The sequence below is a fragment of the Vicia villosa genome, linkage group LG6 (genome assembly GCF_029867415.1).
Source record: "Vicia villosa cultivar HV-30 ecotype Madison, WI linkage group LG6, Vvil1.0, whole genome shotgun sequence".
NCBI classification, from domain to species: domain Eukaryota; kingdom Viridiplantae; phylum Streptophyta; class Magnoliopsida; order Fabales; family Fabaceae; genus Vicia; species Vicia villosa.
This window is the reverse complement of record NC_081185.1, coordinates 125,987,874-126,059,962: the sequence shown is the minus strand read 5'-3', so window position 1 is coordinate 126,059,962 and position 72,089 is coordinate 125,987,874. Positions and strand designations below refer to the sequence as shown.

The 72,089-nt window shown below is 30.0% G+C and overlaps 2 protein-coding genes and 1 long non-coding RNA gene across 3 annotated transcripts; 1 reads left to right on the top strand and 2 right to left on the bottom strand.

Annotated features, from left to right (window-relative positions):
* Positions 1-24,533: 24,533 nt before the first annotated feature.
* LOC131609894 (ricin B-like lectin R40G3) lies at positions 24,534-27,225 on the bottom strand. Its single transcript, XM_058881712.1, has 4 exons — positions 26,596-27,225; positions 26,374-26,496; positions 24,949-25,177; positions 24,534-24,780 (listed from the first exon to the last, which is right to left on the bottom strand). Coding segments are annotated over exons 1-4 (912 nt in total). The 5' UTR covers positions 27,154-27,225; the 3' UTR covers positions 24,534-24,778.
* A 15,152-nt stretch (positions 27,226-42,377) lies between these two features.
* Positions 42,378-44,663, top strand: LOC131612298 (uncharacterized). Its single transcript, XR_009287340.1, has 3 exons — positions 42,378-43,462; positions 43,692-43,775; positions 44,413-44,663. It is a non-coding gene; the product is annotated as an uncharacterized LOC131612298 (long non-coding RNA).
* Positions 44,664-59,118: 14,455 nt separating this feature from the next.
* LOC131609893 (NAC transcription factor 47-like) lies at positions 59,119-61,074 on the bottom strand. The gene is made up of 3 exons (XM_058881711.1): positions 60,841-61,074; positions 60,326-60,630; positions 59,119-60,117 (listed from the first exon to the last, which is right to left on the bottom strand). The coding sequence occupies exons 1-3, from the start codon at positions 61,001-61,003 to the stop codon at positions 59,578-59,580; spliced, it is 1,008 nt and encodes a 335-aa protein (XP_058737694.1). The 5' UTR covers positions 61,004-61,074; the 3' UTR covers positions 59,119-59,577.
* Positions 61,075-72,089: the final 11,015 nt, after the last annotated feature.

The window sequence follows — 72,089 nt, the reverse complement described above, 5'->3', positions numbered from 1 at the left end:
TCGACAAGATTGATTGATAAGGTAAGATGTTGTAGAAGTTGTGAAAACCCAAAGTGAATCATTGGATTACGTCGTGTTATTGGATTTAAGTGGAAATTCGGAAAGAACACTATTATGATGTAACGAAGATTTTTACTCCACTAAGGTTTTCGGATACTAATTGGCAAATTGGGGAACTGATCACCCTCAATCTATTGTTAATGGTAGACGAAACTCGCGTTGGACGTTATAGATTTGTCTTGTTGTCTTAATAGTGTAGAAAGAGTCTATATTTTATCGTGAAGATAATCGCCCATCAATTTGTGTAGCTTGGTAAGAAGAATGGATGAGTTAGAATTAGATGAGATTAACAATCATTGTGGTACGTTTTATGCAAGCGAGTGTCGCAAAATGAAAGATTGGAAATATCAAGTAAATAACGATGTGAGGATGAGTATTGAAGAAAGTTTCTATTGGATCGAGAATTTGTGAACTGTATAAGTAGATGGGATTTTATCGAGAATGGTGACTTAAAAGAGAATTATCAGAGTTGATCAGCGGAAGCCTTAGGTGACATTGTTGTTGTAAGGCTTGAGGGAGTAAGAAATTATATGTCACAAGTCGGTAAAGATGAGTTATCTTGATATTTGGATTGATAGACTGTTGGAATAAGTGTGATGCGCCAGAATACTGCATTGAGTCGTTGATTATTGCAAAACTGGTAAGAACTGTAATGTGTTAGTGTTCATGCGAATCGTTGTCTTGACGAAGAGGTAGTGATCGAAGTGTTACCAAGCGCGATTTGGAGATTGATATTTGGATACGAGGTTTGTGTTTGGATGGTGTTGAGCCAATTTTCGAGGACGAAAAATATTCTAAGTGGGGGAGAGTTGTAACACCCCGAATTTAATTAAATTGGTTAATTAAATTATTGAAGGATTTAAATATTTGATTTAGTCGAAATTGGATCGTCGGTGTTATTTAAGGGCGTATTTGGAATTATATAAATCGAAGTCGGATAGTCAGAAAATAATATTAAGAATAATATTATTTATAAGTCGGAATTATTATATTGAAGAAATTATTATAAGTGATATAATTGATTATTTGAGATATATCTCTTATTGGGCCTAAATTGATTTTTGGAGGATACTAAATAAAGAGAGGATTTAAACACTAAGCCCAATTGGTTTTATATTAGGGTTTTAGAGATGGAAAAGGGTAGTTGTCATTTTGGGAGGAATCAAGAATAGAGGAGAAAGAGGCAAGCAATGAAGAAGAAGAAGGAGCTTAGAAATTTTCATCCATGGTGCCAAATTGAAGATGCAATTAGAGACCCATTGAGTGCTTCCATTGAATAAGGTAAGGGTGGGGTTCTCTTCCTATAATTGGGTTTATGAAATCTTGTATGTGGGGAAATTGGATGTGTAGATTTATTATGTTTGCTTGTGTTAATTGTTTCTGGAAATTAGGGATTTAGATTTTGAAATAATGTGGAAATGCGGTTTATTGTAAATTGCCATTGTTGTTGAGATTGCTGTGCATAAAGAAAATAAGAAGAAAAAATTAGTGGGTAATGTGTGGCTATGCTGTTTTCGGCGCATGGAACCGTAGACGACCGACACACCCCCACTGAAGCATCATACTATTATTTTCGTTTCATGTTCTGTGAGATTGTTTCTTACTGATGCAAATTGTGTGATGTTAGTTGTTTCCTTGCCTTTTCACATATGCCCTGTTTGGTTTTAATTGTATCCATACTATCTTTTCATGAATTTGTATATAATATATGTATTGGAGAATTGAAATGAAGTATGGTTTACATACTGTAGCATTATATATATATATATATATATATATATATATATATATATATATATATATATATATATATATATATATATATATATATATATATATATAATAGAATTAGGAAATGACCCATTAATTGAAATACAATAGAAACATATATTGAATTCTGTAACAGTAGCAGATAGCAGTTAGAAAACAAAATGAAATGCAAAATTATCCCGTTTGATCGAAATAGCCGAATTAAGCGGTACAATTAGTTATCTGGAATTTGATGAAAATTTACGTGGTAGCTAAGTTTAATTAGTAAATTAACGTGGTGTTGTTATTTTGTTGAAATTGTGATTTTTACGACTCGACCGAAATTGTGCTTTATTTAAATATTCTCTATAAATAAGTTATAACAATTTAATATAATTGTCAATAGAGTTGTTACAGTTGTCAATAGAGTTGTTAGAGTTGACAATAAGTTGTCAGAGTTGTTTAGAGTTATTAAGAGTCATATTTTTATTTGTTTTGCGTAATTTTGACATGTTTAGAGTTGTTAGTGTATGATGTCGGTGTTTGTTTTTTTTTATTGGAACTTTAACAATTCATATCTTTTGAACCGTAACTCCGTTTGAGTCTCCGTTCGAGGCGTTAGAAAGCTAACGCGGTATTCTTTTTAATAAAAATGGTCTTGAGCAGTAGAATGCTAGAAAATTGGAAATGGAGTAGAAATAGAAGTGAATTAAATTAATATAGTGTGATTATTAATTGGTTGATTAAATTAATAGTTGAATTAATTTCAATGTGTTTAATTGATTAGAATATAATTTGGAATTAGATTAACTATTTGGTTTGTCGATAAATTACGATACTTTGAGAATTTATCCGTAATTGTGTTTTGATTGAATATGTATGTTGAGAAATATATATTATTATGTCAATGATTTTGTTTTGATATTGATTCTCTGTGGGTAGTTGGATAGCATTAATTTTAATGATTAATTGCTTGATTTTAAATGTGTATGTTCATATATAATGGGCAAAATGAGAATTAACATGAGATAGTATGGTTACTAGTGTTAATTGGATTTTGTGAATCGTAATTGATTAATTGACCTTTTATATGTGAATGATATGTATGTGTTGTGAATGTTGTGTACAATTGGTGGATAATTCATCGAGTTGAATTATTGTGATATGCTAAATATTAAGATGGTAGAGATGATCTTAATTGCATATGTTTGATTAATATTGTACATACATTCATATCATGGATGCCTTGAAACAAAGGTGGTTTGCTTTGAAACATAAGCGTGGCTTGGATTCTAGAGTGAATCGGAAAGCGGTAAACTATATGTTTACATTTGGTGGCTTTGGTCTTGTCCGGATCTGAAGCGTGGCTAGATTCTATATGAATCGGAAGCGGTGGAACTTTGGGTCCATATTGGGTACCACATGCATAGAGTCACATGTCTTGCATTGAGTCACATTGAGGTTAAGTGATGTTTGAATATATGCATTTATGTGATTGTCATGTGTACATGAGATGTGATAATTGATATTGGTGATGTTTTGATATATAATTGGTTAAACGTGTGAATATGTGATAATGATGGATTGTGTATATATTTGGGATAATAGTATTGAATCTTTTGAGTATTATACTATTGAATTTTGTGCTTACTTGAATATGTGAAATTTATTAGATGATACTATTTACATAATTATGACTTGTTGTGCGATGAAAAGTATGAGAGATTAATGAAATATGGAAGTATGTTGTGTATGGTAACTGTTGATACTTGCGATGTAATGATTTTATATGTCTGAATCCTAGCATGCAATTTATCATGCGCCCACTTATATGATTTGATATCTCACCCTTTTTTTCTTGTTTCGCCGTTGCCTTTATATTGGCAACGTGCAGGTATTCAAGTATGAAGATTTAGTTGCCGTTACTCGAGTCGGTTGTCGCTCTGATACGTAGCACTCTGGGGGGAACGATTTATACTATTATTGATGTTGCTATCTAATTGTTTAATTTTGGTTGGACAAAATGTTAAGTTAACTGAAGATATTTTATTGAATACATTCTTAAGTGATTCCGCTGTGTTTTAATAAAATAAGTTATTCTATTTCAAAGGTGCTATGTATCCGCTTTATGCGACGAGGTGATTTGTTTTGTTTTGAGTATGTGACGCCTCATTTGTTTATTGAGAAATTTTGAAAAAAACTCTGATTTATATATATTTGCCGGGTAGAAATGGGGTGTTACATGAGGCCTTAATTCCGAGGATAAATTTGTCTTAAAAGATTAGGGCTACTATTCTCCAAGCAAGGAGTGACTCCTAACTATTTACCAACCAGATCAGAGGTGATTACAAAACCAAGGAGCTTCAACAATCAAAATACATATAAAAGGGTTTAGGGATGGCTAAGGGTCTTCAGTCCTTCACCATGATTCACGTCCCCCAGGAAGAGAATACTCTGGCCGACCTACCGTTGAAGCTAGCCAATACGGAAAATGATTCATGTGGCCCACTACTTAATCACAAGGGTACTCCTTTCAAGGCAAGACAATCTTGAATGGTCATCAGGGAAGATTTAGTTCTCTTATGGTTACTAACCCAACAATTTCAAACAAATTGGGTTGATGGAATTATTCTCCATATGATCTATTGCAAGTAGAATCAATCATTAGGAATACCATTTGAAGCCTTTATCATCAAGATATTAATTGTTGTTAGAGTTGACAATATGGGATAATCAGTGGATCCGATTTACTCCAAGATCAAGTACTCCTGTCTCATTTGAATGAGGGTTTATATATTTATAGGGGAACTAAATAACGAGTCAATGGATGAAGACGATGTTATATAGCCTAACCAGCCGTAGAAAATGATACAACCTTCAACATGCTTAAGGAAATCTCTCAATAAAATGCTCTGGCCATTCAGAACTTGGCAAAGTACATGGCTATCATAAAGAGAAACACCTTAAAATATGATGATATTAATGGCAATAGATAGTCTCATTTATGTTTTCTTTAGCCTTTTTGAGTGTGTTTAAACTTTGGTTTTTCCCGCTTTTTAGAATAATTTGAATTCCTCTTCTTTTTTTTTTGTTTCATGTAATTTGAATTCTAATATTTGAACGAATGAAGTAATGATTTTCCATTTCTTAGTAAAATATGTTTGACTTGTGTGATCCAGGTGCTTGCATATATACCTTTACTATCTAGCATCTTTACACTCCTTTTTTATTATGACAAAGGGGAATAAGTATACTCTTAAAGAGAGTAAAGTATATTATCCACTTATGTGAAGGGAATTTTAACCACTCTAAAATTTATCTATTTATTTTCTCTTTTATTACCTCCCTGAGAGATGTGTTGTAATCATAAAAAAGGTGGATAATATGGATATATGTGCTTGTAGGTATAGTTAAGAAGTGATCCATGAGGTAAATTTTAAGGATAGAAAGGAAGTAAGCCTACTAGTAGCTGCTTAGTTGTGATAAAGACAACAATTGAAGTAAAGAAACTACTAAATATAGCTCAATCAGTCAAATATGCACAGGATGTTTGATCAAAATATCCTCCTGAATCAAGATATAAACATTTGTTTAAAGTCAACAGTACAGTCTAACGACTCTCATGTGAAGACTTATGGTTTATGATCACTAGTGGTTTTAACTTTCAATCTCTTAGATGATGGAAAATAACATGGATATATCTCAAGTCTCATAAAGAAGACTAAAGGTTCTTGTGCAATTCAAAAATCAAACATAATTATGCTAAAACTTGAAGACTCAGAGTGTGAAAGAGAGGATATATGAAAGCTCGTCTAATCGTATCTATTTGAGTGATCAGTGTCTTGTAAAGATACAAAGGAATTTCTAGAAACATAATGGATAAATCACACATACACACTAAAATCATTGAAAATCCTCTCTTTTTAATTAAAATTACCATGTAATGTTTTAAGGACCTAGTAAATTGTAGTGCATTGGCAACCTGTCTAAATTTTCACATCAATTAATCAAAACAGACAATGTATGAACAAAGAATACAAGTTCAACAAATTATGTAGATATATAAGCATCAGAGTCAAACAAGGAAGTTCACTTGATATAAAACTTCTAAGAGTTATCCTTCCGATAATAACTCAGAGCCTTAGAATTTGGATAAGCTATGATCACATTTCTCCATCTGAATGTACAGGTGTTCACTTTCAAACCATGAAGAATAATAGCCCACAATATTATGATTAGAACCTATAGAGACAAGAACATAAATGAAATTAAGAAAAACAAATTCATGTACAAGAAAACAAAAGAGAGAACCATAAATGACAAACCCAAAGATGCCATAGCTAGAACTTCCATCAAAGCTTTTTTCCTTCAATGTCAGCAAATCATTGTTAGTGGCTACATTTTAGAAGAGAAGAAACATCCATTATTAGGACTTTGCACATTTCCAACATAAAAAAAATAATTTGAAATGCTGCAAAGATAATTTCAGTAGTTAAAAAGTTCATTCTAACATAGATCAAGAAGACATTCCAACATGTATCAAACACTTCAGTTATGATTAATTACATACCTTTTTCATAATCGGTGGTCTAGACATGGTGATCTGACAAGTGACAAGAGGCAAATAAGATAATGCTATCTTCAAACAAAATAGGTTTTAATCATGAGAAGTAGGTGTAACACAGACAAACATACATTTGATTACTATGAAATAATACATATTTCAAGACATAAGACATCATCTATATTTTAATGTGAATGTGTTTTCACACGGTTTCATCAACAAAACATCAAAAACATTGAAAAAACATCAACAGCTCGATCTGTTTCACACAAAACATCCACATCAAGATGAAAATGATGGGAACAAGTGTTCAAACATCAAACAAAAGAAATTTGTGCGGAAATTTTGTAGCTTTGACATGAAACTAAACAATGTGAAAAAAGTTTGTAAACTTCAAAAAGAGTAACAACAAACTAAACAATTTCAAAGTTTAAATCTTTCACATGAAAATCTAGAATTTGCGTTATTAAAAATATGGTAATGCTGAGGCAAACTTTGATAATAGGAAAATGAACATGTTGTGGCAAGTAAAGAGAATGAGAGTGAACCATGAATTTTCACTTTGTCAGTTGAGAGGATGTGATTGAACCGTGATACTTGACTTCTTCAGGTTCTTCTTTAGCTTGAGGAGAGAGACACTGATAAAAGAAGGAAGATTCACTACACGATTTCACAACAGCATCAATGAAAACTCTGCAAACAGCCACGAAAATGAACATTCAATATGAGATATGGGAGATGTCAAGACACAAAATATTACCTGAGTTGCAATTACAAGATGCTGGATCTTGGAGAAGGAAATGATTATGTGTTTGAAGCTTCAAAAAGTGACGAGAGAGAGGGAGGTTGTATGGAGAGGAAGAGAGAGACAATGACCAGAGAGAGGGAGACTGATACAAAGAAGTGATGGAGAGAATGAAATACCTGGGTAAAATATTGTTCCGAAAAAGGGACTTCATCTTTTGAAAATTGTCTGCCACCTGTACAAAAAGAATTAGATGATTGGTTCATTAGAAATGAATTTGTCAATTACCAATAAGGGTATTTTGTAGTGTAAAATAAAAAAAAAGAAAATGGTAGATTTGTGAGTTCTTAAGCATGTTATAATCTTAGTTAGGTAGTTGATAATGAGGGATATTCTTACTCCAAGAGTAAGTGTAAAAGAGTTACTTCAAATCTTAACTATTGATTTTCATTAATCTAACTACTTTAATTAATTTATTATATAAAAAAATATTTCCAAAAATAATAATATTAAATGATCAATTAAAACCGTTATATTAATAAAAATCAATGGTTAAGATTTAAAGTAACTCTTCTACACACTTGTCATTGATTTTTTATTTGTTAATAATATTTTTTAAATTTATTAAAATTGTGACACATGTTGATATTATCTGGAATGAGTTTATAGATTAGCTGGAAAGTCATTCTTTACGATTTAATTTATTAAACAAGCCCAAGATATTAGTCTAATTCTCAAGATATTAATCTAATTATCTAGTAATTAAACATGTCCAAATCAAACTAAAAGAGAGCAATGAAGTACAAGTATTAAAATGTGTACGCGCTCTCTACCGAGTGGCTATACTACATGTCTGATTCCACCACATGTCACCCCCAATTTTGCGAAACATTTTTCAAAACCCCACCACTTTATACGGAATAAATTCCGCTAAGCATACTTTATTTTATTCCATTTTTTGTACTATAGTATTAGTAAAATTATTTATACTATTTGCTAGTGTATAATTTGGAATTATAAGTCCATTAAAATAATCAAAACGTGTGGACCCTTTCCATAGTTTCAGCACTTTTTCTTGATTGTTTAATTTATTGTAATAAAATAAAATAAAAAAGTAACGAAATATATGGTAGTTTGGATTGGAATGGAAGGTTTGAGAAACTCTTAACTTTCTCTTAAAACTGTTTGACTTTTGCAGAACGAAACTGAACCGCAATAGCAAAAACTAAAGCATTGTCAATAGTCCTCATAAACACCAAAAGATGACGTTTTATAACGGCAGAGAAAGATTAATACTTAGTCACAAAGTATCATATAAACTATGGTCGTTGAATGACCGATCGAATCTCTACCGTTAGATGAGAGCACAGTGATGTCATCATGGTTTTGATTAAGAGATTTCATCAAATAATCATGGTTCTTTTGTTGTTGATAATGTATTGTTATGATTATTGAATTGAATGGTGGGGTAGAGCAATGGGAATTATTGGTGATATGGTACCGTAAAGTGTAGCGATCGGTATCATGATAGTGGGATAATGTAGGGACCATTATCCTAAAATAGATTAACACTGTTTCTTAGGTTGGGACGGTTAGCTTTTAACGGACAAAATTGGTTCTAGAATTCGTGAATAGAAAAAAATGGCAATTCAATGCGAAACAAACAGCTATGGATTTTTTATGGGGTACTTTTCTTTTGACTCGGAATTTTTATGAGGTATTGAGAAAACTGTTATATGCTAAATAATGTATGTATTCATTTATGTTTAATTAGAATAGTTTAACTAAGATATACACCAACTATGGTGTAAAGAGATTTTTACACCGTTAGTAAGGATGACAAAACGGGTTCAGTCTGTTGGGCATGTCTGTTTTGCTCGCACTTTTGTGCGGGGCGGATCAATGTTTTAGGCCCTTATCCTCTAGTGTGATCGTCCCGTCCCGTTTTTTATGCAGACTTTTGCGGGCATGAGAATTAACATAAATTTTACCATTTTAAACTTAAAAAGTGTAGTGCTCGCGGGCTTAGCTTGTCCCGCCCTCACTTTTTTGCAGGACGGACTAATGTTTTAGGCCAGCACCCTTTACAATGACTGCCCTGCCCCGCCCCGTTTTTTTGCGGGATGGGCCTAAACGAGACGGGCATGCCCGTTAGCCACCCCTAACTGTTACTTAATTATCTTAATTATTAAATTTTTATTTAATGTATCATATATTAAATAATATTTATGAGTAATTGTGATGCATTCATTCATATACTCTAATTATTAGATTAAATATGTTATTGAATCAGTAAAAATTGATTAAAATTGATGAATCGGCAATTTAAATACATGCATTTGAAACAACTTTCTCCTGTTTATATATATATATATATATATATATATATATATATATATATATATATATATATATATATATATATATATATATATATATATATATATATATATATATATATATATCATATGAGAATGTCTTTTTTATTTGAGAATGTGAGAATGAATCTGAACCATTAGATTTTAAAATAAAGGGTGGAGATTATGTGTCAATTTCTTTTTCGCTCTCCTCGATTAATAAAATAAATGATGTAGGAGAGAGAAAAAAAGATTCTCACATAATCTCCACCCTTTATTTTAAAATCTAATAGTTCAGATTTATTCTCATATTCTCACGTAAAAATAGCATTCTCATATGATACGTTCCCTATATATATGGGTTTGCTAACATAGACCCACTTGTTTTTATGAAGATCTATTTTAGCAAGCATTTACTACAAAATAGTTAAATGCACCTTAAGGTGCATGTTGCTAAAACACACCTTCATAAAAATAAGTGGGTGTATTTTAGCAATAAAATACACCCACTTATTTTTATGAAGGTGTGTTTTAGCAAGTTTTAACTAAAAATTAGTTAAATACACATTAAGGTGCATGTTGCTAAAGTAGACCTTCATAAAATCAAGCAGGTGTATGTTAGCAAACCCCATAGACCTTCATAAAATCATGCATCAAACTTGAACTTTCCTTGACCAAATAAAGTTGAAAGAAGATTCACATGAATATGCCTAAGATTACAGGTCGTAAAAAGCTCTTTGGACCACTTGTTGACCAAAACTTTGACTTTTTGAACCAAAACCCTAATTTAGAAACCAAGCTTAATTTTGATATCTTCAACCATAAACCAAGTAACCTTGAATCTCCAATCATTCTTGATCATTGAATAAGATATTCTTAGGCATTAAACACTCTTTTGCTCCTTTGATTGCAAGCTCCTACCTTGTATAATAAGAAAAGAAAGCAACACATGTTTTTATATTTTGAATAAGGTCAGTAAAGTTAATTGACAAAATATAAACTATCATAAATGCAAAAAGAAACACAAAGGGAGCTTTATGATCTCCCACAAAAGCCAAACCAAAGGGTTAAGGGTTAGGAGGATATCATGCTTGTGATCTTTGATTAGATGCAAATGACATGATAATGAATGGTAGATAGAATCTTAGGGATACAAATTAGGGTATGACAAACCCTTTTTCTCATGAGTGTGATGAGTTATGCCATGGTCATTGAGGTATTTGGAGAAAAACGTACTCTTTACCTCTATCAGTTTGTATGAAATTGATTTCGAAATCAAGTTGATTTTCAATCAATTTTTTAAAATGAATGAAGTATGATAAACTTTGAGATTTATTTTTCAAAAAGGTAATATTTACTGTTATTAGTATATGTTATTGGTGTTTGTCTCAAGATATCATAATATATTAGTTGAAGAGGAGCGTCATAAGTAGTTAAGGGATCATGAAAAAGAAGTTTATATGATTTTTAAAGATAGTAAGTTTTGCAAACATAAATCGATGTATTGATGTTATGGAGAATGTTATAGTATTACAGAGTAGTGGAAACTATCTTATTTGAGGCATGATCAAGTCTTGCATGCCAAATATCAATATAATTTGAGTCATTGTATAAAAATTTAACATTGATGTTTATACAATCTAAAACATATTAACACTTATTTGCATATTGATTACATGAATTAAAAACAAAATTGTAACAGGAATTCGACTACTTAATGACCAAAAGAATATAGTCCATTTCTAATCTTTCTATCTAGGAGAATGCCATTGTTGTTATGATGTTTAACATAACAATTGTTAGCATGAGACTCAAAAATACATTAGCAACTCTTGTAAATTTTGAAACACTTAAAAGATTTTCAGAAATTATAGGATCATGTAATAAGTTATTCAAAAAGAGAGGTTTAAAAGAATTAAGAGTGTAAAATAATTTATTACTGTTGTTATTAATAGAGGTTAAATTACCATTAGTAATTTTTATTCTTTGATCTCCATTGTATGTGTGGTTGTGGTTAAATTACAATCAAGATATCAAACATGATCATAGAGTGTATCTGGTACAATCATAAGTATGGTTATAGATGATGAATCTTGTTGAACTCTTTCATTTGATTCATTGTTCTTAGCTAAGCTAGTGTTGGATGAATCTTGGTATTGTTCATCAAAGATATTACAACAATTCAACGTGGTATGGACAAAAAAATTCACAAACTTGACATTGATTTCTGTCAATAGTTATATTATATCCACATCCTCCTATTTGAGATGATCTTCATCTTCCTCTATATCCTCTAAAATTGGACATTTCTTCTATTAGAGTAGTTTTCATAATTTGTGGAAGCTCAAACCCCTATAAACTAAGTATTTTGTGCATAATCGACTTGAAGTTCCTGTACACAAAATATCAATGTTCTTGAGTTATTTTATGCGAGTTTCTATAGCCATAAAAACTACTTTTATCTCTTCTACTATGTAGGAATATGTTCAAGTTATGATTAAGGCTAGAATAAAGTCATATTGATGCAAACTATAAGTACACGATAATGCGAAGTAGTACAATATATGTCGAACCACATGGATACATTTAATTGTTAAAAAAATTAATTTGTACTTTATCAGATTAATAAAGGGAGTTTTAATTTTTTTTGATTATTTAGTTAAATTCTTTTTTATTTCTGACAAAGGGGGAGGAGTAAAAGATGATTTTGATATATCTATTCTCATAAGATCTTTCCCATAAATGATATAAGAGATTTTTGCATCTAACATGGTTTGACTCAGAAACTTTGCAAAAGTTCACTGAAATTTTATAGACAGGCAAAAATCTGGAAGATAGTCAAAAGACTAGTCGAGATCTAAGAAGCCAGCAAGTTCAGATGTTATGAACATGGTAAAGATTCTAGACGAACCTCACTCTGAAGCTTAGCTCAAATTCACAAACCGATTTTATCAATTAGGTTCTGTCAACAAGCTTCAACCACTATATGTCAATTCATCGTGTTCTGATAACAATCCAAGATATGAGATGAAGAACCAAGCATTTCTAGTCAGACTCTGATGGAATTGTTAACAGGGAAGTATTCCTTTCCAGATACCTTCTTACACTTCAAAATTATTTTGTAAGTCTTGTGCTCAGGGGGAGCCTCTGAACGAGTTTAAATGAATTTTAAGAGTATAGTTCTCAGGGGGGCTGTTTAGCTAACTCTGAATATGTTTTTATGTGATTTAAACCTAGTATAAATTGTTCATCAAAATACATGTAAGAACAAGATTTGGTTCTGCATCTGGCCTTATGTTTTGATGATAACATTATATGATATCTTAGAGAACAATTTAGTACTCTAATGGTTTTTGTCTAGTATGTAGTTTTTTCTAACAGGTTCTGACTCTGAAGAAAATGCGTGTGACGTCATCAAGTTTTGAACTCACCACACTCTGACTCTAGAAGAAACTAGCGTGTTTACAAAGATTCTGTCAAGTTCTAGAATGCTTCTATAAAAACGGTTCTGATGAAAGTTAGTGATAGAGCTTCTGACCAAGACTCTCATGAAAGAACTTCTGTGGCCTCCTCTAGCTATGAGATTCTATTGTCCAAGTTGTGAAAGATTCTAAAGAAAAGGTTCTAGAAGAACAAGTTCTGAAGATTTTGAAGACAAAGCTTCTGAAGACCAAATGCTGAATTTTTAAAGTCAAGGTTCTGGATGAACAAGTGCTGAAGACGAGGTTCTAGAAGAAAAAATTCTGAAGACTCTGAAGACTTAGGTTGTAAAGTTTCAAAAGACCAAGTGCTAAAGACTCTAAAGATAAGGTTTTGTTTGAACAAGCTCTAAAAATTCGATGACTTAGGTTCTGGTGACTCAAGTTCTGGTCCTTCTAAACATGCTTCAACATCTACTATCAGAAGCCTCTGAAGATTATGAGATAAAAGTTTGGTTTTTGTGAGGAAATAATACGAAATACATATGACTCCACTACCCGGATAGGGTGGCGCTAGGACAATACTATTGTACTATACTGTCGACCATTCCCTTATTGAGCGTTGAAATAAAACAGCTAGAATTAAGTATTCCAATTTTACCTTCAATAAACTTCTTTCTTGAGCTATGAAATGAAGACTTGGAAGATTGAAGAAGCTGATGAAGTATAACATTAATCAACACTACAAATCTCATGTTGAAACGTTGCTAAAATCACTCTGATTATTTCTTTGTATAGTTTTGTAAGCATGTGAACATTTGCTCGTTAACTTGCAACAAGTGAGGGTTTATTCGAAACTTGCTTAACACTTTTATGTTATTTGATTGTATTTCAAACTTGTGTAATCTGCTTTCAAGAAGCAACTCTGTAAACACAAAACCTTTGTATTCAACGAGTGAAGTTAATAAATCCTTGAGAGACTAGGGATTTAGTCAATATTCTCAAGAAGACATTGACTATTAGTCTTTGTTGTTTGCAATAAGTGACAGTTGGTCTTTTTTGTGGTTTTTGCAATCAGTTTGGTTATAGTAGATTAAGTCCTTGTTGATAAGGCATCAGAGCTCTGGTTCATGCACCTTCAATTGGCATCAAAGCTCCGGTTCTAGGATTGATTGTTATTAAACATTTAACTGTGTCAGATAAAGATCTAGAATTTTTTTGTGAAACACTATGGCCATTCCACCACTACCACCACCAGTTATAAATGAAAGAGGTCATTACAAAACTAAACCTCCAATACTTGATGGAGAAATATTTGATTACTAGAAGGACAGAATATAAAGTTTATTTCTTGGATATGATGTCGATCTTTGGGATATAGTAGATGATGGCTACAAACATCATATTGATGCAACTGGAAACAAGGTCGAAAAAAGAAGTATGAATGACCAACAAAAGAAAGAGTATAAGAATCATTACAAAGCTAGAATCATTATATTGAATGCAATTTCTTATATGGAGCATGAAAAGATAACAAATAGAGACTCTGCTAAGCCTATATTTGAATCTTTGAGGATGACTCAAGAAGGCAATGCTCAAGTAAAGGAGATCAAGGCTCTTACCTTGATTCAAAAATATGAAGCCTTAAAGATGGAAGATGATGAAACTATTGAGAACATGTTCTCAAGGTTTCAAACTCTTGTTGCAGGACTAAAGGTTCTGAACAAAGGGTATTATACTTCATATCACATGAAGACAGTTATCAGAATCTTGTCAACACCTCTTTTGAAGAACTTGTTCATTCTTTAATAAGTCATGAGATAGAGCTGAAACAATATGAACCTCAAAAAAGAGGAAAATTAGTTGCTCTAAAGAGCGCTAGAAAGTATGAAAAGAATAAAGTTTTTCAAGTTGAAGAGGAGGAAGAATCATCAGAAGATTATTATGAAGATGAAGATAAGATATCGCTTCTGTTCAAAAGGGTCAACCAACTCTAGAAAAGGAAACAAGGCAACAAGTTTAGAGGAGCAAGAAGGACTGGTGGTCGCTTCGAATCTACTTTTGGACTAAGGAAGTATGGTAGTAACAAAGAGGTTACTTGCTACATGGGTAAAGATCCATTATATTACAAGAACGACTGCCTTAAGCTCTAGAAGGAGAATCCTAAGAAAAAGTTCTCCAAAGGCAAGAAGAAAGGACTTATGGCAACATGGGATGACTCTAGTTCTTCAGAAAACGACTTCGAAGAAGACCAAGCTAATGTGGCATTGATGGCTAGAATTAGAGAATTTGATGTCAAGATCCAACCAGAAGCTAAATCAGAATCAATCTTAGACATGGAAGAGGTATTTTCTGATATCTCTCATTCTGATTTAACTTATTCCTTATTTGAGATTTTGGAAAATTATTAGGAACTTCAGATCAAATTCAAGGAATTAAAAAAGGTCCATGAATATGTTTCTGAAGAACATAGTAAGCTTAAGGAAGACAACAAGACAATTGACAACACTTTATACAAATAAGTGGTAAAATGCTTGAGGTATGTTTGTAGTTCTATACCTGATATATGTCACAGTGTAGGTGTAGTAAGCATATTTATGCAAGAAACTAAACTATCACATATGCAAGTAGTAAAGATAATCACGAGATATCTTAAAGACATAATAGACCATGTCATCTTATTTCCTAACCTGTTGGACAGAGGGATAAGCCTACTATTTTTTCACCTTCTGAATCTTGATTGTGAATCTGCTTCACGAATGAGAGGTAACTAACATGAATAATTTGACATTTCGTCGTTTTTGTGCTAAAAGACACTTAATTTGTGCCAAATGACCCAACGTTTAAAATCTATCACACGAGCTATTCAATGCACACTTTATGATCTCCACTTTTATTGCACTCATCTTGAATTCTGAACTGACTTTGGCATTGGAGTTCCAATCTTGCAAGTCCACCTCCGCTCCACTGTATCGCAAATCGACACAATTGATTCAAGATTACTCATCATTAGTATACATCCAATTATGATTCTAGAACGGAACAATGTACAATTGAACATGAAATCTATATGAAAGAACTAAATCAAGACAATATCAACACAATGTATTTATATTTTGACGATCTATTTATCACAGGAAACAATCACAATGAGATTGAAAATCTCAAAATTTGTATGAGCATTGAATCTGATATGAATAGTTTAAGAGACCTAAGTTACTTTCTTTATTTTTTTTTTCAAATCATGAATAGCTAGGAAATTCGTCGAAGGAAGTATATCAGTGATATCTTGTAAAGATTTAATATGTTGAACTGCAATTCAAACCATTACTCCTATAGAAGCAACTTCAAAATTAAGGAAAGATGAAGACAACAAGACAGTTGATAACACTCTATACAAACAAGTGGTGAGAAACGTGAGGTACTTGTAGCTCTATACTTGATATATGTGATAGTGTAGGTGTGAGGAATATATTTATGCTAGAATTTAAATTATCACACATGTAACTATGTAAGCAGTCAAGATGATAATGAGATATCTTAAAGACATAATAGACCATGCCATCTTATTTTTCAAATTTGTTGGACAAAGGGATAAGTCGATTAGTTTTTGTGACTCATATTGGTAAGGAACAAAGTAGAAAGAAGAAACACAATGGAATGTGTGTTCAAGTTATTCAATTCTCCAATATCATGATGCTCCACGAAGAAACCAATGGTGACACCATCTTTTCGTGAAGTTGGCTATACCTCAACATGCAATGTAGTTAGTCAATGAGTGTGGTTTCAATCTCTGTTGATTATGCAAAGAGAAAGAAGTTAAGCTAATGATAGACAAAAAATCGATAGTTAACCTTGCAAATAATCTCATAGCTCATGGAGAGAGCATATGCAATGAAACCAAGTTTCACTTTCTTAAGGATCGAGTAAGTAAGGAACAAAATTACTTTAGCATATTGTTTAACAGATAATAAGGTAGAAGATGTTCTAATCAAGTCACTCGAGATTAAAAAACTCAGAGAGAGATAAAAATATGCTTAATGTAATATGTTTAGAGAATTTTGAATTCAGAGGAAATGTTAAAGTATAGTTTAAGTCTTAAAAGTTTTAGTTAATTATTTGTGATATAAGTAGGGATGAAAATATGTCAGACTGGTTTACAAGGGCATATAGTCTGACCTATTTAGGTCTGACCTGATCTGACACATTTAATGAAAAGGTTAGACTTAATCCTTTTTAAAAGCATGTTTAATTAAATAGGTTAGACTTAAGCTATTAAAAAAAGCTTATGAAGCCTTGTAGCTTGACATATATATTAATATATATTAGAAAATAGATCAAATAGTATATAAAATGGATTATTTGAAAGTCTTAATGTCAATTAGACATTTAAATAAACTTTCAGATCAGGCAAAATGTTTAGGCAAAATGTTTAAAATGGTCAATCCAATAAAAAAACCTATAATAAATCGTAGCCCAAACTCAGATTTTAAAAATTTATCATAGAAAAGACTCAAACCTTTTAAATTTGACCTTACTTATTTTCACCCCTAATTATAAGTAGCGACATGGTTAACTTATTTAATAACTAAATTGATCAAGTTGTCTTGAAGTTAATTAGTGGTTATAAGCTCAACTAATGATGTGTAAATAATCATCTTGTAATCATTAATGATAATGTAATATGCTCTTAACTTTCAATTTTTATTTTCTCAGTATGTGCGTTAATATAGTTCCAATACCCTCAACTAATAATAATCAAAGATTTATTTCTAGCTTTTTTTTTTCCAGCTATACTCAACGTTTATTGTTGAGATAATCACATTTTAATGGACTAAACAAAAGTATATGAAATGGGTTTTGACATGATTCATGTATGATGTATCGTATGGAGTGTCGTTTCATATGCGCTGACGTAGGATCGAAATCCACATTTAAAAAGCCACTTTCACACAATGTATAATTGAATCATATGTTGATACATATACAAGACCGATTCTGATTTTTTAGAAATCCAGAACTAATAATAAAAATAAATTTCTGATAAAAAATTAAACACTATTTTTAAAGTAATTTCTTTTACTAAAGAATTCATCTTTCCTATAAATTAATTAGTAACATTTTTATCAGAGTTCATCTTCATCTTTAAAGTAATTTTCATATAGTTAAGGTTTAAATGTAGGTCAGTGTATATTTTTTTAGTATCTGACTAATTCAAAATCCAAATATAATTTTCCTTTAAAATCCAAATATAATTTTGCTTTAATTTTGATAAATAAAAAAAAGTGATATTGGAGTAGGTGAATAAGGCTTCATCCATTAATGATCTAACAGTTTTTTAATGAGGCTTCTTTCATACAAATTCAGACTTTTTTTTGCACCACAGAATATTCTTAACGGTTAAAAATGCATTCACACACCTGAATCGATCTAGCTAATTTTATATTTTATCTTGCAATCACATCAATTAGTTAATTTCTTTAATAATAAAATAGAAAAAAAAACACACACATATGACTAGTTAACAGAAATGAACATGAAATTACATGTGTGAATGTTCATGTCCTCCTACCTAGTTATGAAGTGATAAATCATATTTGATTGTTAGTCTTCTTTGGCATGAATAACAAAACAGTGAAAATAATGATGAATAAACGAATGAAGACATGTGATGATAATTTTGATTGAAATGGCATAGCAAATATTAGGTGGCATCACTGACAACATCAACCTGAACTAAAAAATAATAATTAAATATTGAATTTCCACAAATTTAAATAGTTTTTCAATTTATCTTTCTATATATTTAAACCTATTTCTGCATTTAAATAAGTAGCTTGAAAAAAATAAAACAAACTTATGCCACTAGGCCCTATACCAATTGCCATTAGGTCCAATTATGCCATTAACCTGCACCCCTAGTTTTATCCTGCACCTCTACATATTGTATGTTTTTGTTGTTATACTCTTGCTTAAACTTATCAGTTTCATAAATATGAATAAATATCGGAAATTTCAAAGCTACATCGGAAATTTCGAAAAAAGATTAAAAATTTTGAAATTTGCAGTAAAAAAATCATAATTTGCATGAATTTTTATTGAAAATTTCAATAAAAACACTTGTAATTTTTTTGCAGAAGTTTCAGAATGTGTGAGTTTTTATTGAAAATTTTAAAATTTCTTATAAAAATTCTTATAGCTTTTATTAAGAAGTATGAAATGTATGATTTTTTTTACTGTAAATTTTAAAAATTCGGGTAAAATATAATATTGAAAATTTAAAAATGTACTACTGGAAATTTAATCGAAAATTTCACATGAACTATTAAAAATTTAGTTTGCATTTTTAACTCAAATTTGTTAATGGACATTTTGGAAAATAATAAAAAATGTGGGGTAAAGTCATAAGTGGCAAGTTAAATTCTCCAATTAATGGTGCAACACACTAAAATAATCTTTTAATCACAGTTGTTATCTTAATCAAATATTAGTATGATTCTCACTTGTATTTGATAGAATAGAATATACTATTGTTTAACATTGATAAACTTTATTTAATAATAAAAATATATTGAAAATATTGTGTTTGAAAAATATTTTACTAACTTTGTTCATTGACTAAAAATGTGATCACTAATGACACACGTTCACAATTAAACTAATTAGGTTTGCCAGCAATGGTCCACGTCATTATTACCTAGTTAAAAACAAGTTGATCTCATTTGACTAGAGTATTTCAAGTATAAAAAAAATCATAAATGAGTTTTGAAAAGTTTATGTCATGAAAGGATGCATTATAGTATAATAGGGTAAATTGTGTAATAAAAATCAGAAATATTAAATTTTCCATCATTATTTATAATTTGGCAATAGTGGGTACTATTATAACTAATAACTATTCCTTTGAATATGTATGTACTATATGTATAAATAAGACTAGGTACAAAATTGAAATAATATTTCATGTGCAATAGTGGGCGAATTAAACTTAACTTATTTGTTAGGTGAAAGGTGAATGAATAATTCATAAAATAGTTTCCAATTGACAGTTGAAAATTAACCATTCCTGAAATATAGAGATCACGCATGGGTTTTGTCTCTTCCATAAATGACTTTTCCACACACCTTGATAAAATTGATTTTTTTTTATTAGAATTGAACTCAATAAAACATGTTTAAGGAAACACTTGTGTGCCAACTGTGGTGAATCTTGTTGGTTGGATGAGGAATGTGAATAAGTCAGATCTAATGGTATAGAGCTATGAACCGGATTTGTACACAGTAATATAGTATTGTATCAATACTTTCTGAAAAAATCTTCTCATTTGATTTCATATTCAAGACTACCGACGTTGTATTTGTATTTGTATTTTTTTTATTTATCCAAGAGTACCTAATTATTTAGAGGTACTTTTTTTTTTTTAATTATAACAGATTATTATGAAGTTTTGTTTAACCCACAATTTTATAATTTTATCTAAGAAATTTGAGATTCTAACTTAGTTCATTTTGTACACTTTTAAAGATGACAATATTATGTAGATAATTAAATAGTCATACTCATATATTTTATTTGTATTTCTAATAAAAAAATTTAATAAAAAACAAATTGATAGATTATAACATGTCATATAATTTTAATTTTTAACAATATTAAAAAATTGTTATTGAATTTTAAAATAAACAAAAAATTATAATAAGAAGAGTTATAGTTAAATATTGATAAATTATTTTTATAAAATTGATAGAAAATATATGTAATATAAATCAAAATATATAAATAAATATAATATACGTATGAGACGGGGTAGTTACTAATTACTGATACTCTTACATATTTATTTTAGTGGATAATTAGTTGTGTTATGTTCATATTTATACTTATTTATGTGAATTTTTATCATATCCGTTATCGATATTTCAAATATAATGAATAAGTATAATGAATATGAGTCTAATTATCATCATTAAGTTTGTGTCAAATTTAAAGTAGATTTTTTATTAGAGAAACTTAAAGGTTTTCTAAAACCTATTTAGCTAAAAAAAAGTTAAATTATATGTCAAAAGTAATAATTTTTATGTCTATTAAATCTATCTATTTAAATAAAATCAAAAAATTTGTATTGGAAAGAATCAACTTGAAACATAAAAGAGTAACTCCATTTAATAACTCATTATAAATATTAAAATTTAAAATCCAACCATTGAATTTAAAATTCTTATGGAATAGATTAAGTATACAAATTTTTAGAAAATATTGACAATTACAACTATTAAATTGGATAGTCGGCATTTACATGTGTTTTTAAAAAAAAAACATATTATACATTCATTTAATATATCAGTATCAAATTATGTCAATTTTTAAAAAAATTTATAGATATAATCTATTCGATAAGAGCTTTGAATTTAATAGTGACATTGATAAAATTTAGACTTTGTTTTGTTTAGGAGTTTGAAAGGAAATGGATGAGATAATTTTAAAAAATAGAAAAAATCGAGTGAAAAGAATATAAAGATTTTGATTTGAATAGTTTTGAAGAGATTGTTTTTCTTCATAAGATCAAAAACCTCATAATTTAGAAGAATTTAAAATTTATATTGAATAATGATTTTGGAGAACTTAAATAATTTGTTCAATATAAATTTTGTGATTATAGTATTTTAAAAATAAAAATATATTAAAGAAAACATTATTTTATTATTATAAAAATACTTTCAAAAAATGTTAATGGATACACATTATTACACTTGTGTCTATTTGTGTATGAGTTTTTTGTGTCGACAAGACAACATACTGCTATGTGTGTTACATTTTATTTTGAATTTGCCTCTTAAAAAGTTTCAAAAATATATCTTCAAATGCAAAATTGAATGATAAGATTGACAAATTCGGGTTGAGAATTTCTTCACCCACCTCCCAACCTTCTTGGCCACCTCCGGTGAATTTACCACAATACCCCTTGTTTCGGAAGTTCATTTCCGAAACTGTACTTTTTTTCTTGAAAAAGGTGTTTTCGGAAATGAACTTCCGAAAACGTATTTTTTTTAATATAAAATATTGATTTCGGAGATGCATCTCCGAAATAAAGTGACTTTTTCAGAAAATGTGGTGTTTCGGAAGTTCATCTCCGAACGCACCCCCCTGGGGAATTCGGAAATGAACTTCCGAAAATATGTCTGGACAGAATAAAATGAAAAACAACAACAATTCGCTTTATTTAATCGGGTGAAGATTACAACGATAATATTACATAAAATTAAAGTTACATATTGTTCAACACGGGTAAGTGGGGATGAGAGAGTGGTGGGGAGAAAAAAAGACTTCCAACGAAAATTAAAGTTACAATTCGCTTTATTTAATCGGGTGAAGATTACAACGATAATATTATCATCTTAGTTTTTGGAAGTGGTAACCCAGGCCGGAACATATGACGGAGGAGGTGGATGTCCGGAGGAAGAAGAACCGGAGGTACGTCCACCGCGACACAAAGGAGCCAATCAATGTAAGCTATAGTTTATCATTATCATCAGGGGACGTCATTACAAAAAATTGGGAAAAAAATCTTATTATTTTTAATCTTGATTTTTTAGAAATGACGTCCCCAGATGATAATGATAAACTATAACTTACATTGATTGGCTCATTTGTCTCGCGGTGGACGTACCTCCGGTTCTTCTTCCTCCGGACATCCACCTCCTCCGTCATATGTTCCAGCCCCGGTTACCACTTCCAAAAACTAACATGATAAATCCAATACAAAAACATTATTCGATACAATCCGAAATCAGAACAAAACAAGACACGTCAAACAAGACAAAAGCATGTTATTCTGCCCGACGAGCGTTACAAAATACACATCAAACAAAATAAAAACACGTTATTCTTCCCAACGAGCGAACTCCTCCGAATGAAGATAATTATACCAATCCTCATCCCACTCAGTATCAGAACCATCAGCGTTGATCACGCCTGAAGGCTGCGAAGCAGAACCAGTCAAAAGTTTCTTCTTCTCCTTCTTCTCCTTCACCTCCTTCACCTCCTTCACCTCTTTCACCTCTTTCACCTCTTTCACCTCCTTCTTTGAAGAACCCTTTCTTCCCTTAGCGTCAGTCCTGCGTGCTGGTTGGTTGCCTGACATGTTCCTGTAAACAATTGAAATTGATTAATATGAGAGACAAAATAAAAAACAAAAAAAATTGAACTTCTGATATATTTCGGAAGTTCATTTCCGAAAACTGGGATGGAGGTGTTTTCGGAAATGAACTTCCGAAACACCCCTGCGATGCAATTTCCTGCAACTTCCATGGCAGACCCCTAAATCAACCTTCAAACCAAATCAAAATGCTTCTAAACAACCTAAATACTACTAACAACCTAGCCATATATCATTTATGCAATTAAAACCCTAAATAACATGCATTTGAATAATAGATCTAAAAATTTCAAAACTTACAAAGTGTTAGGATTGAGGGCTTTTGAATGTTGTTTAGCAGTGTGATTGGAGCCTTGATGCAGCTTTGGAATTCTGTTTGCACAAATTTTCGCCTCTGCCACTTTTTGTTTTGATTTAGGGTAAATGATTGGGGGAGGGGGAGTGTTTTGATAAATCTGCAGAAGTCGCAGTATTTCGGAAGTGAACTTCCGAATTAATTGTTTCGAAAATGAACTTCCGAAGTAAGTCAATTTTTTTAAAAAAACACGCTTTCGGAAATGAACTTCCGAAGCAGGGGTAGTTTTGGTTTTTCGCAGGAGGTGACCACCCATAGGGAGGTGGGTAAAGAAATTTTCATTCGGGTTTCACAAGGTAAACCCTCTTCCCATAGGTGGATCTCTCTACACCCTTGTGTTAGGTAAACCCTCACCCCATAGGTGAATCTCTAGCCTTGTGTGTTAGAGCTTACATGTGAAAATTTGAAAATATTTTGAATTTATTTAAAGATATATTTTCAGACGCATCAAATCTTATTTTTTACAAAATTTTAATAATACATTTCCGAATTACAAAAATTTTAATATATATTTTCAAATAAACTCAAGATTCATCCGGAGATATATTCCAAAAATATCATTTATGATTGTATATCTTCAATTTATGACCATTGGTGAATACACTATTTATAAATATGTCTGCAATTTTATTCATTCAATTTAAAATTTTATTATTTAAGACAATTACCAAAAATACATTTTGTTTCAAATCAAATAGTATTTTCGGAGATTTATTCGAAAATGCGTCTCTATAAGATTTGTAACATCCGAAGATATATCTTAAAAAATAAGGGACATTTTGAAAATTTCTCATGTCTGGGAGAAATAGCAAACGATGTATTTTGAGAAATTGCCTAAAATAATCCCCCTAAATCTATATGATCACTTAAGCTAGGCAGTCTTATGGGCTTTAATCTTGTTAATTGATCACTATATGATCACTTAAGCTAGGCAGTCTTATGGGCTTTAATCTTTTTAATTGATCCGACAGGTATATTCGTTTTATTCATACTTTTTACGGTACAAACCAATATTTGAGACCCGCACGCCCTAATAAGCCCGATCAACCTCGCCCTTTTTTTATAGGCTTTTGCAACTTTGACACAAAAATTTGCAATTTCTTAACTTAAAATGTACAATGTCCAAGTGATCAACACACAACATGTCCTATTGAAAAGTTTATAGCTGGTTGCTTGGTACCAATATCTTCATTGAATAGCTGGTTGCTTGGTACCAATAAATTAATTGCAAACCATTTATATATTACGAAAAACGCACAAATTATACAAACAAAACACAAACCACTCATCAAACAAAAGAGACAACAGTCTTCCCAACTTATAGATATAGATAATTATTCTTCAAAACCATTGCCAGTGCCTTCAATTGTACTCCTGCATTTACCATTATTCAAAAGTATAATCAGTCAATTGTTGAGGAATACACAGAAAAAGAAAAGAGATCCCATTTTTTTTTTCTTTTTATCATCTGTAATATAAGCTAGCACCGAAAGTAATAGAGATTTGTCAGGAATTTGATTAAATTATGGATAGAAAACTTACAGTAGGGCAAGATCTTCCACTGCTGGTTATCACCGCTGTTCCAGTCCCAGAGGACAACAGTAGTGCCATCATGCACACCTCCAGAATCTTTGTCACCATGAAAGGCATCCATGTTGAGATGAATATTGTTGACCATCCTTACAGCCCGGAAGCCGCTACCCTGGTCCTTGCTCTCAGTCCATAAAATAGACTGATCAAGATAGTCTGGATTGTAACGTACCAGCCGAACCTACATAAAGATTATGAAAACAGACATGTAAACACTAAATATGCGACGCATGTTATTAAAAGATCACATTGTCAGCATGTTTTTAAAAGATTACATTGTCAGGTTATAAAAGTATGAAAGAAATAAAGAAACAGATACTGTTATGCTTTTATTTTTGTATGAAAATGGATAGGAATGGGAAGGTTGTCCTACCCCATTCAAAAGACAAAACATGCCATGTGCTCTAGCAAGTGCTTATAATAATGATAATTATAGATTAAAGATGACTTACCAAGGAAAGTACATAAAAAATGGACCAAAAAACTGATTTACTTTAACCTTGATTATACTTTTAGTTAATTTTAGTTTGAAAATTCTTACTTAAAATTTTGATGGAATGTAAATAGAAAAACTACTACAGTGAAAGGCTGTGTAATGAAGATTAAATGAGCGTTTGGATTGACAGTGAGTTAAAGTGTGTGATTGGAAAACTTGAAGATCATAGTGGGAGAGAAGCTACAGATATCAGCTTCTCAAAATCACAGTGAAAAAGACTCACCGTGTTACCAAACATAGGCTAACAAAATCATGTATTTTGATTTTGCTGAAACTCTTGTCAAAACACAATGGATCACCGTGATTCTACCAAAGTTAACATCAATCCAAACAGCAGTAACAAACTGTACTTATCCCAATCCAAACAGTTAGATAATTTAAATACCAGAGCAACAAACCAAACCACATGCAACTTTGTTTGAAAAGTATAAAGCTTCAAGAACCTCATAATTAAATAATTGAAAAAAGTTCCCAAAGGGACTACTTTACCATTTTACCATTTGATTTTATTTACAAACAGAAAAGCTAGCACATTTTTTCCCAAGTAACCAAACACAAAGATCACAAAGTAGCAGCCACTAGCTGGTAGTAACAGACACCACATAACAGAATGTTGCAAAAAAATGCAGAAAAACATAACAAACTCCGTTGCCTAATTGCCTGTGCAAGGGTAACAAATACCAAATTCTCCGATAATTTAAACAAATTGACTATATACTAAAGATGAAATTTTCACGAGGTTTCAAATTTTGATACATTATATAAAACCTTAATTCTTCATATGAAAAAAAAAAAATTTCAAATTCGAAAATGAATAATATATGAATAATCAGATCAACAAACAAGAACCTAAGATGCACATTGTTGCAGAAATATCTTACTGGATGGGAGGCAGCAATGGAATGCTTAATGGCTTCCCCAGTGACCTTGTTGACCAAAGCAAAAGAAGGGTGACCATCTTCATCCTTCACCCTGGTACTCCACTTCTCATCCTTGTACCAATGCTGCAACAACAAAATCAAAAACACAAATCAATCACAAACCCGAAGTCATAAAACCCTAAAAAAGATCTACAAACAATTTCTAACAAAATGAGACTTTACCTGATGCTGATCTAAAGGATCAGAGGGTGCAAAAACCACTTCCCCGCGACGGATAGTGAGTGAGTGATTCGGGGAAGCTTTGGTGAGAATCTTGAAAGTGCGTTTGTTGGAGGAGATAGGATGACCAACAGGTGATACCTCATGGTTGACATGGTGAACGGACGTTGGAAAATGAGGGTGATGGGACTCATGAGAAACATGTTGAACAGTAGGGAACGGGGTGGAGGAGTGATCAGGTGCAGGTGGGTATCCACCGTAGTTATGAGGCTGAGGTGGAGGTGGAGCAGGGTAATTGAAGTCGTCATCGTCACGGGACACGTGTCCAGTGTGGAAGACTTGAGTTTCTGCTTGGTGAGGAAGTGGTGGTGGTGGGTAAGAGTCGTTGTAGAACGGCGGTGGTGGTTGTTGGTGATGATGCGGCGGTGGTGCGTGGTTGAAGGGGGAGGAGGTGTAACCGGGTGGAGGGAATTCTGGTTCTTCGGTGTCGTCTCGTGGGTTGTGGTGGTGAGTGTGGGTTACGTTTGAGGAGTTACGGCCATGGTTGAAAGGAAAATCCATTTTGTGATGATTTTGATTGTTGCAGTTGGAATTGGAGTGAAGAAAAAAGAGGCGTGTGCTTAATTGTTAAGCTTAGTTTTGGTTTTATATACAAATCGATGATCGATGATGAAAACAAGAGTATGGTGTGGGTGGGCCAACAACGCGTTGGATTGTTACCGACGTAATTCCATCACTTTCAACACGTGGCGATGCTTTACTTCGTTAACTAACCCGTGCATACGGAAGGCTCTCTTCGCGAATTTGGAAAAATTATTTATTTTAAATAAAAATTTTAAAAAAAATTCAATAAATAATTAGTTATTACGTATATAAAAATATTTAGATTAATAATAAATTTTTTTTCGTATATCAATTTTGGATTAAAAATATTTAATCATAAATACCATTTATCGTATATAATAATATTTAAATAAATAAGAATTTTTTTCGTATACAGACTTCATTTTTGTTTATATATCATTTACAAAAATATTTGGATCAATAGTAAATTTCGTATTTTTATGTAAATATTTTTATGTAAATTTTCAATACATAAATAAATATTTACATCAATAATAAATTTTGTTCACATATACAGACTTCATTTTTGTTTAGGTATCATATACAAAAATATTTGGATCAATAGTAAATTTCGTATATAAAAGTATTTACATCAATAATAAATTTTGTTCACGTATAGAGACTTCATTTTTGTTTAGGTATCATTTACAAAAATATTTGGATCAATAGTAAATTTAGTATATAAAAATATTTACATCAATAGTAGATTTTTTTCCGTATATCATTTTTGAATAAAAAATATTTGAACCATAAATAATATTTTTCGTAAATAATAATACAAATATTATTTTTATTTATGTATCATTTACAAAAATATTTGGATCAATATTAAATTTTCGCATAAAAAATATTTATATCAGTAATAGATTTTTTCTCGTAAACCATTTTTGGATCAAAAATATTTGATCATAAATATCATTTCTCGTATATAAAAATATTTAGATCAATAATACATTTTTTTCCCGTATACCATTTTCGAATAAAAATATTTGGATCATAAATACCATTTTTTTTTGTAAATAATAAATTTTATTTTCATATACAAATATTATTTTTGTTTAGGTATTATTTACAAAAATATTTGGATCAATATCAAATTTTCGTATATAAAAATACTTAGATCAATAATAGATTTTTTAGCCTATTCCATTTTTGAATAAAAAATATTTGGATCATAAATAATATTTTTTATATATAAAAATATTTAGATCAATAACTGATTTTTATTTTTTTAATAAAGTCTATTAATATTTTTATTACAAAAAATTATATAGAATTCTAACAAATTGAAACTCATGTTTTCATTTTTTTTTTCATTTTTAATAATGCCTTTTATCATATTTTTCATCAAGAAAAACTTTTTTAAACAAGTTTTTGAAAAAATAAAATTTATAGTTTTATTTTTTATTGATTCACTTTACTTTCAAAAAAATATGTTTTCTTTTTTACATTTTTATATATTGTTTAATTATATATTGTTTAGTTAGTACAAAAAGAGGTTTTTTCCACTAACTAGTGATAAATGATCCAGTCAAAAATCAAAATTGTTGGTACAAATTCTTGGTGTTGCACGATGTGGTGGCGCAAGTTGCTCTAGTGTGATTTCGCAAGATGGACATGCAATGTTAGCACTACAATTAGAGCTATCAAATTAGGTCCGACCCATCAGGCGATCCACGAGCCCTATATTTAAGCGAAGGTGGGGCTGCAAAAGGCTTTAAAAAATATGACTCTATCTTTTTGGTCCATCCCACAGGGCCTATGTTTTTCATGGGTCGGACGGGCCTGCCAAGCAAGTTTCGGGCTGGCCCATAAAAATTTATAAATAATTATAGTTAATTTTAAGGGAAAATATTGAGCTAAGATATTATTGCATAGGATGTGTTTTCAAGTGATAAGGAAAAGTTAAAGAGGATGAAGATATATTTTCAAGATGATGTGATAAAAAAATGATTGTGAGATGAAAAGAAAATTTGATAAGTATTGGAGATACTCTCTACTTTTAGATAGATCTTTTTGTGGGATTCATATATATGGATGTTGATTTGATGAATATTTTAAACATCACTTAACTAAATTTAGGATTACTCGTTGTTAGAACAAGATTGAGAATCTATGCTCAGAATTTGGTTTTGATGATAACAAGCATATATTTTGTGAGTAACAATTTTATTACTAATGATTTCATTGAGTGTGCAGATATTATGTTATAAAGCCTTATACGACAACATCAGAAATTATGGGACAAAGAGTAAGAATTCAACAAGACAAGCTTCAAGGATTTAAACAGAAATATCAATATACATGAAGATTCGTTACAACAAGAAGATCAGAAGTTCTGATAGAGTAACGCAGTGACATGCAAAAAGCCTACAACAACAAAGGCACACGTGGACAAGAAAAGAAAATACAATTTCAGCCTACAAAAGTTCGGAATCAAAAGAAAAACCGTTACAAACATCATCATTAGCAAAACAGTTGCAACAAGTTAATGGAACAACTCTCAAGGTTGATTGAAGAAGCAACCCACATGCAGCGCGTTGAAAAAGACAAGCTTAATCAAGGAAATACGCTACCAACTGTCATCATCACGCTAAGGATAAGATTCTGCCAAGAACAACACCTGTCATTCATGATTCAATCAAGACAAAGCATTCAAAGCAATATTCAAACAAATCTCAACGGCTAGATTCCAACGGTAACTCATCAAGCTATATATATATATATATATATATATATATCAAACTTCAAACTTTAATGTGTGTCCATTGTACACCAATGGTGCATTGAGTGAATATCCATGGTGCAAATACAGAGTGCAATAAAAGAGAAATCTTGAGAGAAAATCTGTAGAAGAGAAGTTGAGCATGAAAGTATAAATGAAGAAATGTGAGATCATGCTTCAGAAGTTACATCAAGAGGCAACATACATAAAGTGTGTGATGAATCAATTATGTGAAATACACATCAGATTCCTATGTGAAGAAAACATAAAAGAGTGGAAAAGAAATTTCTGCTGTTAAGCAGTATTCTCCATTGGAGTCATTAGAAGTTCACTAATACTTGATCCGTTCATACATTGCTCACATTGAATGACTAGAGAAACTGAATACACTGAGTTGTTGCTCAAGAGTGTTTCATGTTTGCTTATGATCATTAAATGTGTTACCAGTTGTAACAAGCTTCATGATCAGTATTCAAGAAGAAGATGAAGATCTAAGCACAAGAAGCAATCAACATGAGAGCTGGTGCTCCATATCTGCTTGTGAAGATGAAAAGAAGATGGTCTTACAAGAAGGAATTAATTTCAAAGAGCTGATGCTCTAATCTCCTTACTTTGACTAGAAAAGACCAAACTGAAAGAAGCAATTAATACAAGAGCTGCTGCTCTTAATCTGCTTTCAGAAGAAGAAGAGGAACATTGGAAGAAGCAATTTAAAACAGAACTGTTTCTCTAAATCTACTTGAAGAGGAAATGAAGATCAAATCAAAAGCAATCAATAATAGAAATGTTGCTCTAAATCAGCTTAAGATGATTTGAAGATGAAGATCAGCATGAAGAAGCACTTAACAGTCAGAGCTTATGCTCATATTCTGCTTATCAACAGACATGCAAAGATCTCATTCAGAAGACAAATCCAAAAAGAATACAAGATGTTTTAAGTCTTGTAATTAAATGTAAAACACATAGAGTTGTTGCTCGTAGTGTGTTATATCATCAGAAACTTCTGATAGAATGTTTAGGCACCAGAAGTGACTTCTAGTCAGTGTGTCGTAAGCATATGTACTTAAGAATAGGAGAAAATATGCTTATCAAAGAAGCACACTTGTAATCTTCTGAAGATTGATGAACATTATATCAGATAGGATCACTGAACGGTTCATCATCTATGGTTAGTTACGAGCATTGGCTTGTGCGGGATTAGTCACAACAGGATGGTTGTGCAAGGGTTAGGCACAGCAGTTGGCTGTGCAGGAGTCAATGGATGTTATATATGTGGATCAGATCACTGAACAGTTCATTGCAGTTAGTCACGAGCAGTTGGCTTGTGCAGGGTTACTAGATTGATGAACGTTATATCTTGTTGAGATCACTGAACGGTTCAGTTATCTAGGGGTTAGTCACTCGCGGGTAGCTTGTGCAGGGTTAGTCACAGCAGTTGGATGGAGGTAGCCTTATTCAGAAGGTGAACCGGGATAAAAATGAACGTGTCTTTTACTTTCTGTACAATTCATTTAACTCAGAATATTCACGCAGAATGTCTTCAGAACTGTATTGAGACAAGTCAGAAGTTCTGTTGATATAAAGAAGTTAAAATGAACATTTCATTGGTTATGCAACTCCATTCCAAGCATGCTTCCGCAACATTAAAGCATACCCAGAAGATGAGATACTAAGAGAAAGAAAATAATTTAGAGAAAGGAAATTTTAATTTGATAAAGAACACAATTCAACTCCCCCTTTCTTGTGTTTTTCTCCACCTTCACTCCATGCTCATGTTATATACCTTTTTGTTTTTTATTATTTATGCAATGGCGTGAATATTAGGCATATATCATATTGGGCATATGGTCAGCCCAAAACACTTGCCCCTAAGGCTTGTTCTGGTGTGATACACAAGAGGCCTTTTACAGAACTAGGCCAAGTACCTCGAATTGGGGTCATGTGTTGAGAACTGAAAAAGGTTTGGGGACAACCATATTAAATGTCAATATCTTCATTGAGATGTTTCACAAGTTTTCTTCACACGTGGCCATAGGTTCATAGGTTAGGGTGTGGCTTTTCCCCCTAGAGTGCTCAAGTTTCGTTTCGAGGTGTCATCTAAATCGTTGATTTTTCAGCTCTTATTTTCTCTCAGTCTACAATGTTGATTCTCTTCTTCTATTCCATTATATAAAGATTGTTTTACCCTTTGAAACAATTTTCTGTTCCCTCTCATGACTGAAATTTATATTCTTTATGGACCATTTCTTTATCTTTTTCACTTAAGCTTCGATGATTCATGCTCTTGCCATATTTTTCCCTTTTGTTTGGGTCCATCGTTCATGGTTCATCCCCATTATCAAGATCTTCTTATCCTTAGTAGTCTCTTTACTTCACTTCTCACTCATGTACCATTTCTAACACTTTTTCCTTACATTTATTTTTTATCTTTCTAGCATTCACTATGGCCAACTTAGAAAATGTTTTTGAGAATGTAATAAAAGGATTAGATGGGAAACATTCTCCAGTATTAGCGATATATGAGAACCCTAATGTCCCAAATGTTGAACCCTTAGAAGTTAACAATCTCAATCCTAACTTCATTGTGTTGAGTGATAATTATGACTTGGATGGGTTCTATAGAGGGTGGCGATAATCCTCTCAATACTTCTGAAGAATATGCAGAGAATAACTATAGTAATATGGATTTTAAGGATCCAGATGTAGCTATAACACCCCGGGATGAGCAACTAGCTCACCTTTTTACTAATACTTTTAGAATGATACATGGACGGGGACCCTAATGATATATAACTTAGGGATCAACTTTATTTTATGAGTAGAAGTTCATTTTCTGACCGAAATTACCTTTTGCAAGACAGTCGAGAAGAAATGGTTAAATGGGCACATGTAGGCTTATTGGAGTCGATAGAGGGCGATATGTATCAAATGATGAATCTTGAAATAGTTAGAAGGATATATTTCTTTAACAACACCAAGAAAGCGGGGGAAGCTCACATGGAAGCATGTCTTTCTTTTAATTGGTCTATCTCACACTTTGATGTCAGCAAGAGGATTTATAGCTATTTTGGTGAATGCATTGTCTCTTTATAGGAGTATCTCTTTACTTGTCTAAAGTTCAGATTTCCATTTAGTGGGTTTGAGATGGAATTGTTAGGCGCTTGAATATTGCTCCCTTTCAACTACATATGTCTCCATGGGCATTTTCTAAGGTATTCCAATATTGGTGTAAATAATGGGGTTAAAGCTTCGTCCTTTAATCTCTTTTTAACTTGTGCTTTGTGTCCATTACTTCCAAATATCCCCATTGTGTACAAGGGATACTTTCATTTCACCAGGTATCGCGGCACGAAGAAAGCACGAGCGTTCACACGCTTAAAGATTACAATGAAGTCGCCTACATTAACACCCCTCACATTCATTGCACTCAATGTTACCCATGCAAGGGGAAGGTATTAACACCCCTCACATTCATTTTTTTACACTCACTCAATTTGTAATATATATATATATATATATAGACAATTTGTATCTAGCAGGATTTGAACCTAAGACCTTGAGAGGAGTACACTCTTAAAACCTAAGCGTTTTACCGCTAGACCAAACACGCACACATTTGTACTATATATAGATCAGATAATTTTTGTTGTGATGATCTTAATAATAATTTTTGTTGTAAGACAAGCTGAATGCATCACTCAATTTCAAGAATTTAAGTTAACCAAGATTCACGAGCCTTGGTGCACATTGAAATGTGACATTTTGTGTGGGGAGATAACTTATCGTGACGAATTTATAGCATGGATCACTGTCAAAAAAACAAGATGCTAATAACAACATATCTTTGCATAACTAAGGTTATTTGTTGATTTTATGTTTCTAAAAATTGTATTTAGTGTTTTTAAACAAAAAATAATATATATTGTTTTTATTTTGTAGGTGCTCGGGCATGGGATGCTTAGATACATTGCTTCAATCTTGAAAAGTTGTAACAATGATAAGCAAATACTTTGCATGCCTTATTGAGATGTTATGTAATAGAATGTAATTATAAAGTTGACATTATATCAAATTTAAATAAATATATTATTACTTCCAATATTTTTAAAAATAACTTTTAGAAAGTTTGTTGTTTTTTTTTGTTTTTTATCTATGATGATTGATTCATAAATTTATAAAAACCAGTTGTACTAGACTTTGAAGGTCATTGTTTAATATTGATTATGCATAAAACTCTATAAAGATGTTATTAAATATTGACTCTTAAATATTAATCTCAAGAAAAACAAAAACATCGGTTTTTTTAGCAAATGTAACACACTTATTAATTATATTTTACCAAAGAACATATTTAGGTTAGTGATTGAAATTGTTTAAAGATAAAAAATACGAACATATTTGAAATTAATTTCTTTAAGAACTAGTAGGAAACCCGTGCTGTCGCACGGGTCTGGTTGGGATTTCATATTACATATATCTAATTTTGACTTGTAAAATTCTTTTATATATATCAAACATATTTTATGCAATAGCTTGTATCTCATAGATACGTTCACATCTACCCGTGAATTCAGATGAGTTAACAAACCCTAGTTGAATCCAAATGAGTTAATTCTAAAAATTTATTAAATCTATTTTAGATATTATTCCATTTTTAGAAACCTAAATTATATGACAGCTCCCTGTAAAATTTCAAATTTACAAATTTTACAAATCTAAAATGTATGACAGTACCCCGTCAAAAGATTCAAGAGGAAAAAATAAAATATTTAAAAATTAAATAAATAATGAAAATATGAATATGTTAATAGAAAAATTAGATCTGAATATGTACAATTATTAAAAAATAGAAATCTAAAACTTATGGTAAATAATATATATTTATTCCCATATATTTAAAATAATCTTATTAAGTAATTTCCATTGCATAGTGTAATAAATATAAGTATATCAAATTTAAAATGCTTTGTCAAATTAATTCTAAAATAAAAAATTATGAAATAGTTAAATTTAGATTAATTTGTACAAATAATTATATAATTCTCATTTATTCTCATTTATACAAATAATTATATAAATAGTTAAATTTATTACTTTCATAAAATTATTTGTAACTTATTCACGTTTATAAAACCAATTGTAGCTTATTGAGTTTATAAAATTGACTATATTAATAAATTTTTATCTTTTATCGTTATTTTTTATTTTTATCATTTATTATTAAATTTTCATGACTACCATTTAAAATATTTTTATCATGATTACTAATATGAAGTTAATTTGAAAAGATTATGATAAGATTTAGTTGTTTCTTAAATTTATTAAAATTACAATATCTCAATTGATTTTGTTTTGTTTTATTAACCTTTCTATAATAATCTAAATAATTTCAAAATATATTATATCTCAAATAAGGATCTAAATAATTACAAAATAATTTTATTCTTATATTTTATAATGATAAATTAAATATTTAACCTTGAAATAAAATTTGTTTAAAAATGATAGTAAGTATTATTGCATTAAGTTAAAAAGACAATTATTCAATTACTTTTACCATAAAAATATTTTAATTGAAAAACTAAATTACTGTTTACACTCAAAATTTTGCAAGTACACTTCTTTTCTGACATGTGACCTGCTTCAATTTTATAAAACAGTAGTAAAAGAAATAGTTAAAAGATAGATATTAAAATGATCAGTCAATAACTCATATCTCATAGATACGTTCACATCTACCCGTCAATTCAAACCCCTCATATCTCATAGATACGTTCACATCTACCCGTCAATTCAAACCCCAGTTGAATCCAAATGAGTTAATTCTAAAAATTTATTAAACCTATTTGTGATATTAGCTCATTTTCCCAAACCTAAAATGTATGACAGCTCCCGTCAAATGCTTAAAAGTTTCTACATTTAATGTATATTATTATAATATAAAAAATATAATTTTATAAGTTTAAAAAAATATTATTTTAATTAAAAAATTAAACATAGTTAGAGAATAAAATTTATTAAACCTATTTGAGATATTATCTCATTTTTTCAAACCTAAAATGTATGGCAGCTCCCGTCAAATATTTAAAAGTTTCAATTATTAATGTATATTATTATAATAATTAAAATTATTACAATTAATGTATTTTATTTTATACGTTTTTATAAAGAGGTAAATTTACTTTTTATGTGGTGATAAAAATTTATATTATATGTACTAATTAAATAAAATGATAATATATAATTGTAGAAATGTAAAAAGAATGATAAATTTATATTTTTCATAAAAAATTTATGCATGTTTCTATCATAATTGTCTCATGTTCTTTTATCTATACGAACATTTATAACATTTTTTAGTATAAATGATACCGTTTTATCATAAAAAAAAACACTAATATTTATTGATAAATTGAAATTTTAATATAATTTATTATATTTTAATAGTACTTTTTTAACTATAGTTAATGTATTACTAAATTTTAAAAATAAAAACTTAAATAAAAATTTAGTAAATAACTGAAATATTTGTTTTAGTAATAAAGTCTATGTATAAACATCATAAACTGATTGATTTGCATAAAAAATAAAGTGTGAAATTATCATAATATGATTTAGTTTTCAATTCAATAATAATGATTTAGTACAATTTTTTTAAAAAGAGACACAATATATAAGTTGCAATTTTATTATTAAAAACAATTATATTATTAAAACTCTTTAATTATAAAGAGTAATATATAATTATAATTGTCAAGATTAGATATTAAAACTCTTTAATTAGATAGAGTAATATATAATTATAATTGTCAGATTAAATATTAAAACTCCATTATTTTAAAAATTCTCTAGGTTTAATTTTTAGATTTGAAATTGAAAAAGTTATAATTGAGTCATCTATTGAAATTTTATTTATGTTATTTTATTTATAGATTTATATTCTTACCTTAAAATTAGTGTTATATTAACAAATTTGAAGTGTCATTTTTCACTATTTGTTATAAATAATAAAATTAATCATGATTGGGGTTTTGCAATATATTTTGTTAGGTAATACTCTTTCTAATTAAATGTTCCATATATTTTCCAATTTAAGAAAAAAAATTTAAAATTTACTATCAACATTTTTTACAATTAAACCCAATAATTCAAAGATTTAAAGATTTTAAAATTAAATTAATGTATTATTTAATTATAATATTTATTTAGTAAACACAATAATTAGAAACATTCAAATATTAAATAACATTTTTTATGATTAAATCCAATAATTTAAAGATTTTAAAATTAAATTAATGTATTATTTAATAGTAAGATTTTAATTTGTAAACACAATAATTGTGATATCGTTCCATTCTTTTTTATTTTAGAGATATCTTTTCCGTAAATTACAATAATTAAAATTATATAGTCAAACTGATTTTCTATATTCTTAGAGAATCTATTTATTTTTATGCAAACCTTTCAATATACAATTCCATAGAGAATTAATTAATATGTTTTTAATTTTTTTAGTAAATTATAACTATTAATAAAATTAAAACAAAATATTTAAATAAATAACACAAATATAAAATTACTAAAAATGTTTGTAATTAATAAAAGAATATCCAAAAATCTAAAAGCACTTTCAGATAAAATGCCATTTAAAATCGAAATGCCCTTGGAAATACTTTAAAAAAACAGTACTATATTTGTAAAGTTTGAATTCATTCAAATAACACGACAAAATTATATTATTATACTACTTATTTGTCTCAAAATAAAAGTTATATTATGATACTACTATTTAGGTAAACTATATATTTTTAAATTAATGGCAATTATAAATATATTTAATAATTTTTATTTTATATATTTATTACTACCACAATTCATTAATGACTCTTATGATACTTGATGATAAAGAATAAAATAAAATAGAATAAAATAGATCAACTAAATTTATTAGTCTTTATTGGCTACACTAAGAGAATAGGAATAGACGCATGAAGATAGCCACTTTAAGTTTGAGTTTGTTTGACTTTGCTGGTGGTGATAATCCAAACCCTCTTCCACTCATCGTTAGTGTTTGAGAATATGGATCTTACTTCTAATCAACAACTAATTTTTATGAACAAAAAACAATTTTCATAGAAGAAATGAAACAGAAATTTTTTATCCCTAATAGAAGAAATATGAAACAGCAGATTATGGACCAATTTCTAATAATTTTGTAGCCTTCTCACCTCAATAATCTGGAAATACAAAAGATCAGATCCAAGATCCAATTGAAATTATAAGACATAAAATAAAATTCAAAATAAAAACTCTTTACGTTTGTACTCCAGCCTACATTTTAGGCTTTAACATTTGAGATGTTCTATTAAAATTCAACTAAAACAATTAAAATTTCATTGTTCCAATGCCCTCAATCACCTTGTCTCAATCACTGTCTCAATCACCTTCCCATGATTGAAGTTAAAAGGAGTTCCCATATATATGCTAAAATCAAACTTAGTACCAATGTTTCAGTATAATGAACTACCCATAAAAAAAATTACACAATTAAAAAAATCAGAAAAAACTTGTTGCAGATCCTTCGACTCATTGATGTCTTTCACAGAATCGATTGGGCATGCCAGTGATTAAAAGGTTGCAAGAACAAAACAGATTTCACTTGATTTGGCAAATTAAAATCGAAATAAAAAAGACACAAAAACAAATATGCATTTGGGTTTTCAAAAACGTAAAACTCATCATTCCAAATTATGGAATAACTCTATGCATTTAATAGTAGCTATTAGGATTTTGTAATTTGTGTAAATAAATAACTTAATAGCAACAAATAAAAATAAATATAAAATACCAACAAAAATTAAGGGAGCGACACATCAACAGTAATAAATGTCAAATCAATAATATTGAGTTATTTTGCAAAAAGTCATTTCTATCAATGAAATAAGAAAAGTTTTAGTACATTTATTAAAGGGCTTTAAGTGGAATTTCCAAGTACTTTATTAAAGGGCTTTAAGTGGAATTTCCAAGTACTTTTGCTTTTATATATTAAGGGTTAAATATATGATGCCCCCTGCCACTAGGGCGAGTTTTGATTTTGCCCCCCTGAAGTTATTTTTTGTAAACCGCCCCCTATAAAACAAAGATTCTGTTTTCAGAAGCCCCTCAAAAATTTTGCCACAGCCAAGAATTGAACCTAGTCCTTGCATGATGCCATGATGCATCTCCCACCAACTGAATTTGTACATCTTATTGATATTTTTTTTTTCAAACTCAATTTAATATATATTATTTACGTTTTAACTATTTTTATAAAAAATATATAGATTAACGTTAATATTAATAATTAAAAAAACTAAACAATAATTATACATATTAAAAACATTAATATATTATAAAAAAACATTAATGTATATTTAAAATGTACTTTATATATTATAAAAAATATTAATATATTATAAAACATTAATATATTAATGTACTTTATATATTAATTTACTTTCTAATTGAACTTTTAAAGTTTTTGGTTTTTATAAATTGATAATTCTTTTATAAATTAAATTTTTATAACTTTAATATTGTTTTTAATTAACGTTTTTATATATATACTGAATGTTTAAATTTAATTAACATATAAAATAAAAAAATTTAGTATATATGTTACATAAAAAACTAATTATATAAAATGATTTTATATAAAACATAATAAACTATTAATATATATACTTTTATATAAAATATATTTATATTAAAACTGTACATATAAAATGATTTTTTTTTTTAAAAAAAAAACTGTACATATAAAATGATTTATATAATATATATTAGAATCATTATAAAAAACTGTACATATAAAAAAACTATACATATTAATTTACAATTTTGTTTGTTTTATATAATATATATTAGAATCATTATAAAAATATATATATAAATGATTTATAACACAATTAATTTTTATATATAACGTTTTATATTAATATACTAACTTTTATATATAACGTTTTAATATACTAACTTTTATATGTTAAATGTTTTAATATATATACTTTTATATAAAATATATTTATATTAAAACTGTACATATAAAATGATTTATATAATATATATTAGAATCATTATAAAAAACTGTACATATAAAAAAACTATATATTATAACACTGTACATAATATAATATATACTAACAAAATAAATAAACTATACATATTAAAAAAACTGTACATATACTAACAAAATGTACATATAAAAAAACTGTACACAATTAATATATATTAGAATCATTATAAAAATATTTATAAATGATTTATAACACAATTAATTTAAAAGTATATATATATATATATAAAAGTATATATATTAAAAATTTAACACAATTAATTTTTATATATAACGTTTTATATTATAACACAATTAATTTAAGAATTTATAAATTTAAAATATTATATAAAACATTTTATATTAATATACTAACTTTTTATGCTAATATAAAATACATTAATATGTTCAGTTTTTATTCAGTTAAACAATTAATAAGAAAACCAAATAAAAAACATGTAGTTACAACGAAAATGCATAGTTGAGTTGGTTGAGGAGTTGCTCATTAAGATGCTTTACAATGGGGGTGTTGAAAAAATTATTCAATAGTTGAATGTCTACAATGGTTTGTTGAATGAGGTGTTTAATGTGATGTGGATTAATTGGTGTTGAAAAGATTCAACATGTTGAATGAGAAAAAAGTGGGGCCACATGCAACACTTTACACAATTTTATTGGTTGTTGTGATTATTTAGATTTTATTTTCTTTTAATCATTTAAAATTAATTATTTCATAGTAAATAAATTTTTTATTTATTTTTATTTTTATCAAAATTCATTATTTTTTTTCGTCTATAAATAGAGACTTGGTTCATTTGATTTGGACTCATAAAAAAAAATTCACTTTTTTCTCTCAATTTTTTTTCTATTTAGCCTTAAAAAAATCATTGTTTGTAGCTCTAAACATCCTTGTAGTGAAATGGATCCCAACAATAACCCTTTTAACACCCTGAGGCAAGTGAGTCTAGTACACCGGAGTCATTCTCGACCGAGGTGCTACCTGCATTTGCGAATCACGTGCGTGCTAGATATGTGATGCATGATTCAAATGTACATCACGAATTGCAAGCAGATCTAGTCAAACACATATGGGAAAAGTTTGGAATATTTCATAATTAAATAAATTGTTTGTGAGCCGAGTCTATTGTACTAATTAAATTATGTGTGTTTCATTTTGTGTGTGTTTCTTTTTTAGTGTGTTGTGTGTTTAGTGTATTTATTGCATTTTTAAGTTTTTTTATAATTTTATTTTTTTAAAAAATAACTATTTTTACATCTCTTATTTATTACTTGCAAGAAAAAAAATTAAGAATAGAAAATTAGAAAAAATAAATAAATTATTAAATTTAAAAAAAAGTTTAAATATTAATTATTTTAATTTAATTTTAATTGATAATAGATATTAATATATAATCATAAAAACAAAACTTTAAAAGAAAATAAGAATATGATGTGGGGTAGGGTGTTGAATTTTATTAAACAAAACCATTGTAGTGAAAAAAAATTGAATAGGTGTTGAATTATTAGGTGGAAGAGAGAGAAGATGATGTGGAAGATAAAAAGTGAAAAAGTAGGGTGTTGAATAATGTAACCATTGTACATAGTCTAAGTAAGCAAGTCCAGTCAGCCCAAACAAGGACTTCAAATGCCAAGTCAGCCAGATCCCCCACGTCCAGTCAGCCAAACAAGGGATAGGGGCTTCTGAAAACAGAATCTGTTGGATTTGATGGCAATTAGTTTGCATTTTCAATAAATATTTGAAGAAAAATTGTTTATTTATGCTGTGTCTAATAATATTTAATAAATTCAAAAGTTATATAGTATTTTATGATTTTATTCTAAAAGTATAAAAAATTCAAAAGATTATATATTTTAATATGCATTTTTAATTTTTTTAGTACCTTAGTTAATGACTAATGTTTATTGTAATGATTATTTACCCATTTCATAATGTATATGAAAATATAAGTAGGTAATACATCAATTATTCTTTATTTTTCGTGTATACTTTAAGGAATTAAATAAACGACTAAAACTATTCATTCTTAATTGGTGTAGTGGTGATTGACACTAAATTAGGTAGACAATATCATGTTCGAGTCCCCTCAACTATAATCGAGAGTGAGTTAAAATTACTTGATGCCATAACTGACTCTCAAATCGAATTAATCGATCTAGTGAACTGGATACTAGTGGTGAAAATAAAAAAATAAAAAATTTGTCCTGTATATCAGTAGATATCATTTATAGTGTAAACACACATGTTGGTAGATACTCAAAAGTTGAGTTTGTCAAATATGTCTGATATGAAACATTTTTCTGGGTTTGATTGAATACTTCAAAAATTATTTTTGAAATATGTTTATGTTTCAGTTTTATTCGTATAGTTTTTGAATCAATGAAGCTTTTATTAATTTAAAAAATAATATACACATGGCGAGATCACATCGGATCCAGCCTACAAAAACCAATCCCACTATGAAAGCAAGAAACCAAAAATATATAAGTTAGTTCATCATCAACCTAACAATGAGTGTGCTAACTTTTTGGTTTTTCCACCCCTTATACATAATGACATCTATGATTTTCTCTTCTATCTTCGTGTTATTTACAATATTTTCATAATTCTTATCATTCCAATGCTTCCATATTTCATAAATTGCTTTTGTTGCTGCAAACTAGATTAAGCTAGCTTTCCAGCCTTTTGTTTTGCTCCTCCTGACAATCCATTGTAGCTCTTCCTTCTAGATATTCCTAAGTTCATCACATCCAAACAACAGGTGCTGGAGTGTTTCAACCTTAGGACAGAAACATCATTTATTGTTATCAATCAAACCAAATCGTTGCAACCTTTCTTTAGTGGCTAGTTTCTCATGAAAGGCTAACCACATCACTACCAGTGATGTGTTCATTTATTTCTTTTTGGGAGGTTGGTCTACATTTAAAATTTAAAAAATCTTAATTTAATTTAAATAAAATTAAATTAATTAATAGAAATTTTAAAAAATATATATAATTCAATAAAAAAAGTTATTATTTGCGATTTGTAAGGTCAGATTATAATAGTTATTTTATATTTATTTAATTTTAAAGTGGCCCTTCAAAGTCTTCAAAGCGGTAATATCTCTTTCGTGCCTTTGGAATCGAACATACTATGATTGATTGATTATTACACTATTTTTGCAGCCTGCAAAAAGAATACTCATTAGATTACACTTTACTCGAAAACGACCCTTAAAATATAGATAAATATTTTTTTTAATTAAATTCTTATTGTGCAGAAGGATGTGAAGCGTGTCAATAGAGCATACGTGCGCTCCACCTTTGTTGCGGCAGTCCCTAAATCATATGTTTCAATTGCGATTTACTCCGGTTCCACAACAGTTTCATGTGCTTGTCTAGGTTCTTCGGTGCGTCTTTTTGGACAGGTATGCTTTGAATATTTATTAAGCTTGGTTTGTCCCTTTAGTTATGAAAAATTCCATATCAACAGACAATACCCTTCACTGCAGAATTGCGGCAGTCTGACATAGCAGATCAAAGAAAGTTCTTATTTTTTGTGGCTTCATTGAAATTGATAATATATTTTGGGTTTGATTTACATGTTTTATATTTATTAGTGTATGAGGAATGTGGTGTATGTAATTGGTTTTGCAGTATGACTATCAATGGATGGAATATGATGATTCCCCTTGCCTTTTTTGGACTGAATAATTTGGGAAATTTTGAGATCTTGATATGGTAGGTTGTTTGTTATTATAAATTTATTAATATTGTTATTTTCAATTTTGTTGGTGATGAATTCAATTTGGAACTTTTGTTTGATGTTAATTTTTTCAGGTTTTTTTTGTTTGTTAGAATCTGTGCCTGATATGTTACTTTTTGCTTATTAGAATCAAATAAATTGATGTTTATTGTTTGTGCTTTATGGTGAGAAAATTGTTTGGAATTTTCTGCCTACTGAATGTCAAAAGCATGGTGCTAAAATCTTAGGTAGTTTATCTTTGTGTTAGTAAAAACTTAAGTTGATGCTAACTGGTGTGAGTGTGTGTAGAGTGCATTTGTGATTACTTTTTAGAAATTAGGAATGGGATTCTGTTGCAGTTTATGGAGTATAATTGCTGTTTATGTTGTTCGCGCTTTGTGGCGAGAAAACTGATTAGGATTTCACTTCCCAAGTTGAAGATTTTATTCACCAGATGTGGTGTTTGTTATGATGATTTGTTGGCTGGCAGGAACTTAACTTTGTCAGGATGGGTTTTCTATAATCTTCTGTTATGATGTTTTTATTTGTGATTTATGATGTTTATGATCTATACTGAAATTTTATACTTTTATAATTCTACTAATGATTGTTTTAATTTTGTCCATAATATAGGAATCATTGAATGATACTTTTCTCCAATCATTATGTGTTGACTTCAACCAAGTTTCAAATCACATGTCAGAATGGCTTCCTCAACCACATATAATCATATGGTGTAAAAATGTTAGCTTTGTTGTTATGTTACATAGAGAAAGCAGAAAGTTGTTTTGTTGAACATAGAAAAAGCAGAAAAATGTTTTGTTGTTCGATTACATAGTAAAAAATGTCAAAAATTACACTGATATAAGTATTAAGTGTAAAAGTAATAGCTTTGTTCTGTTATAATTATAAGTGTAAATATATTGCATTGATATAAGTATTAAGTGTAAAAGTAATTAGCTTTGTTATGTTACAATTATATGTGTAAAAATATTACACTTATTTATGTATTAAGTGTAATAATAATTACCTTTGTTCTGTTATAATTTAAGTGTAAAAATATATGTGTTATTGTTATACTAAGTTATTAAGACTGTTAGCTACCATTTTGTTGACCTGTTACATAGAGAAAGCAGAAAAATGTTTCCCTGATATAAGTATAAGAAGTAAAAATATTTATCCTTTATTTCATTGATATCATTTGTTACAGGCAGAACTAAAATTTTACATTGATATAAATTGTTACAAGCAAAAGCATAATTTTACATTGATATAAGTTCTTACAACCAGAACTATAATTTTACATTGATGGACAAAAAATAAAATCAGACTAATAACTCTTTCTCTTTTACAAATGGACCATAGAAATTTAAAAGACAATATAGGAGAATTGCAGCACATCTTTCTTTAGGCACACCATAAGAGTTCCAAGGTGGTTGTCCAAGAAAAAACTAGAGCTATCTTCCTTTAGTTGTATAGGAAAACACTCTTGCTTGTGATGCCTCCAAAAAAACCAAATCAAAGTTACCATACAAAATTTTAATTTATACCGGAAAAATAAAATCAATGTTAGCATAAAAAAATATAATATTGTTATATCAGAAAAACTAAATTAATGTTCCCATAAAATTCTGCTTTATTACTTAAATTTGCTTCACCCAAATTGCAGTTTGAAACATAAATGTTATCAGATGGAAGCATAAAATATATGCAAGTTGAAACCGCAACAGATTCGATTTCTGTTTTGGAATTTGCGACATTACGCAAATTGCAATTTGGAACATCCTCATGCCGCCACGTCCTATGCATCGCAGCAACCTGCGCCCAATTCATGAATCGCAATTGCCACTGATTTCCCCAAACACGGGATTGCTTGATTTCTTCAAATAATTTCCCCAAACACGATTATTTCCACCAATTTTCCCAAACACACCGTTGTCGCTGTTTTCCTCAAGCGGTTTCCCCAAACACGCTAATTTCACATTTCAAAATCACATTCCCTAATAGCAGTCGTTGTTGTCATTTGTGAGATCTGCGGATTTAAGTAATGAAATTGAAGATGGGCTTGTGAGGAAATTATGAAGTTTTGGAATCGCATTTCTTAGAAAGATGGAAACATATTGAAAAATGAAAATTGATTTAATGATTTTAATTTTCGTTAAACTAATAAATGTTTGAGATATGTTTACCTTATAATATTGCTCTCTTTTTTAAAAAAAAAAATTACCTTATAATATTGCTCTCTTTTTCAAAAAAAAATTGATACAATTTTATTTTTATTTTTAAAATATCTCTTTCTTTTAAAAATAATAAACTATTTTAGTAAAACTATTTCATTTTTTTATTTACACTTTTATTATATTTTGAAAACAAAAATGTTGGTATCACATTAGAGTATCTGTGTGGACGCACGGGGAACACACCAGTATCCTGTGAACGTACGGGTAATCATATAAAATCAGTGCGAACGCACGCACGGGTAACACATCAGTACCGCGTGACCGCAAAAGTAATCATATCAATATTTATGCGAACGCACGGGTTATTAAATTTTTTCTACAATTAAAAAAATAAAAGTAAAACTTATGTGTTATAACTTTTTATTTTTTTTAATATTTTAAACCATAGTCCAAATTTTAGTAAATACGACATTAAACTTAATTCTTTTATATCATTATCTTTTTGGACTTTTAAATAAAATTTTATTTTTACAAATTTTGTGATTAATAGTTTTTTCTAACAATAAAAGTTTTTAAAAACTTAAACAATTATCTTGCACTGCATTTTTTTTCTTTTTTCGAATATTTTTTTATTTTTTAATTTATTTGAATTCTCATGATAAACGAGTGACATATCTGCGGTCCACACCAGAACCCGTGTGAACGCACAGGTAACACATCAGACCGTATGAACGCACAGGTAACCAGACCAAAATCCAAAATCCATGTGAACGCATGGGTAACACACCATTACTCGTGTGGTGGCACGGATAAAACATCAGTATCGTGTGAACGCACGGGTAACCAGTGTTGAGAAATATTTTGCACAATTACTTTTTTTTAGCTAAAATGGTGTTTAAATTTTTTTTCTTATATTTATCTTTGACTATCTTTTATTATTTTTCCATTTATACAATTAAATTTAAATATTTTCTATTAATTTGGTGACGATTCCACGGTTCACACCAGTACCTGTAAACGTACGGGTAATCATGCCAAAATTCGTGTGAATGCACGCACGGGTACCCGATATTTTTCTATACATTCAATTATTATTTTTTAACGGGTACCAGACATTTTTCTATACATTCAATTATTATTTTTTAACGGGTACCAGACATTTTTCTATTAAAAAATATACATGTAAAACAAATGCGCGTCCCATACTAGAATCCGTACGAACACACGAGTAACACACCAGTACTCGTGTGACTGCACGGGTAACACATCAGTATATCTACAAACACACGGGTAACACACCAGTATCCGTGTCAACGTACGGGTAACACACCAGTATCCGTGTCAACGTACGGGTAACACACCAGTACCCGTGCAAACATATGTGTGATTTGTACTACTTACTTTTCATTTTTTATATTTTCACCCATAGTTCAAACTTTAATAAATATAACATTAAACTTAATTGTTTTTAGATCATTATCTTTTTAATAGTTTTTCTTAACAATAGTTGTTTTAAAAACGTATACAATTTATCTTACCATTCATTTTTTATTTTTTTATTATTTTTTAAAATATTTTGATATTTTTTAAAATATTTTGATATTTTTTAAAATATTTTGATATTTTCATTTTTTATATATCCTATAATACAAATTATTTTTCTGAAATGAATGAATGTGCGTCCCATACCAGAACCCGTGCACACGCACGGGTTAGTTACTAGTTTCTCATGAAAGGCTAACCACATCACTACCAGTCACTACAAGAAAATTGGCGAATTGCGACGGCTAGTTTTGGTAGGTTACGACGGTTTTAACAGCCACAAATTGCAAGGCGCGACGGTTGTGTAACTGTCGCGGAAATGTGTGTCGCCAGGGTGTATTGCGACGATTGTTAAAACCGTCACTCCAACTGTCGTTATCAGTCGCGACGGGTAGGAAACTGTCGTAAATTGCAAGTAGCGACAGTTACAAACCGTCGTGAATATCAGTTTGGATTCTTCATTCAATTCTGGTTGCGACTGTTTCAAACTGTCCTAAATTACAAGTAACGACGGTTACAAACCGTCGTGAGTTTCCAATTGAATTATTTTTTCAATTCGAGTCGCGACGATTTCAAACTGTTGTTATTTATGATACATTTTATTTTAAAATAAATTATGGAGGTTTGTAACCCCCGCTAAATATATTAATTTTTAAAAAAACTAACCAATGATTAAATGTTAACTAGTATATTCAAAATATATTGAAACAAATGTGATCTACAAAATTCAATAACTAAATACAGAGAGACATTTCTCAAGATCAAACATAACTTAACTAAGGAATACATCAAAATTCAAAATTAACCTAAAACAATTAATGATAAAATTTCTATTGCAGCTTCATAGAAAGAATGTTCTTCTACCAAACTAATCAAAGAGAGCTCCGTTGGTAATATAAGATGAGAAAAGAGATGCATTAGCTTCGTAGCCGCACAAACTGTAGATGCAACAAATGCTATTCTAAGAAGATTAAAACACCAATAAATACTTGAAATTCTATCTGACTTCAATTCCTCTAAACTCCTTGCTAGTGGATTCATCAACAAAGCATATTTGTTAATGCTTCAAAAAAGGAACGGGCAGAATCAACCATCTATAGGATCAATCAAACCAACAAATCTATTGGTATCAGGTAGGTATAACAACATAGCAGCACAAGGAGATGACTCATATAGTTATCTAGTTACCTTGAATTTGGTGGCAACATCCTGTGATGCAAGCAAAGCAGCATAAGGAGATGACTCATCTCTGTCAGCTTAACCTTCATTCCACCTAAAAATCAAATTTAAAAAACAATAAATAAACCAAAACCTTTGAAGAGTGTCTACGTAGATTCAGCTAGAAAACAAATTAGTAAGTTCATGATTAGCTATAAATATTGTCCACGTTATGAGTCAATAGATTAAAGAAGAGTTGGATATCATGAATGTCACTACTTAAACTATAAAATCAAACACGTTTCAGAAATCATGATGTACTATAACTTGTTTGGCACCGTGTCTCTTTCCAAGTTATCATGTATTTGTTTATGTGTAGCCATCATGTATTGGTAACAGTTTTGGTTATTGATCAAAGTTTTTTTTATTAACAATATAACTCTAGTTTGAAACTTGTGCTTTAGGTATGAGATCAGATTAAAGTAAATAGAAGTGTTGTGACATACACTAACAGCAATAAAATTGACTCAGATGAAGCAAAATCAGAGTCTTTTAGAAAACTTAAACCTGATGAAATACCTTGTATGCCTTATAACATTGATCTTGACGAGCAGAGTCACACTAAATCCAGAACTGCAAGCATCTCGACACGCGGTTCTTCAACTCAGTCAACAAACTCTTCTAGTCGATTTCCTTCTCGGTTTCATTCGGGAAATATAAGCTTCATACTTAGCATAACCACCAACTTAGGGTTATCTCGATCTTGTCCTGATTCTTAGCCGAGTGTTCCTATATTTAACAATGAAAATGAGCTTAGTCTCCATAATAGAAATGAAACTCAACAACGGGTCTTTTGTAAATCCAGTCCATATACAATATCATGGATATGCTTCTAATAGTTTAAGTTCAAATGCCCCGATATTCAGTTTGGCTAGAAACTTGTCGAGCAGTCCTATGTTTTCTCCTCTCGAAGATACGGTTTCATCATGTGTAAAACGAGAACCTGTTACATCTTCACCAGCATCGATTTTTTTCTAGCAAAATATCACATATAATTGTAGCATTCCTGAGTCTTGTTTTAGACAAGCACAATACAATTGTAGCATTACTGAGACCAAAAAAACTATCACCATGCACAATACTCAATTCTTCAATCTTTGAACCTGCAACTGAACTTACTAAATACATAATATTACATATACTTCCAGCTTTAACCAATAAACTTGTAGATCATGAAATATATATCCCTTACATTACATTAGAAAGAAGAACACATTATAAGAAAACATATTAGTACAAGCTAACACTTTTTCTGTAGGTGAAAAACACATTATAACAAAACAAACTAGTATATAGCTTAACCATGAAGCTTTATTATATATATGACGTGATTAAAACAATCAAATGAAAAATATGAACCAATTGAACAATATTATAATACTACTTAATTAATCTCAATTCAGATTTTTTCCTCCAAGATTTAGAGGTTTTTGATATAAAGAAGCATAATAAGTTTATGACTAACTGATCATGAGAATTGTGAGGGTGAACTATTGGAACTTTCGGCGGCTTGAAAAAGTCCAAACAAGTTTAGAAATATGATTACTGATACAAATAATCTAGTATAAAAATATTATTTTCATGTAGTATAAAAATACTCTACAAATACTTCTAGTTAAGCTTATAGGAAAAATATGTCAGATGTTCATTTATTTCTTTTTGGGAGGTTGGTCTACATTTAAAATTTAAAAAATCTTAAAATAATTTAAATAAAATAAAATTAATTAATAGAAATTTTAAAAAATATATATAATTCAATAAAAAAAGTTATTATTTGCGATTTGTAAGGTCAAATTATAATAGTTATTTTATATTTATTTAATTTTAAAGGCGAGTTATAATAAATAAATCAAGATTACATTTTTCTATTTAATTTCTACCTTTAAAATATATAAATAAATATTTTTTATTTTATTTTATTTTAAGGTGAAATATTTTTAAAAAGTAGAACCTCAAAACATTAACCACAATATAAAGTCAAACAAATATCAAATAAAATATATAATGTAAGTATCTTTCTATATGTTTTTCGATGTTACAATTTCGTAATTAAATTATGTTGAATTTTTGAAAAGGGACATGTAAATATTTTAAATATAAGATGCATACTATTTATTTTATTTTTGCTTAATTGTAACTTTTGTTCTCCTATTTTCTCAGTTTTTTTGAATTTTGATCGTTCTTATTTAAAATCTGGAAATTTGATATTCTAAAGTTTTTTTATTTTATTTTAGTCCCTTACTCCATGTAAATTCCTTGGGTTTTAGGTTTGGCAGCAATTTTGCTAAAACATGTATCACTGCCAGATGTTGGACAGGATGTCGTGACATCCTGAACAACTATCATAGCTGGAACATAACTATTGTTATTTTGTTGACAGATTTGATTTGATTCTGTGAGATTCTCTATGGATATATTTCACTGATTATGCAAGTCAAGAAGATTTTATTTGGAACAATTGGTTTAATCTCTAAATGTGCATAAGTTTCTAAAATTGGATTTTGAGACAATTTAGGAAACTTGTGATGTTCTGATCCAAGATTCAAGAAGATTTTCTGCATAATTGGTGCAAACCTTAGCTTGTGGATTAAGAAATATTTGGGTAAAGTAGTCGAAACCTATGGACAGCTGAGGATTATATAAAGGAAGACCTAATCCTAATGCAATTTTGTCTCTTCAAAACTTTGTAAAGGAAAAAGGGAAATTTAGAGTCTTAGGTTTTGAGAGTCATTTTTCTTGTGTTGTGTTTTGTGTATGTCATTCATGTATCTCTTGATGCATTGAGGTTGATTATTTGTTTATTGTCAATCACTCATGATCTTTTAAGCAAATAGTGCATTGTGTGTAATCGGAAGTATGTTCTTCTATTTTTTGTCTTTTGTTATTTGTCACTGAGGTGATTATAAGTGAGAGAGGGATCTCATATCAAGGGAAGTCCTAGGTAAAAGTTACACATGGTACTAATTAGGCGATAAGATATAAACTAGGGTTGTTTAGCTTTGAACTAATACTATCATAGGGAAATTCCTTCCTAGCTTGGATGCCCCCAGAGTAGGTGATGTTGAATCAAACTGGGTTAATAATTGACTGAGTTTTTTACCTTTTGCATCTTAACTCTACATAATTTATAGGTTGGTAAAATTATTCTGCCAGATAGATGATGTCTTAACACTTGTCTTAACATCGTGTTTTGATATTAAGACATCAGTCATGACATCTATTGTAAAGTGCTAGAATTTCAATTGGCATCAAAGAAGGAACCCCATTCTATTTTTGAGTGAGCTTCAGGGAGATAATTTTCTGGTACTATATGACTATTGGAAGGATAACTCTCACGAAATTAATGTATCCAACACTGAAGATGAAGAGGAACAATTTGCCTGAGATACTAATTCTATTATGCTTATTGGGAGGTAATTTAAGAAGGTGCTAAAGAGTATGGGTAGGAAGTCCAGACCAAAGGTCAAGAACATATCATCTGGCAACAACAAGAAAAAAGGAGAAGCATGCAGTGCCATGAATGTAAGGGTTTTGGTCACATCACATCATAATTTCCCACATACCTCAAGAAACAAAAGGAGGGCTTGCTTGTTGGTGATTTTGAGGGAGAACCTGATGATGAAATTGCTAAGCATGAATTTAATAAAGTTTTGTGTGATAAGGATCTCTTTTATGAATAATTGAATTATTTCCACAAAGAGCTATGTGTCAGAAGTGAAGAGGTGTGCAAGACAGGAGAAAAAGCATAAGAGAATCATAGCTCAACTGTAGGAGGAAAAAGAGAAACTATCATCTACTATCTGTGATCCTCAGGTAATCTTATTGACCCCCAAAGTTGGACACATGAACAAATTCGTAAGAATGTTAAACAATGGGTGTATGGTGATTGGATGAAATTCTTCAAGTGGGGAAGAACATTTATTGACATATGGTTTAATTACCAGTCTTTAAAAACTCACTGAAGCACCACTAGTCTCGTTGGGAAGGAGACAATGACTTGATCTTCCTTCTTTCTCTTCAGTCCTTGACTGCTGCCCAGCCAGTAATTACTATAACTCTTCACTCACACACACATACTCTCAGTTTGCTTCTTTACTGTTCAAACTGAACTGCATCCAAGGCCTTTGTAAATATATCACCAAGCTATTTTTTAGTCTTCACATATGATGTGGTGTAAATCACATGTATATGAATCACGTCAGAGTAATACAAAAGATTATCGTTCCCACGGAGACCAAAGTCAATCTATCGATTTCTATTGTTAAGGTGTTTATCTAAGGCGAAACAAATCAATTAATTGAGTGCATAAAATGAAAGAAATTAAAAGGGTATTTAAATTCAGGTAAAAGAACAGGCTCGAATGTAATTCACATCAGTCGAATAATACTCCACTAGTCTCTTAATAGAATTACTTATGGGGCAATGATTTCTATTCTTGAAAAGGATCAACTTAACGGGTCGGTTTCGCGTACTAAGAACCAAACTTACTCTCTAATTAATGTCTTTCATTGTCACTTATAAAAGGTGCTTATTGCGTTAAAGTAGTAAGTCTAATTTTAAGAAATTGATCTCTTGCCTTAGTAGAAATTTGTTTTAACTTGGAATATTTAACATAAAAGAGGTTCAAGGCTTTCGCTCAGTGAACCGGATTTCAAACCCACAAACGCGTTTGAAAATAGTTTCAAAATCGTTTTCTAAAAGTGTTAAAGATTCCTAAGTAACTAGCCAAAATGCTTTCGCTCTTTTTGAATAGTAAAAAACTAACCAAGTTTAACTTCGAATATTGGACGAATTTCGATCTTATACAAAACAATTTTGTACAAAAAACTTGTATTAAAAGTTAAAAAGCCCCTAAAGTATTTCTACAGATACATTGTGCGGAGTATCATCGTGACGATGATCCTTACATTCTAACCTATAAAAATTTAGCCAGACATGAAAACGGAAATAAGCATGTTAAAGTTCATCATATTAAATTGACAATAGAAGCGAGTAAGAAAATGAATTCAAGCTTAGACCAAGACAAATAATAAGTAAAATGCGAAAACAAACTTAAATATAAAAACCTGCTCCAAATGGAGACTTGAATCTTGTACAAGTAAAAGTAAATTCGACTGGAATGAAAATAGCGGCAAGATTAAAAGTGCTCCAACCTAATCAACAACTATTTGTGCAACAATCCCTCAATGTGACTAATTATTTCTTTTACAGATGGTAAGTATATGCTTGGTGTTTTGAACTAAGTTGGATGAAGCAAATGAACACGAGCACTCCTATTTATAGATAAATCTCTAGGCAGGATTTTCCAAGAGTGTCCTCCAACTCCTTTTGGCCGGGATTGCATTTTGTGAAGACGGCGGCCGCCACCCCTGCTCGGCGCCAGCCACCTTTGAAAATTGGGAAGATCGTGGGAACGTGGCAGTTGTGCCCTGAGTGAAGGCAGACACGTCATGGCGTCTCCTAAAGCGGACGCCAAGCTGAATGCCATGAGTACAACTTCATGGAAAAACTTGATTTCTTGGCCTTTTAGCTTCGTTTCTTCAAGGAGAGGTCCAAATGATCATGGCACCTGAAAGTAAGATAACAACAAGCATAACACAAGAAAATAATACTAAAAACGAGAAGAAACATGTGCAATTCGAGTCAAATACATAGTGTGTTTCAGTGTTATCAACATGCTCGAGAGTGATGAATTTGGTTTCAACAAGGTCTCTAATGAAATGATGTTTGATGTCAATGTGTTTAGTCCTACTTGTCGCGTCTCGAATTTTCATTAGTAGGCGTGAATGGGTAGGCAAAAGAAGAGTCACCATCAATGTTATTTATCCCAAGAGAGGGAAATGAAACACTAAATAAACATAAGAGTGGGAAAGAACATGGTCATCATAACCAAGAGTGAGGGTAAGGAAGTCGGTAACGTGAGGGGAAGGTATTAGCACCCCTCACGTCTATAGTACTCTATAGGATCCACTTAAATTTGTTCTAATCTAAGGGTCTAAACTATAAGTTTAAAGCCTAATGCTAAAAGGGATGTATGAAAAAAAAAGGAAAATAAGGAAGACTTTACAAAGTTGTGCTCGTTTAGGCCCTGCAACCTAATGCCTATGTATCCCTTTTGAGGAATCAGAGCGCCGTAGTTCGGCTCAAAAGTTTTGGTTTGTTTGTGTTTTTTAATGAACGATGCTAATTTCGCATTCTACTGCTGCTCGACCTTTGGAGACTCACGCAATTGTCGTAGAAAAGAATTAACATGTTCTTACCTGAAAAGGTAAAGCCAAAAATCAGAAGAAAATGAATTGGTTGGTGTTTTGTTAGGAGAGTACATCAGATGATCCCTCATAAGGTGAGAGTATCTGAATACTTTTGTTAGAAGAGTACATCAAATGGACCACCATAATGGTGGAGGCATTTGAATACTTTTCCCTTAATTAATTGAATAGAATTAGAGCATTTTTTTTGGATTTTTGATGTTTGTTAATGAATTTTGCCTAAATGAGAAATTATCTAATATATCAAGTTACTAAAATTAGATAAAAGGGAATAAAAATATTTTTGTATTTTTCTTAATTATAATAATAATAATAATAATAATAATAATAAAAGACATTTTTTTAATAATTTTTGTATTTTTATAACCTAAATTAAATAACCCAATTACTAATTAAATGGCTGACTAAAAACTAAAGTAGGTGAAAAAAAAGCTAAATTGACTAAGCAAACAAAAATAAATTTCTAAATAAATAAATTAAACTTAATTAAGTAAAAACTAATAAAAAGAAGAAATAAAAATCCAAATCTAAAAATAAAAGGGTGTAAATACATTTAGGAAGTATGCATGCATAATTGGACCTAAAGCCCATCTCCACTCAAATAATTTTATTGGAGAAATTAATATGCCACCCCCCATTTTATACATGTCACCTCCTAAATAGTGCATTTTTAACAAATTATTCCTGTAAAATATCGGATTTTTTAAAATTTCCGATACATATCACAAATTTCATATAAATATCAAAAATTTTGTTGAATTTACCTATTTACCTTGCCTGATGTTACATACCGGAAATTTAAAATTTCCGGTACCGAATTTTTTTAAATTTTTGATATGTATGAATTGTTTGCAATTTTCGATACTGCTTACATTGTTTTCAATTTCTGGTACATTGTTTGCAATTTCTAATACTTATTATTTATCAAAATAGAAGTGGAGTATGAAAGTTAACGAAGTGTTTGCAATTTCCGGTACATTGTTTGCAATTTCCGATACAAGTGGAATATGAAATTGAAATTAATGAATTGTTTGTAATTTTCGGTACTGTTTGTACATGGGTTTTTTAAAACTTTTAGTGTTAATTTTCTATCGAAAATTCGTGAAATTTCAAGAACGGAGTAATGAATTTTGTAAAATTACCGGAATTTTTGAAATTTCCGGTAAATTGCACCAGAAATTTTGAAATTTCTGATAAATAGATACCGAATTTTTTTTAAAAACAAAGAATTTCTGGTATCGCGTAAAAAGAGGTACCAGAATTTATTTTTTTTTATGATTTTGGTAACAGTAATTTTTTTCCAGAAAAGGTAAAATTTTTTAATAAATAATATCTGAGATATTTTAAAAATATTATAAAATGGGGGAGATGGCATGTACAATTTTTATTCATTTTTAATTAAAAATTGTTGATTTATAAGTATCGAGAACTTGTTTACATATAAATGCTGCTGCCAAGATTCAAACCCTGGACTAACCGTTTCCTTAACTCAGCTAACAAGTGCTAACTGAGCTACAATTAAAGGAATGACAAATAGATTCCTCATTTTATTGGAGCATAACTTGATACAATAGTTTATAAACCACCCTCCACTTGAATCTCCCATCCCATACAGAGGACACTTTAACCACCTTATCCTCCAGTCTTCTCATACATGATTGTTGAGTCATACACGTTTGTTAGCTTACGTTTGCAACTATTTCGTGTGAGTGTGAATTGTAGAAAGACCTCTTATCGTTTTTTAGTTTTTTGTGCTAACTTTTTCGTCGTTTGTTTATTGTTTTCTTCCTTGCATTTGCTATATAAATTAATAATTGCAGTTTTTGGTGACCATAGTAAGCAATCACATTGTATTCTTAGTCTTTATTCGATCAATGTTTTATAAGAGTCAAAATCCACTCGATCATATAATAACTAATTATTAATCAAGAGCACGTGAGAAGTAGTTATATAGATAAGGATTACCCTCATGGAACATTATAATGATGCCAAAATAATACACAAAATAAACAATTAGTAATTGCGAATCCACTCGAAATGGATGATGTTATCCTAGTTAGATTAAGTTTAAAAAATCTCTCATCGTACATGCTAGTTAATTAAATATTACAGTACTTTCTATGAGATATAATTATAGCCACTATTTTATAGGCATACATTAAACGAGCTTGTTAAAAATAATATCATTGAGACTCCCATGAGTTCATGATGTTGATTAATAAACTCATAAATAAGCTATTTGCTAGAAGTTTGTCTCTTTTTAATTAAAGTTTTATTTGAATGGTTAAGGACGAAGTTCGGGGAATACCGAGTTCGATTTCTAGTGAGAACTATATTTAGTCAGTGTTATGATCTCTCAGCAGGAACTCTGGATTATTAAGGCAATTTTCTCCTAAAAACTAGAGTGCATAAAGCAAAAAAATAAAGGTTTTATTTAAATTAATGTTTCTTTACAGTTTATGATTGTTACTACTTAAAAATAAATCGATAAAATTTTGCAAATGTTTAATAATCAAATTTATTCTTATAATTAATATCTATGCATAAATATCAACGAGAAATTAAATTATATACATATATAGAGAGATAAAGAGTTGTACTACACTCAGAGAGTATCCATTAACACTGGGTTATAGGATGCTGAGACAACTTATTTTTTATTATCTGTATTAAAGTTCAATCTTGAGCTTTAATCTTCATATTTTAATTTGAGATGTATTTACGAAATACATCCAAGTGTTAATTATGAGATGTGTACTTTTATAGATGATATAGTTTTAATTTGAAAGTCGAATGAGAATTTTAATGAAAGATTAAAAATTTGGAAGTGAGGTTAGAAACACTGATTTTTTGTGTATGTGAAATGTAAGCTCAATAAAGGAGAAGAATTTGTAATTTTGAGGTGAAAGTTGAAGATTATATCATTTTATAAATTATGTGGTTTAAATATTTTACGTGCATAATACAAAAACAATGGCAAAATAGAATGGAATGTAAACCATTAAATTCAAATAGGTATACATGACAGTTTTATGAGATGCAAAAGTATAACTTAAGTTGAAGAAAAAATTTAATTAGATTGCGATAAAACCTACGATGTTTTACATGATAAAATATTGGGCGGCTAAGAATCAACACAAGAATAGAATAAATGTAACAAAGATGATAATGTTATGTTGGACGTGTAGCAATACTAGAAATAATAAAATTGGAAATGATAATATTTAAAAGAGAGTGCATTGGGATAACACCTATAATAGGCAAGATAATGAAAAATAGGTTTAAGTGATTCGTACATGTAGAAAGACAACATTTAAATTTTGTAGTAAGAAGATAAAAATCACACATTTATAAATAGAAATAGATTTTAAAAAATATTAAAAAATTATTACAAAAATGTTGATATTAACAATTTAAATAAAAGCATAATTTTAAATAAAATATTACAATAAAAATTGATCCATATAAATATTACTACTTAGTAGAATAAATTTTAGTTGTTTCTGGGTAGTGTTTTTGGGTAGTGTCATATAATCATATCACACTATTATTTATTAAAAATATACTCAAATTATGGAAGAGTAATTATAAAACTCTTTCACACCGCAGCGCTGGCACTTTTTCTTTTAAAAAAAGGTTAATCTCATTTCTTGTAATCACAAAATGTGAATGCAGCAATGCTCGAGTTGGCTATTATACACTCTGAAGTCTAAATGTATACAAATAAGTTGAACTTGAATTTTTGGAAGATAAGATAATAAAATAGTGAAAGAATGTTACGAAGCTGGCGTGAAAGGGTATTTTTTTATAGAAACAAATTAAGTTGCATATATATATATATATATATATATATATATATATATATATATATATATATATATATATATATATATATATATATATATATATAAATATATATATAAAGAACCACGCCTATAATTTCTTGCCCTATTGGTATTGTTTATGCATGTTTATATTTTGTAAGGAAAGGTAAACTTTATATTTTTAATTGAATATTAATTCAATTAATATATTTATTTAAATCTGTCAAAGAAAACTGTGTATTTATTTATTTACTTGTTCAATTCATATTGCTTCAATAATGTACGTATGTAATGGTTCAAAGTATGTGAATAAATGTTGTTTTATAAGGAATAAAGTGGCAAAAATACAATCACAATGAGTACAATACTTATCTACAGAGTATATATTATAAAGCTAAGTTGCCAAACCCAATACATGGACAAATCAACATTTTGTACACGACTATTTTAATTGGTCATAAAACTTTAATATTTTCTTTTCACAATTTATTGAGTCTTCAATTGCAGAATCTTTCTTTTGACTCCCCTACCAAACAAGTCCTAATCCATCCTTCAATTCCTAGCACAAACTAAAAAATAACACAAAAAAAAAATAAAACACACTATTTTGTGTACTAGTACTAGAAAATTAGTAATTCTTATACTTAATGACCCCATTGGTGTTTTTTTGGTGGGGTTAACTTCTAGAAATTTTACTTAACTATTTGAATTTTCTAATTATTTTTTTTGAATACCACTTAGTTTTTTTTGTGGTATTTTGGATTATTATCCTTGGTATTGATGATGAGGACCTAAAACCAATTGCTGATTCATCAAAGATTGCTTCATGAGGTAGCTTTCATATTGTGTATTGATGTTAGAGAAATTGCAAGAGGAACTCAAGTACTTCTTTGATGGGTACAATGACATGTTGTCCTCATCTATGTTTGAAAGATGGTGCTTTAAAGGATTCTTGTTTTGTGACATGTAATTGTTGTTTTGGGAAGATTGTTGCTGTTGGTTAAAGTTTTCAGTGTTGAAGTTTGAACTTGATCCAATTTCTGATGGATTTGAATGGTTTTCTGATAAGAAACTGCTTAGCATGGAGTAGTCCATAGCATCTAATAGGTTTGAGAAAGAGACTGATTTTTGTGACATGAGTGTGTTTTGATGAGGAGATGGCGTGTTTTTTGTGATGGGGAAAAGAGTTTCTTTGAATTGCGCCTCCTCCGGGTGTTCGACTTCGCCTATCATTGTTTCTGATTCGGTTGGTGATAGCGCGCATTTTGATTTCTTGTAAATTCGACATAATACCCAATCATCCAACTGCAAAAACAATAATACCAACAACATCATTAATCCAAAATATATATTTTTAAAAACATCCACGAATACAGTCATATAAAAACACCAAATGTCATTGTAGTCAATCCGAGACATTATATGACATCTGATGTTTTTGTTTAACTGCGATTGATCGTGCATGTGATTATGCGAATTACTATTAACACGGCCACAATTTAGAGACGCTTACCCTCATGGAGGAATCTTTGAGCTTAATTGGTTTATTATTATCAACAAGGCGATATTCATGCATGATCCAATTAGTTTTAATGCCCTTTGGAGGTTTTCCTTTGTAAAAAACAAGTGCCTTTTTGACACCAATAATATTCTCTTGTGATCTTCCTCCACATGGCAATGATGCAACTATTGTCTTATCAGTTCCAGTGGCTTTCCAATACCCTGAAGCAGCTGCCCTGTTTGGCCTTGCACCATTTGGGTACTTTCTATCTCTAGGACTAAAAAAGTACCACTCTTTCTCACCAAACAAAGCCTTAGCTGAAAATAACAACAACAAAAAAAAATTAATTAACATTCCACATCACACATTATTAAATAATAGAGAGAGAAAAAGTTTCGTTAAACCAGCTCAGATATTAGCTCAGTTATTAGATGTGCTTGATATAAGAGGCGCTGATTCAAACTCGTCTGGATTAATAGATAAAAAATAAAGTGGAGAAAGATGTGTAATAGTAGAATTTTAGAAACCTGGCAAATCCCATGGATCTAATTTGTAAATATCAACTTCAGCAATGATGGAAACAGGTAAAGGAATGGAAGCAATTTTTTTTCTAAGGTAGTGAAGAATGAGTTCTGCATCAGTAGGATGGAACCTAAAACCTGGGGGAAGATTGGACTGTGGGGTTGCCATGTTTTGTTGAGGGGTTTGGTGAAGAGAGAGAAAGAAGAGAGAGAGAGGATTGAAATTTTTGGGATTGGGAGAAAGGAAGGGGTTTTATGGTTGTGGGAAATTTGTCGTTATGTGGGAAGAGATTAGGCCAAGGGGGCTAGGGGGTATGAATGAGGAAAAAATAAGTTGAGTTCCAAGAACCATGATTTTCCAAAAGTGGGGTCCATTTTTAAAGAGATGGATAGAAGCAATGTGAAAACGGTGGATGGATGACAAACCCAATCCTTGCTCACAAAAAGATATTTAAACTAGTTTTTTCAAATATTATATTTCAATAAAAGAAAATTCACATTTTATTTCACTCCAATTTTTGTTGTTGTATTTTAGATAAAATATTTAATTAAATCACACAATAAATAATTGGAACATTTTTAAAAACTAATCTAAAAAAGTTTTTTTATTGAACACATGTGAGTAAGATTTATATAATGACAAATTTTGACCACATGAAAAAACAAGCAACATTTTTAAGTTCAAATGTTATTTTTGTTTGGATTTTATTGAAAACTAATCTATGTATCTTACTAGCCATTATGTTTCTTTCTAAGAGATACTTTTTCATTAAGTTAGTTATGTTAATTGCACTAAGTTATTTATTTAGGTTGCAACTATTTTTCTATCCTCTTCGAACAAGCCTACTATAAGTGGCTGCCGTGTTATGTATATGTAGGAAATGATTCTATGAGATAAAGTAAGCTTAAATGCATGTTCATCTCATTCATAATTGATGTTGTACGGTGGTATTAGAATCACTTCAAGTCTCTATTTTATTTTGAATGGTAAAATCAATCTTCTTAATTATACTTATTTATGGTGATATGTGACACAAAATTGTTATGCATGAATTTTGTTACACTCCGTAAAAGATTCAGTGCTTGTTGGGCTAGAAAATCAAAAGTATCAAAGGTAAATGGTATAAAAACATATTCATCCTGTTTTACAATAGATGTCATCTTTTCTAATTTTATTTGTCTCAAATTATTTGTCCATTTAGAATACCAATGTGATATTTATTATTTCTTTCCTTAAACTTACGCTTATTTATTGTATTTTAATTCATTTAAGTACTTCACTATCTATTATTAATAAGATTATTTTAGTAAATGAGACTCATTTTATCATTGAAATCAACATAATGAATCATTTTCTTAAAAAAATTGAAAATCTCAAAGAGAACACCTATTGTGAGACGGAGGGAGTATTGATTATCGGAACACGCTTTCTCATACTTGACCACTTTACATGAAGCAACTTTAAAAGTTGTCTGTCTCACAATAAAACCTTCAGTCCTCAATCCCAGCTGTGGGAAAACTTCGATCAAGTCTACATGTGCACATTTCCATCCTACCTACCCATACACCAGAACATTTTGTAGCCTAAGAGTCGACCCCCTACTGTAAGCAAGTTAAGAAATTCACAGGCGCCGCTTTCTTAACAGATACTCATACACGCCTAAATATATCAAATAGGACATTCTTAACAAAGTCATGTCGGTATTTGAATCTTGAAAGCTCCTTGAGTGAATAACATGCTCTCCAATTGTATCCAAGCACGCCTTGCGGCAAACACGACAAACCTCATCAATAGGAAATAAGGGAATAATAAGTCGGTATTTAAGGATGGTACTTTACTCTACCGGGGACATAAGTTGACCTAAATCGTCAATAGGGATATCAAGGAGAAAATCTTAAGCATGTGGTGCTTGCAAACTACCAAAATCTACTTTCTATTTTTTAACCATCTTAAAGTTTACATCCATGTCCTGAACACTTTTACTAAAAAGAGCACTCGCCAAAATATGGTGTGCTTTAGGAGGGACAATGTTCTTTCTAGTAAATTCGCTAAGGATAAAATCGAGAATCACAACACTAAGACCATTTAAAGCTATATCGAAATCAAGATTCATACCATATATCTCACTATCTCTCAATATATGATCATGTAACACCACATAATGAGCTCTAGAAGCCACACACATGTATGAGGAAGCATCTACTGCCGATTACAAACTCAATATATCAACTCTAATAGGTAAAGAAGCCATGCTCTATTGAAGGTAGCCCTGCGTGTTAGCTTTCAAACACTTCAAATGGTGTCTCAATTGGACTTATGTATCAAAAGTTATGATAAAAACAAAATCAAAAGAATTTCTCTGCCGGAGTGTCTCGCTCCTTGAGACCCTCCCTCGCTAAGCGACGACTACTAAGCGAGGACGCATAGACCTGCAAAAACCAGAATCTGATTTTTAATTTCGACTCAATAAAAACCCCTTATCTCAGAATTCGAAATACAACAATCATCCTGTGATTATAACATCGAATTCACAATTTATCATAGATTGACATCAGTTTCATCATGAATTACTCAGTTATATTTATACCCTAAAACATCCAATTTCATCTGCATTCATCATTCAACCAATTAGTTCATGAACATAAAATATCATAGCTGTAAAACACAATTTCTCATCCATTCATGCCACATAAAAACAAATTAAATTGCATCATATATTTAACAGATTATCATCAATTTGTAAGAATCAAAACCTATTGGAAGTTAAGGGAAACCATTATACCCTTTCATGATTCAGGAACCCATAGATGAACAATCCCCCCTTACCTTAGATTTCCAGCAAAAGTACCTTGTTCCTTGAGTTCTTCTCTCCTAAGCCCTCTTCTTCTCCCTTCTTGCATTTATCCTCTTTTTCTTTTTTCTCCCAAATTTTCTATGTACCGTCAAAAATACCCATAACTCTCTAACTTTCTCATTATAATAACAAAACTTCTAAATTTTGAATTTACCTTTCTATCCTCACTTTCTCACAAAAACCCAACAATGGCCTTCCTCTTTTATTTGCTATATTTAATTATTCCATTCTTATTATTTTATCTCTAAAAGTAAAATAAAATAATTAAATTCACTAAAAATGCTACTACTCACATCATTTCATTTAAAAACTAAAACACTATTATTTTAATTATTCTACCACTTCTACACTATCACCATACTACTCTATTCTTTTCAACCATCTCACTACACCCCACACATATAAAGCAAATATTCAATTTAATTCAATTAAAATATTTAAAATCATATAAACACGCTAAATCACTCATATACACAAATTAATTTAATTAAATAATTAAAATAAAAATCGGGGCGTTACATTAGTGGAACACATATTATCTTTAGATTTCAAACTAGAATTATGATCATGGAAGTAAGATGAAGAAGAAATATTTCTCATTTTATTTTCGTGATATTCTTTATAGAAGTGAGATGGAGAATAAGCATTTTTTACTTGGCTTAAATATATCAATCGTCCATGTAAGTTAGCGAGTTTATTCGTCCATATATTTTTTTAAATAATCCTAGAAAGTTAAAACTATTTTAGTATTAGTCTCAAACATTAAGTTTCATTTCACAAATGATTAGAAGGAAAATGTTTGGACATTTCGCATAAGTGATATGGCTTAATCCCCCATGCCGACCCCTAAATTTCATTTCTTAAATCGTCCTTCACATTTAGGGTTTCTAAGAAACCAAAACCCACATCAACGATTCACTAAGAGATCAATGATTCACTAAGGGAGACAAAAAGTATCCACGTTCGAGAACAACATTTTTTTACTGCAGCAAGAACTGTGTTTTGTCACTTGAGTAAGCAGGTAAAGTTTTTTCCTTTCCTTTCCTTTGTTTCTTGTGTTGTTCTTGAAATGGAGTATGTATTAAATAAACTATATTAGTATTGTTTGAATCTGTTCAGTGTTGTTATCTACTTTTTCCATTTCTCTGTTGTGTCTTTTTTGGTAGGGTCAAAATACATAGGTGGTTGACATGTGTAATAAAATGGTATAATTTACATGGATGAGTTTTATAGGGAATTTTCCTTATGATGGTCAATTTATTACATACTGTGTATTGTATTACATAGGGGTACGTCAACATACAATACAAGACATAGATCCTGATAAATGGAGCATCTTTGGATATACCGGTATATTAAGAGAGTGATATTGATAAATCAAAATATAGGTTAGGATGGTATAAAAATTATGAGGATGACTACAAAAGAATAGTCAATGATAGTGATGTTTATGAGGCTTATAAGTTTTATAGTGAAATGAAATGTGAAGTGAACAAGGTGAAGGAAGTGATGTTGTGTTAGATTATGATGAAGTTGCAAATGAGATTGTGTCTAAAATTAGGAGGAATTTCTCTGTAGTACAAACAAATAGCAAAAGACATTATTGAGGGTGATGTAGAAAAGCAATACAATTTGTTATAGAGGAACTTTGCAGATTTGAGGAGGATTAATATTATGGATACTTGTAAGATTAATATGGAAAGGGTTGGAGTAACACTATTTCCAAGATTTGGTAGTTTTTATTTTGGCTTTGATGTACTTAAGAAGGGTTTCAAAATAACTTCCAGACCATTTATAAAAGTTAATGGATGTCAACTTAAGGCTAAGGATGGAGGTATTCTTCTTATTATTGTCCATAGAGATCCAGATGACTAATACTTTTCCCTAGCTTTTGGTGTTTGTGAAACTAAAACAAAAGAGTCATGGACGTGGTTTCTTACTTTACTATTGGAGGACATAGGTCAAGATAAAATATGGGTTTTCATTTCTTACTAACAAAGGGTAATTTACTATTATTTAAATGTTCTTTTTTATTCATGTTATTTAAGTGTTATTTTTTTTCTTAAATTTTTATTGTTTTGCAGGGATTAATCCATGTATTTGAAGAAATGTTTTAAATGGATGAGCACAGGCTTTGTCTTAGACATTTATAGGCCAATTACAAAAAGAAGGTTGGGGGAGGTACACTCATTAGGGACTTGATGATGGGATCTGCTAAAGCAACACATTTACAAGCTTGGGATGTTAAGATGAAAGAAATGAAGGTTATTAATGTGAAGGATTGGGAGTGGATATCCAAAATACCTACCAATAAATGGTTTAAGCATTCTTTTTTTTTTTTAAAATGCGATGTACTATTGAATAATATGTATGAAGCCTTTAATAGCATAATTTTAGTTTCTAGAGACAAACCAATTTTAACCATGTGTGAATGGATAAGAAATTACTTAATGAATAAGAATTCTACTTTAAGAGAAAAGGTTGATAGGTGGCAACATAGAATAATGCCTAAACTTAGGTATAGATTAGATAAGGAGGATAAACTTAGTGGTAATTGGATTTCAAACTGGTTAGGTGAAATACCATTGAAGGTTGAACATATTCATACCAAGCATAGTTTCATTGTTGACACTTTGAAAAGAAATGGTACTTGTAATTTATGGGGAATTACTAGGCATCCCTTGTAGACATACGGTATCTGAATTAGGGTATAGGAAACAAAATCCAAAATACATTGTGAATGATTATTAATCCAAGAAAACTTATATAGCATGGTATAATTTTAATATAGTCTTATTAATGGACCAGAGATGTGACATGTGGTTGACATAGAAGAAATGTTACCTTCAAAGTACAAAAGAGGTGATGAAAGGCCAAATAAATTTAGGAGGAAGAAACCTAATATAAACCCTAATAAGGTGTAGCGGGGAAAAATTGAAACCAAAACCATTGATTGACTTGACTCATTATTTTAATAAAATTCGCCACCGCGCTTTATTGTTTCCAATGAAAATGGGAAAAGAGCGAAATAAAACCTAAAGAAATTTTTAAAGCAACACATAGATATTAGGTATGGGGGTTGATTATGCAAGGGGAAGATGTAATCACCCTTCACATCAGTGGTACTCCATAGGAACCTTTTTGTATATCTGTGTAAAAGAAATTGTATGCAAAAGAAAGTTTGGTTTGGTTTTAAAATTATGCTCGGCACATTTTGTGCCTACATACCTATTGAGTACAATGGATAATTCAAAGCATTTGTAGTTCTATTCAAAAGGAAAACAAAAAGTTTTGTTTAAAATTGGATAGACTCTTTGTCATCATATGGGAGAAAACTCAGCTAATCATACTCGAATATGAGAACAGATGGATTCTTTGCATCACAAGTGAAAGAAGGGCTCCAACTTGGACAAAATCAACAAGTATGCCACTAATTAACTCTTTCAAGTAGAAAAAAATCAATCATATCAATCAATATCAAGATATTAGGGGATTACATCTTTACCATAATGATTACTCATGCCTAAACTTTTTTAGAAAAGGATTTTAAAAGAAAAGCCACAAAGGGAAAAATATTTTTGAAAAAAAAGTTATATCAAAGAAAATTTTATTTAAAGGGTTTGCAAACATAAGAAGATTTTGAAAAAGAGAGAGAAAAGTTTTGAAAATTTAAGAAGATGGGAGGAGATGAAGGGACTATCCTAAAAGCATAAAATAAAATATAAGGTAAGGAAAGATCTAACCAACAAGAATCCAACACTTGACATAAATAAGTCAATGTAGAGTTCCCATCCTTTGGATTAACAAACCAAGCAAGTATGCTACCAAGTACCAGATGAAATAAGCCTCATATGAATTATGAATCAAGCAAAGTCTTTATTATCTCAAAGATTCAGTGAACCAGATGATCTTTCTTGAGCTCAACATAACATCCTTATATGAATAACTTGCAACCAAAAGCCTTGGAAATGCACCATAAGAACTTAAGACAAAAATTGGCCATAGTAACAGTTGTATTCAGAGCAATTCCAATCACAATGACTTGGAGTAAACCCCAAGGACTTCAGACAAAATATGGAATTCAAAATAACCTTAGAGTAAACACCAAAGACTCCTGAATATCAATAACATAAAGCCAAAGTATCAAGGTCTTAGTCCAATAGTCCATCCTCCAAGCATAGGGTATAGTAACCAAAGTCCAAGTCCTTATTAAGTTTTTTATGGTTTAGCCTTTATTAATGATTTAAGAACAAAATAAAAGTCTAAATGGACAAAGAAAAAGTACAAGCAAAAGTAAATATGAGAATGGATGCTAAAGATGTAAAATAAAGCCTAAAAATAAAGCAAAGTAATAGAGGAAACATAAAGTAAAAGATAGAAGTTAGTGATTAGAAGTTGATTATTGAAGTGAATGATCAATAATGGTTGAATAATGAACTTAGGTCAAAGTTAATAAAAACTCATTAGAGGATTGATAAGATCAAACCTCCTAGCAACAATAGATGACTGTGTAGATCACTTAGTACTTCAAAACTTAATCTTGCTTATTTTATATATAATTGGTCAGAAAGATCAAAACACTTAAGTGAAATAATATATGAGTTTTCACATCTTCAATTACTTTCGATGTTGATCTTTGAAATTGATTTGTCTTATTTTTCTCTCAATATTGGAATTTGATCAAATTTACTTTTTGATAGCTTCTTGTTTGACAATGCTTATAATTAATTATGCCTTATTCAATTGTCATAATCAAAAACCTCATAAGAGCTTTAACCTACACAACACATTAAACCACACATATAACCATTATATTTTCCTTGTTACCACTTAAAATGAGCCTTAAACCTACAACCAAGCATGCAAACACAAATGTTGGCTTCAAGCCAAGTATATTGATCTCCAAGCATTAAAAACAAATCACACTTGGATTGTTACCACTTCCTCTGACAAAAGGGTTATTTGATGCAAATAGATTTACCAAATTAAGATATATGTTTCTAGTTCTACTAAAATATGCAAAACATGCATGGTTGCTAAAAGGTTACAATAAAGCTCAAGGAATTGATTATATGGACACCTTTTCTTCTATGGAGAAATTAACAATAATGAGATTATTATTGACCATTGCTTCTTCATAAAATTTCCATCTATAACAAGTAAGTGTCAATAATGTTTTCCTCCATGGTGATCTTGATGAGTAAGTATACATAAAGTCTCCATTTGGATTCATTTATACTTCTCCAAATCAAGTATGCAATCTTCAACAATATTTGTATGGTCTTAAATAAGCTAGCCATCAATGGTTCTCAAAATTATCCACCTTACTCGTTTCCATCCACTACAAGTAATCTAACTTTTATCATTCATTATTCACCAAGAAATTCAATAACAAACTCACAGTTCTGCTTATCTTTGTGAATGACTTAATTTTACTAGGTAATGATCTTGATTAGATTAATCTCATAAAATGTAAATTTGACAATGCCTTCAAGATTAAGAACCTTTGCAATTTAAGACTTTTTTCTAATTATAAAAGTTGTAAAATCAACTATGAGAATTACCATTTGTCAAAGAAATTACACCTTGAAATTGCTACATGATAATAACCTCCTTGCTACAAAACATGCAATAACTCCAATGGTTAGATCCTCCAACCTTGCAACCTAAGTGATTCTCCTCCCACTGATCCTACGGAGTTCATAACACTCATTGACTACTTACTTTGTTTAACCACCACTAGACTTGATCTCATATACTTTGTACAACAATTGAGCCAGTTCATATATTCTTCATTATTAGCTCATATGAAAATCGCCACTCGGGTATTAAAATATATCAAATTATCCTCTCGTAAAGGATTATTCTTTTAATATTTAGATAAGCTTCAATTCAAAAAATTTAATAACTCAAACTAGGAATCTAACATTAACACTAGAAAATCAACAAAATGTTATTGTGTTTTTACTCATGATTCACACTTTTTATGGAAATAAAAAAAATAAATCACTATATCTAGATCTTCTTCAAAGGATGGGTACATGACTCTTGATTCCATTGTGTGTGAACTCCAATGAACAACTTCTTTAATGCTGGATTTTCATATAACATATGCTTCACCCATTGTCTTTCATGAGAGAATCAAACATATTGATACTCATTACTATGTTGTTAGAGATAGGTAAGGTTGCTCATGATATAATTCACCGAGCGAACCAAACTGAACTAAACTAAACCATAGTAAAAGTCCACTCTAATAGAACAGAACCGTTTCAATTTACTCCGAATCAAACTGAACCAAAATTATTGAATTGGTATACTATTTAGAGATTCCAATTTGTTAGAAGACAATTTTTCCTAAACTGAATCATTTGTTAAAGAATCGAAACATTAAACTATTTTTGATTTTTTTAAAAATAAAATAAAACTTTTTATAGTATTTTTTATTTTTCAGTTTCGGTTTGACTCGATTTTAGTTTTTGTTCGATTTATTTATCAAATGGTTCAATTCTAAAACCAATTATACAATATGATTCGGTTCACTAATCAAATATAATAGTTTAGTTAATTTTAATTTCAGATCAATTCGGTTCACAATTTTTTTAACAGACATAGAGATAAGCTCAATGCCAATTTGTTTCAACTTCTTCTAATTTCTAGCTGAGCACAATATACATACAACTTGACTTAACCACTAAATCCTTAATTATTTTCTAGTAACATTTTATTTAAGCTGAAAATATCTGATAACTACTTTTCCGCGGATTTTAGAATTAATCCAGATATCTTACTAGTTGTTTTACTTATCATTATGCTCCCTCCCACAACGAGTGATCAATTTAGAATAAAATGATGTCTCAAAATAAATTATTCATTTCAATTTCCAATACACTTTTTCAATTCTACCATCTAATTAATAAAAAGTTCACAATTCTCAATACATGATAAGAGACATTACTATAGTAAAAAGAGTATTCTCTCTCTCTCTCTCTCTCTCTCTCTTATCTTTTTTACGTTTTTCTTAATTTGTGTGAAATGGTATGCTGAGTCACTCATTGTGGAACGGAGAGAGTATGTTAGTTGCACTAAAATAATTATGTTGGTTGCAAATATTTTCTATTCTCTTAATACAATACAAGCCTACTATAAATGATTGTCTTATATAGAAATTGATTGAAAGAGTTCTTCAAAACTTTTACATGTTACTATATTCAAATTTAAAAATAGGGTAATGTTAACTTGTGCCTCAAGGACACAAATTAAAAAACTCATTTATAGAAACTTTGTCTTAAAAAAATAATAAAAAATTAATTTTTATATTTTTATAAAATCAATATCCAAGTTCCAAGATATTATTTCTTCAATTACTCATTCAGTCCCATAATAAGTGACCCAACACACCATTTCACACATATTAAGAAAAATGTATAAAAGTAAGAAAGAGGATGTTGTTTTTACCATACTACCTCTATCATGTATTAGAAATGATGAAATTTTTATTAATTAGATAGTAGAATTGAAAAAAGTGTATTGAAAATTGAAATGAATCATTCATTTTAGAACATCATTTTATTTTAAATGGATCACTCATTATAGGGCGAATGAAGTAATTCTTAACTTATGCTCTTAGAACACATGTAACATTACCCTTAAAAATAAGCATTACAATTCTTTACAAAGTCTTTCTCCATTTTTCCTTCATTCTAAAACTCTCTTCTTTTACCGTGTGATTGATGTAACTCTTGCCACCAACCACAAACAATTCGGATCCGCGCATGAAGGCACTGGCATTGTATTATTGGACGGAAACTTCCACTTTTGTCGTTTACAGTAAATCTATCTTCATCCACCGTCACTATTATCCTTGAACAATGGCGGCTAATGACATCATCACTCTTCAAATAAGATTCTGACATGTGTCACACAATGCCACAAGATAAAATGATTAACAGCATCATTGTTAAGGATAGAAAGGGAATTGCACAGCTAATTTTTTGTGTTGCGATTGGTCCAGTTGCACTTATAGTAAACACAAATGCAATAAAATAAAATATTATAAAGAGAAAAAGTTGAAATAGCATCTCATTTTTTAATAGAAAATGTGTGGATTGAGTTGAAGTGTGACTTGGGATAATAGAGCGTGTGGCTTTCACACTTTGACTGGATCACCCATGCCTTTAGGTGGACTTTGATTAGGACTCATCAAGGTCACTTTACTTTTAACAAAAAGTTTAATAGTGATTGTTATAATAATTTGTTTAAAATTGTAATAATAAAAACGATTAATTAAAAGTTAGTAGCTAACTTCAAAAACGTGTTTAATTAATTAAAATGTGTGTATTACTTGAATTTTAATTTGGTTGAGTCGATTGTTATTTTGTTGAAAAATAAAATTCTATG

What these genes read in the sequence shown, in the direction of transcription:
- LOC131609893 (XM_058881711.1), bottom strand. Translation starts at nt 61,003, where the DNA reads ATGGCAACCCCACAGTCCAATCTTCCCCCAGGTTTTAGGTTCCATCCT. An exon ending in AGATCCATGGGATTTGCCAG is followed by an intron (nt 60,631 to 60,840) that starts GTTTCTAAAATT and finishes TGTTATTTTCAG; the next exon opens with CTAAGGCTTTGTTTGGTGAG. An exon ending in TCAAAGATTCCTCCATGAGG is followed by an intron (nt 60,118 to 60,325) that starts GTAAGCGTCTCT and finishes TTGTTTTTGCAG; the next exon opens with TTGGATGATTGGGTATTATG.
- LOC131609894 (XM_058881712.1), bottom strand. Translation starts at nt 27,153, where the DNA reads ATGGATTTTCCTTTCAACCATGGCCGTAACTCCTCAAACGTAACCCAC. An exon ending in ATCCTTTAGATCAGCATCAG is followed by an intron (nt 26,497 to 26,595) that starts GTAAAGTCTCAT and finishes TTGTTGTTGCAG; the next exon opens with CATTGGTACAAGGATGAGAA. An exon ending in CCATTGCTGCCTCCCATCCA is followed by an intron (nt 25,178 to 26,373) that starts GTAAGATATTTC and finishes ATCTTTATGTAG; the next exon opens with GTTCGGCTGGTACGTTACAA.